The 72089-nt window shown below is 37.2% G+C and overlaps 1 protein-coding gene across 1 annotated transcript; it reads left to right on the top strand.

Moving 5' to 3' along the window:
* The first annotated feature begins 46333 nt into the window (after window positions 1-46333).
* On the top strand, window positions 46334-50999 carry LOC149217240 (uncharacterized). Its single transcript, XM_089390167.1, has 7 exons — window positions 46334-46744; window positions 46913-48295; window positions 48761-49069; window positions 49169-49760; window positions 49917-50641; window positions 50790-50807; window positions 50895-50999. The coding sequence occupies exons 1-7, from the start codon at window positions 46334-46336 to the stop codon at window positions 50997-50999; spliced, it is 3543 nt and encodes a 1180-aa protein (XP_089246293.1).
* The last annotated feature ends 21090 nt before the right edge of the window (window positions 51000-72089 follow it).

Raw genomic sequence — 72089 nt, 5'->3', positions numbered from 1 at the left:
AGACAACTCCCCAGTATTCTAAAAAGACTGTGTGTCCTGTAAATAGAGAGAAGAATCTTGCTCAAGATTCTCCCAGAGGAAGAGGTGGTCGAAGAGGAAGAGGAACAAAAAATTTCAGAGGCAGGGGGGCCAAAAAATCTTAAGGAGAAAAGTCAATTTCGCATTGTATACGTTGCAAAAGAGATGGATCACATGATGCATCCACATGCAAGTTTCCTTGAGACATAATTGAGCAGGAAAGAAACCAACCCAAAGGTGAAAATAGTGACAAAGAGAAAGGTAAAGCACTTGAATCCACTCATTATGTTGTGGAACATTGTAATATTAGAGTAAATGAAGACTTATTTAATACTTCACTTTCTTCTTGGAAAATTGATTGGTTGCTTGATTTAGGAGCAACTTGCCACATGACCTTTAGAAGATATTTTTTTGAACAATTTATTGACAATGTTGATGGAGTAGTATACTTTGTAGACAAATCAAAACTCAAGCCATCAAGGCTTGGCACAATCAAGCTTAAATTGCCTGGTCTTCCAGACTTTCTTCTGCATCATGTTTTATATCTCCCAAAACTGAGGAGAAACTTGTTGTCCTTGGTCCACATTTGCCAGCAAGGACACTCCATTCATGTGTTTTATTGCAAGGTTAATTTGAGAAAAGCATCATATCACTCAGTTGTCATGACAGGGATAAAAGAAGAAAGGCTTCTCAAGCTCCAGGGTAACTCTGCTCGTGCACAAAATTTCTCATACAATTCTCATTATGAAGAAGGTACATTTCCATCAAGTTTATTATGGCATTCTAGATTTGGACACTTCAATTATGATAGCCTTCGTTTGTTGAAAAAAATGGTGTTACTAGATTACCTGCAATTCCTAGGAAACTTAAGCAATGCGATGCTTGCATTCTAGGAAAGCATAGAAAACAGTCTGTTCATGATTCACATTCCATAGAACATAGAAAACTTGAACTCATTCATTCAGATTTATGTGGTCCAAAGCCTATTCCTTTTGCAAATGGAAATAAATATATGATGACATTTATTGATGACTACACCAGAATGTGTTGGGTTTATTTTTTGAAGAACAAATCTGATGCTTTTCAAACATTCAAGAACTTTCATACAGGGATTGAAAATGATGCACAATCTCATATTGGCTCTCTTCGCACTGATAATGGAAAAGAATACACTTCAAATGAATTTCAAAACTATCTTCACCAACATGTGATCAAACATCAAACAACTGTGCATTATAATCCCCAACAAAACGGAGTATCTGAAATAATGAATAGGACAATCTTAAATATGGTGCGTTCCATGATGTTTTTCAAGAAAGTAAAATTGATGATTTGGGCTTATGCAGTTCTATGTGCTATATATGTAAAGAATAGATGTCCATCTAATGCTATTAGAAACAAGACTCCTTATGAAATGTGGTATGGGAACATTCCTTTGGTAAGGCATCTCAGGGTCTTTGGTTCCACCTGTCATGCCTTGATACCAAAGGTACATAGAAACAAACTTGGCGTAAGGAGTTGTAAGTGTATCTTCTTGGGGTATTCAAACACCTCCAAAGCATACCATCTCTACGATGAAGTAAATAAAAAGTTTGTTGTATCTAGAGATGTAATCTTTCTTGAATCATCCAAAGCTAAGAATGTTGTTGAGCGGCAACTTGATCACTTGGATAGATTTGTAAATGAAAAATCATTTCAAGAATCTGAAATCAAATTCCACATCTTGAAGGGGGGATTCCTATACTAAATCAACCTGTGGAATCTTATTTTGAAGCACTCTCTCCCCCGCATGAAACTCTAATTGGGAGACTCAATCTTGATTCAGTCCCACTCAATCATTTGAGTAGCTTAGGCCATTTCAGAAAGGTCCCCCAAAGTGGCTGACAAAGACACTTGAAAGTGTTCATCTTGATGAGGTTGGAAAGATAGGAACTAGAATTTCAACCCGACAAAATGGAGGTGATGTAGATGAGTCTAATTCACCTGTTGATATGGATGTTTCTTATGATTGTGAATTGAATTTGTTTATAGATTTTGAACCAACTTCCTTCAAAGAAGTCGCTTCTGATGATGAATAGAAAGAAGCAATGGAAAAGGAGTATGATGCCTTGATAAAGAATGGCACTTGGAAGCTGGTTGATCCTCCATTGGGAACCAAACCAATTGGCTACAAGTGGGTCTACAAGAACAATTATAAAGTTGATGGCTCAATTGACAAGCAAAAATCTAGGCTTGTGGAAAAAGGTTTTGCATAGAAGGAAGGGGTCAAGTATGAGGAGAATTCCCACCCCCCACAAACAAAATGGGCTACCATTCAGACACTCTTTGCCCTAGCAGCTCAGAATGGTTGGAAATTCCACCAAATGGATATAAAAATTGCTTTCGTGAATGGAGATTTAAAATAAAATGTTTTTATGTCCTAGTCTGAAGGATTTGTTGTGAAATATGCAAACTTGTGAAATCCTTGTATGGCCTCAAACAAGCACCACAATCCTGGTATGAAAAACTAACTGAGCATCTTCTAAAACTCAATTTCAAACATTATGATCTTGATGATGCAACTTAATTCATCAGGAGAGTTGGCAAAATAGTTATATATATCTTGTGGTATATGTAGATGATCTTTTGATGACAAGGAACAATGAGAGCTACATTTCATCCATAAAGAAGGAATTGAGGAAAGGTTTTGAAATGAATGATTTGAGCTATGTTCATTACTATCTTGGTATTGAAGTTACTTAACATCTGAAGTCCATATTCCTTTCTCAAAAGAAGTACATTGGAGATTTGTTGAACATGTTTGGCATGGTTGAATGAAATCCTCTAACTACTCCAATGGAACAAAGCTTAAATCTCACATCCATTGAAGGAAAAGAATTTGAGGATGCAAGAAAGTATAGACATATTGTAGAAAGTCTCAACTACCTGACTACTAATAGGCCAGACATTTCGTTTGTTGTTGCAATCCTCTCCAGGTTTATGCAAAAGCCATGTGGGGGACATTGGTCTGCTGCAAAATGATTTCTAAAGTACTTGAAGGGAACTCAAAGCTTTGGACTCAAGTATACACAGGTGGGCGACTTCAGCTTGATTGGATACTCTGATTCAGACTTCGATGGAGACAAAGAAACTAAGGTATCTACTTCTGGTTATGCTATGAGTCTTGGATCAGGAGTTGTCTCCTAGTAATCACACAAACAATCAGTTCCAGTAGATTCCACAATAGAGGCATAATATGTGGTAGCAGCTGAGGCAACAATAGAAATTGTGTGGCTCAGGAAAATTCTGGAAGGTTTGTAGGTAAAACAAGTACATTTGACTCCGCTCATGATTAACAATAACTCTACAATAATGTTGGCCAAGAACCCAAAGTTCCGTGATTGAACGAAGCACATAAATACAAAATATCATTTGATTCGACATCATGTTGAGGCCAAAACAATCCATCTTCACCATTGTTCCACTAATGAGCAGATTGCAGACATATTCACCAAAGCATTTGGAAGAGAAAATCTTGAAAGATTCATAACGATGCTTGGACTCATGAACATCTGTTCATATTAAGGGGGGGAATGTTGACACCTAATAACAGGGATTGGGTGAACAATTGTAAATAGTGTAAATAATTAATAAGAGAAAATGAAGCATCATCGGGAGATGAAACTCAACATTTACTCCGTCATGTATATAACTATGAACAACCTAAATGAATAAATATAATCTCATTTGAGGAGTTACCTAGTGGCTTGACATTTCTCAATCGTGCTTCTTCCAATGGTTGGTGTGAGTTGTTATTCTAACTCTTTTTTAGTTTTAGATATTTCGAGTACCACTTAAAAAAAAGGGTTGATTAGTAGTGGAGGGTTTTTTCCTTTTCTTCCCTATATATACCTACCTCTTTAATATCTAAGCTTATGAAAAAATAAACATAATTAAAACTAAATATAATTTAAGCAAAAAAATAGAATCATTACTAGGGCTTGTAAAAAATCAACTAAAGTGAAAGTGTAGGTTTTTATCTCTCATTTTACTTCCTTCACTACTCTAGGTCCTAATTGCTTATAGTGTGAAATGCAAAGACTTTAAGAAAATTCTAAATCTAGCTCAAACTCAAAATGTGCTTCCATGGAAATAACACCAAAAATGTCAAGCTAATCTAGGGCATAGATTAGTAGATGAAATTTATATCTTTCTAGATAATCATAAACTTAAAAGAACACTACAATATTTAAAGAAATTATACTAGATTGATTGTGACTTGCGAAAATGAAATGATAGATTATTAAAAAGCACTATAGCTAAATACTATTTAATTGATAGAAAATCAAATGAACAATCTAAAAAATCATAAAAAAATAAAATTAAACTACTTCAATTACTCTTATTTGAAAATGAAACACAAATATTAACAAAACATGTTGAATGATTATGCATGCATCGGTGCCTGAAATGTTGCAACCTTTCTTGCTTTCTAAAGGTTACAATGATTGACTTCCGATATTGTACACTATCATGTATTTTGGAATTTGAGAATACCAAATCCACTTAAATGAAATACTTTGAATGAAAATTTGAAAAAAAAATCAAAACAATCATAGAGTAAGCATAGTGTGAGGGACTTTCATGCACTAAGGCATTTCGAAATTAGGAAGTCATTCTTAATATTGTACAACATCCAACAATAGGCTCATCTTTCCATTCAATGTCTAACCTATGAAATGATAATATAATCTACAAAAGCATGAAAAACTAAGATGTCACAAGGCAATGTTATATTGATGAATCAAGCACGCATAAGGGTTTTTTCACTTTAGAGAGAAGAAGAGAGGGTCACTCTTAATCTTCTATTTCAAGGATAAGACAATCTCATGCATATCACTTATCCTATGATACTTTTCCTCATTAAAAGATGAATTTTAAAGACCGGAAATATGACAACTTTAAAAAATAATCCACATAAGTATGGACAACAAAATAAACTAGTATAAATAGTTAACAAAAAAAGCTTGGACAATGAGGTTAAGAAAGCTATTTATGGACAATTTTAAGCATATAAAAAGTGAAGTATGTGTATATAAAAATAGTACTTGAGAAAGTACATGGAAGGATAGATAGGACAATATTAAAATACTAAGGAAATATATACTAGAACAAACTTGATGCAAAGCAAAATAATTAAGTGCATGAGTTTACTATAGGGGCCCTACACCTTCAAGCATGCACACCTGTTGAAGACTATCAACTATGACAATTCACAAATATGTTGGAAATAATACTGAGAGGGGGGGGGGGGGGGGGGTGAATCAGTATTATCAGATCAGTAAAAACTTTCCAATTTCATACTCAGAAACATATACGCCACTTCAATTAAGTGAACCCACGTGTACACGCTACTGTGTCTAATGAAACTCGCGTATATCCAGAGATCTTATAATTCAGTTAGCTTAATCTTCAGTAAATGCATCAGAACATTATTAAGGATATTAATAGTAAACAGGTGCAGAATAACAGAACAGAACATCACACAAGAGCCACACACATGAACACCATGATATAAGGTGGAAACCCAATGTGGGTGAAAACCACCTGCTGCAATTCATTTCTTTCTTCTTTAATAAGAAACTTCTTTTACAATGTACTGGTGCAGTCCTTTACCAGTACGCAGGCTACAGCCTGCAGAGGGCTACAACCCTCTCTCGTTTTCCAACTACTTCTGGAAGGGAGCTACAACCCCCTCAACTCTTGTACTAGCTGATCCATTTACTAGTACGTAGGTGCTGACCCTACAACCTTCTTTCCTTCAGGGACCACGTTTCATCAATTTTCAGACTGGATCCAAGAGTACACAACAAACATTACTGCAATACAATCATCAACTTATACTTGCATCATAATTCATTAAACAACCCAATACTGAATCACTAAAACCCTGTCATCAAGATCACAGAACCCAAACCAGAGCCCAGAACTCTGCAACAACCACCAGAATCAGCAGCAACCTGAAATATCAAATCTTATTATGCATACGCTACTTCACTGTACCAAAACCGCGTGTATACGCGCTTTCACCAAAGGCAACCCGCGTGCACATCTAGAAATAATTACTTATACCTTTGCTGTCAGATCCGACCCTTGTCAAGCGTCCCGAACAGATAACCAGCAATACCAGATCTTCTCACTTCGTCAGACGCCCAATACTTGCTCCTTTGCCTAATGATCTTCTCCTTATATAGCCTTAGGTACTTCACAATACCACGGTCCAAAACCATAGTAACACAATACCATCAACCTCAAAACGAGGGATCGACACGCCCGTCGATACGCCATGGTCCGAAACCATAGGCACAACTTCCAAGGACTAACTACCACGGACCAAAGGTACTTTTCCACATACACGCTCTTTTACTGAAGCCAACCTGCGTGTACACGCGACTTGATATATAGAGAACCTACGTATACGCGACTTGGTATATAGTGAACCTGCTTGTATACGCGACTTGGGCTTAACGAACCTGCGTGTATGAACTTTCTTGGCATGCTGTACTAAGATCTGTCCTCTGATTAAGTTGCCATCACCTGTACCAACCTCTGAGTGAGTTGCCATCAAGGACACCACTTGAATCATAATGCCAACAATCTCCCCCTTTGGACTTGATGGCAACCACCACACCAAGTCACTCTCCCCCTTTGACATCAAGGGCAAAGGGCGGACCAAGATATTTTCTTCTTTGGTATACCTTCTGCTGTCCATACTGCAGTCCATACTCTCCCTGAGTACATGCTGAAGTTTCTGATTTGGCTCCCCCTTTGTTTATGCCAAAGTGTACCAATCTATCCACGCTCCCCCTGAGCAGATGCAGGTTCTAAGACCAGCCATTCAGATCTGTACCATAAGCATCAGCCTGCAACACTATTCCTTTGATCAAACAACAAGATGTATCATTTAGTTTCATCAGCCACTTCTAACCATAATGCCAACAATGAATTATTTGAAGTATATGCTCCCCTTGAGTGTGAGCCAACCATGACTGAACCATTTCCTGAGTCTGTTCTGCTCCCCCTGAGCCCGAGCCAACCATGACTGAACCTGGGTCTGTTCTGCTGCCCTTTCTTCATATACGCGACTTTGCAGCCTGTAACTCGCGTATATACGCGACTTTTCTTCATTATATCAGCGTATGCAATATGGAATACTGAATTTCATCACTTTCAGATTCCCCTGTGTCTGTTATGTCCGCTGTCTGAATTATGCCACACCTTTCTGTCTCTGTCTTCTTCAATTCCTGCAACTGTGATGATGTATGGTCCTCTTGTTTTGAATTTTGAAATCTGCTCCTGCATTCCCTTGCTTTATGCCCATAGTTGTTGCATGTATAACACCTTACATTTTTCTTGTTCCTTCTATCGCAATCAATTGCTTTGTGTCCATATGCATTGCAGGCAAAGCAATATCCTCTGAAATACCTGGGATGCGATGATCTTTCTTGAACCATTCTACTTCTACATCTGGCTGCAACATGTCCAAGATTATGACATACATAACATTCAACATTATTCAGTGGAGGAAATAATCGTCTATCACGTCCATAGTTAGGAGTAAAGGATCTTCCTTGAGGAATTTCTTTCCTTGGTTGTTCCTTGTTGAGAATTTCAGATTTCTCATTAGAGTTTCTTGCCTCACCTTGTGAACTAGATTCACCTTCAACATATTCATGAAAACCAAGATTAGTCTTGATAGCAGGAGACCTTTGACTATTAAGAATATCATCCAAGACTTTAGTACTATCTTGAAATCGTAAAAGCTTATCCTTTTCTTCTATTTTACCTTTCAAGATATTTACCTCAACTTGATGTTGTTCTTCCTTTTTCAGATATTGATTCCTTAGGTCTTCTTCAGCTTTTCTTCCTTCTTCCACTTGTCGCTTTAGTTTGGTCACTTCATGTTCTTGATCTTCAAGATCTTCTCTATTCTGTTCTCTTCATTTTTTAAGATCTTCTTTTAGAGAGGGGATCTTTGATTCAAGTCTCTGAATAGTTGTACTCTGATCCTTTACTATATCCTGCAATTGCTCCCTTACCCTGATTTCTGTCTCCAATTGTTCTTTTAATTTGGAAACTTCTTCAGTTTCTGCATTCTTCTCTTCATGTGCCATGAGACTTTTAATATCTTCGCTATTATTGGATGAAGCATTCTTCTTCTTATGTGCCATGAGACTTCTAATATCTTCACTATCATTGAATGAACTTTTAATATGGGTATAATAGCTTCTACCATCTTCTTCAGATATCTTTCCTTTGTTATGAGGACATCTAGCAGCATAGTGACCAACTCTACCACATAGAAAACATTTGAAAGGTAGCTTACCTTTGAACCGTCCAGTTCCCCGTTCAAGATTCTTGACAAAATTTACCTCATCTTCTTCCTCTGACACTTCGAATGCGGCCTCTGGTGGTACCTCTTGTCGCATTTCAAAAGCAGTTAAGATCCCGTGAAGCTGTGACATGGTGATTTTCTGCACATTCTCCTTTTCTTCTATGGCAGATACTTTAGAATCAAATTTAGTAGACAGAGATCTCAAAACATTTTCAACTAAGACAACTTCCTCAAATTCTTCACCCAGATCCCTCATACAATTCACAATTTCATCCATACGCAGGAAATAATTAGCTATGCTTTCATTACTACGCATCTTAAGAGTTTCATACCGGATTCTGAGAGTTTGAAGCTTTGCTCTTTTTACCTGATCATCTCCTTCGTAGCTTGTAACGATTTTGTCCCATATTTCCTTAGCTTATTTGAAATGCATGATCTTCATAAATTCTGATTGAGTCAAACTACTCAATAGGACAGTAACAGCTTTGGCATTGAGCTCATATTGCTTTTTCTCTACTGGATCTGTAGGAGTTGCTGATGGGAATTTGTATCCTCCTTCTACGATTCCCCAAACTTCTGCTCCAAGTGATTGTAGATATGCAGTGGTTCTTATCTTCCAGTGAGTAAAATTGTTCCCGTCAAAGACTGGTGGCCTGATGTGTGCCTCTCTTTCTGGATTAGCCATTCTGATGGATCTTTTCCTTCAAGCGATCAAGCTTCCTCTGAAGGACCTGCTCTGATACCAATTGTTGGAAATAATACTGAGAGGGGGGGGGGGGGTGAATCAGTATTATCAGATCAGTAAAAACTTTCCAATTTCATACTCAGAAACATATACGCTACTTCAATTAAGTGAACCCGCGTGTACACGCTACTGTGTCTAATGAAACTCGCGTATATCTAGAGATCTTATAATTCAGTTAGCTTAATCTTCAGTAAATGCATCAGAACATTATTAAGCATATTAATAGTAAACAGGTGCAGAATAACAGAACAGAACATCACACAAGAGCCACACACATGAACACCATGATATAAGGTGGAAACCCAATGTGGGTGAAAACCACCTGCTGCAATTCGTCTCTTTCTTCTTTAATAAGAAACTTCTTTTACAATGTACTGGTGCAGTCCTTTACCAGTACGCAGGCTACAGCCTGCAGAGGGCTACAACCCTCTCTCGTTTTCCAACTACTTCTGGAAGGGAGCTACAACCCCCTCAGCTCTTGTACTAGCTGATCCATTTACTAGTACGTAGGTGCTGACCCTACAACCTTCTTTTCTTCAGGGACCACGTTTCATCAATTTTCAGACTGGATCCAAGAGTACACAACAAACATTACTGCAATACAATCATCAACTTATACTTGCATCATAATTCATTAAACAACCCAATACTGAATCACTGAAACCCTGTCATCAAGATCACAGAACCCAAACCAGAGCCCAGAACTCTGCAACAACCACCAGAATCAGCAGCAACCTGAAATATCAAATCTTATTATGCATACGCTACTTCACTGTACCAAAACCGCGTGTATACGCGCTTTCACCAAAGGCAACCCGCGTGCACATCTAGAAATAATTACTTATACCTTTGCTGTCAGATCCGACCCTTGCCAAGCGTCCCGAACAGATAACCAGCAATACCAGATCTTCTCACTTCGTCATACACCCAATACTTGCTCCTTTGCCTAATGATCTTCTCCTTATATAGCCTTAGGTACTTCACAATACCACGGTCCAAAACCATAGTAACACAATACCATCAACCTCAAAACGAGGGATCGACACGCCCGTCGATACGCCATGGTCCGAAACCATAGGCACAACTTCCAAGGACTAACTACCACGGACCAAAGGTACTTTTCCACATACACGCTCTTTTACTGAAGCCAACCTGCGTGTACACGCGACTTGATATATAGAGAACCTGCGTATACGCGACTTGGTATATAGTGAACCTGCTTGTATACGCGACTTGGGCTTAACGAACCTGCGTGTATGAACTTTCTTGGCATGCTGTACTAAGATCTGTCCTCTGATTAAGTTGCCATCACCTGTACCAACCTCTGAGCACCTGTACCAACCTCTGAGTGAGTTGCCATCAAGGACAACACTTGAATCATAATGCCAACAAAATATACAATGATTGATGAAAATACATAAATAGATATACAACGAAATTTTTATAAGTTTGACACCAAAATTCTTAAAACAAAGTTACGAAGAATACAAAGTTGTGTAAAGTCTTCACACACTTGGTGCCTTTATACAAATTCTTCAAAATAAAAAGGATATGATCTTTCATGTTATCAAACAAATAATATTTTTAGGATTCTTTTAGGTCAAATTCCACCCTTTTGTGCCCTTCCAATTTAATCTAAACCCTAAAAAACTAGAACATATTTGATTTTAGCTCAAAACCACAGATTTTCATCAAAACTAAACCAAGCATTGATTCGGCCTATATGCACTGATTCTAGTGAAGTGAATACAATTCTATCTATATATGGGTCTCAAGGAACAAAACCCATGTCTAGGATTTTGCCCAAATGTTGCATATATTAAAAAAAATATCAGCATTTTCTTGCACATATTAAAAAAAAATGAGCATTAAATTTTCTAAATAGATTTTCATTAATGAACAATTTTATTAAAAATAATCATAATTTAGAAGAAGATGACGTTGGATAGATTTTTCTTGGATTTTGGAGCCAAATAAAAATAAAATAGACAAAATAAAGCATAAGTGGTTAAATTAACAAAAACAATTAGGTTTAAGTTAAGCCAAAATAAAGATACAAAATGCACCCAAAAGTTACTATTCTCTGCAATATGCATGACCTCTCATCCACCTTCTTCTCTACTTATACCTTCAAGTTTCTATCCATCCTAGAACTGATATAAGTAAAAGTCTTCAGTGTCATCATTTTTCAAAGGTGCACACACAACTTCTCTATACAATGATCTATGTTTCTCCCTATCTATGTTGTTAAGTGATCAGAGCTTCCAATTTGACATAAATAGTTCTAATATCTCAATTTTCTTTCGTTCTGACATTATTTTTAGATTTATAATTCTTTAATACGGTGTATCAAAAAAAAAATTTTATGTGATCCTTTAGTGCCAAGTTTGTAGGTCTTAGAGGAAGTCAGTACAAAAGTAGTCTAAATTTTCTTACAGGATGGATAAATAATTGTTTGAACAAGACATCAAATCCTACTTCATTGATGACCATCATGAATAATTTTGAGGCAACCCTTTTGCGGGAAGGCATTTGGTAATGCATATAATGAAGGAAAAAAAAACAAACACGTTGATGATGATACTAAAACGAAATTCTATTTTAGTCCTCGTTCTATGCTATTTGTTTGAAATTGTTATAGATTCCCTGGGTAGAACATATTCTTATTGTTGTATCAAATTCCTTTGAAGTTATTGATGAAAACTTGTTGCGTGGAAACCACAATATTTATTTACTGCTCTTCAAATGGATTAATGGCATTAAGATTGATGAATTTAATAATAAAAAGCAGGAGCCCATTTTTAAGTTAATACCATGAGAATGGATTAATAGCTGGTAAGTAAATGAATTTGGATTGGGATTAAAAAAGAAGGTTCTCTGTGATGGATAAGTAAATAAATTTCACAATTGGATTGGGATCAAAATAAGTTTTTTTATTTATGATGGATATGTTGCTGGCAGTTACAATTCTACCTTTTGGATGTCCTTTTTACTGTATTGTAAGTTCATTTTTGTGTGCTTCATCTTCTTTGCAAAAGATTTCAACACACGGCATCCTAAATGAAAAGGAACTTACATATTTTTTCTCTAATACAACAGACACATCTCTATTTGTAGCATCAAAAATAATCATGCCTTTTCTGGTCCTAATTATATTGGATTCGGAGCTCTTCATGTAGCCCACAATTCATTCTTGTGATATTTTAAGGATTTTGGGCTACTGCAACTGCTATTGTTGGAGTTTGTCTTTTACAATGTTTCATTTCTCTATGAGTTAAGTATAGTGAGTTGTAAGTTCATATGGGTACTTATATTTTTCATGTTATTGTAGTTTTCCTGATATTGGGCCTCCTCCATTTCTATATAATGGAGGTATTTTATGTACTTTTACACAACATTGTGAGTAATAGAATAATCTTACATGTTATTTCTATATAATGGAGGTTTTTTTATGTACTTTTACACAACATTGTGAGTAATAGAATACTCTTACATGTTATCAAAACAGACAATTCTTGTGCTGTTGGATTCTTTTATGAAATTTTTTGGAGTTTCTTTTTTCTCTATGATATAAATTGAGTTATGTTCTAGTGAGATCTGGATATGAAGAGTGGTTTGGTCACTCAGATTCTTGGAAATCATATCTTCACGTGGGAGCAGGTTGACCGTTTAATCAACAATCTTAATAGTGTTTTTCTTATCATGCCTCCTTGATAACCATGATCCGCAACTTGAATGCCTAGATATGTAAGGAAAGGATGGATTTGTTACATATCTAAACCAAGGAATATAGTTTTTGCGCTTCTCTCCAACCTCGTGACTACACCATTGTCCATTCACTGTTTGCGATGCAAAACAATCCACTTTGTGAACACCGATGAATGAATCACGCAGGCCCTTACGATTTTGGGTTCGAATTCGGACACGGGTAGCTGTGAATGGATTGGCCTGAAGATTGAAATGAATGAGGTTAGCATTCTTTTCTTTATTTACGGTTGAATTCCACTGTTACTATTTTTTCTATTGTGGCCACATATCTTCTATACTGTTAAGGAACTACAACTCGGAATTTTTGGTGACCCTGAATGTGCTGGATTAGTTTGTTATCCTCTAGGAGCCTTAATAGCCGATCATTTTCCTCATTATTGTTTTTCATTTGTTGTGTTCTGGGTATTACTGAAGGCCTAAGGAGTTTGTTTCCGAGTAAGTTATTCCGGTAATATATCGTCTTCGGATGCCTTTTTTGTGGATGTGGCTTACAATTTTTCCTAGGAAAGTGTTGACTTCTGGGTGAATTCTTTTGTAAGAGTTTTCTTGTTTCGTGGTTTTAGGAGAGATATATCAAGGTCATTTTCTAGATGGCGACCAAGCTCAATAACTGGGGAACGTATTTGAATTGCAGTAAAGCTTCAGGCCTAGAGGAGATGAAAATTAGTCATCTTTTAATCAAGGTCTTCCATTTGTTATGAGATGTGAGATTGTCTTCCTCACTCTTGTATAATGAAATGAATGGGTTTTTCACCTATCTTTCGTGACTTCGATCAAGGTTCCAATACCAGTGTCCTCAATGTGAGTGGCTCAGGGTCTTCTTTACTTTATAATGGAATAAATAATTTGGAGTTCTCTATAGCTGATGGATCATTTCAGTATCTTTTTCTAGGGCTTCATGATTTATTTACCCTGATTATTTCTCTACTCCGTATGGTGTTCAATTGGTGCAATTTCAAGCGAGTGTTCTTTTGTTCTCCCCTCCAACTTATTGTGTTCATCTTTTCACTGGTTTTTCTTCAAGCGAGCCTGTTCGTGAGATGAAATGGGAGGTTCCTTGGGCCCGGCCTATTCGTTCTTGCTGGTTGTGTCTTTTTTCATCAAGTATTTTTAAGTGTTTTAAAAGTCTCAAGGATTTAAAAAAAATGTAAGGGTAAAATCCTATGAAAGTATGTGTTTGATCTTCATTTTTGGGTGAAGCATAGTCTTGCACTTTTCCTTTGATTTTGTGACTAGTGGGAACACATTTTCCAACTTGGTCCTTTTAAGATGGGTAAAAAGTTGTCGGAATTTGTGAGAAGAAGGCAACAACTGTGTTAAACACACATGGACACCACAAAAGATATGAAAGATAAATCAGTGAGTTCATTTTTTTATTAACATAAGATACATATTTATAGTACAATACGTGACTCTTGGGATTCAGATCCCAAGGTCTCTTGGACTGCGTTTGTCCATTCGGCTTCCACACTAACCCATTAGGATTAGGTGTCCAACATTCCCCCCCTTAATCCGAAGGGTTATGTATGAGTCCAAGAAGAGAGCTGTAATACAAAATGTGTAAAAAATGCATGGCAGCACTAGGCTGAATGTGCTCTATGAAATGTTGGTATAAAGGGCGGTGGTTTAAGGATGACCACCAACACTGGAACGCTTAGTGCAGTTCCCGGAACTCTTCCAAAACTGGCAAGAAACTGAAGTTTTCTGCTAGAGGAAGTGATCCTATTGTTTTAAAGAGGGAAACCTTCAACCATAAAAGGGAGGTTTCACCCCGCATAAAAGGTAAAACTTCAACCTGAAAAGGGAAGTCTCAACCTGTGATGGTTTAAGGATAACCAACAACTCTGGAATGCTTAATGCAATTCCTGGAACTCTTCCAAAACTGGCAAGAAGTTGGAGTCTTCTGCTAGAGGAAGTGTCCCAGATTGCCAACTGAAGGCATGTTCAGGCATCTTTGTCTCTGGCTACAACTCTAAAACTGGTGTGGCAGGTTGTGGCTCAGGCTCGCTTGATGTGGCTTTGAAGCTTGTAGATGACCATCATTTCCCCCCCTGTCAGGTACAAGGTGAGAAGATGGAGAAGACTCAACTGCAAGACTGTTCAATACTCTGGAACAAGTTCTGACATGTGTTTGGAATATCTTCTTGGTTGTTGATGCCCATTGCCAAGAAGCGATCCATCCAAGATGAATCTTTGTTCTTGCAGGACGTTTGTTTCTGAAGCATCTGTGTGAAGAATGGCTGGTTTTATGACAGTGCTCACATGGATGAAGATCAAAACAGTGATCTTTCAGATGGCCAACTCGATCACAGTGTTGGCATTTCACGATCTGTTGTTTTTGTTGTTGTTGTGGAAGAGGGGCAGAATATGGAACAGCTGAAGCTGAACTGTCATGAGGAGCAAGTGAACTGTCATAAATGAATCCAGCACTCTGAAACTGAATGGGCTTGACATAGTCTGGAATATGAAAGGACAAGTCCTTGTCATATCCAAGACCAGTTCTATGCTTGTTGTGGACAAGCTGTTCCCAAGGTCTGATGATGGGCTTGGGAAGTGCACACTGAGTTTCTGCATCTATATATACACCTGCTTCTTTATTTGAATGAACAGTAACATTATTGTCTTGCTGCTGATGGGTGGTTGTATCAATGTTCTGAACAGGTTCAGAATGATGTCTATTTTGACGTAGCTCTTCTTGCTGTAGCTGTGATTCAAGCTGCAAAAAATCAATCTTTTCCTGTGCATTTTGTAGACATGTCTGAATTTCTGAGAGAAAATCCTTACTGATTTTGACTGTCCCATCAGGAGTGGAATGAATTAGGATATTCAGTAACTTTAATGCATCTTCAAGTCTGGTCATTTCCTTCATCATCTTATACATTAAAGAAACTGATCACGACTATCAACCAGCAACAATCACTCACAATTTAATGTCATTGCAATATCCTTTATAAATGTGAGCAAATGAGGAGCATGCAACATAAAAGATTACAATCAGCTCACCAAACTCTTTATACAACAGTGGAATCAAGGAATGTCAAGCTCTCTGAAACTCTAGAATGTGAAATCATACTTCACTTCATCAATACATGTCTATAGATCAACAATGTCAGCAGTACCAACTCAATAGATGCTTTATCATAGGCATTTACAAAGAATAATGTGTCAATACTGTCATATCAAATCTCTAAATCTAATCTCTGTTTAATGCAAACAGTCAACAACACTCCTTGCATCAAAGATTAGAGTACTGTATAGGCAGGTTCGGATTTTTAGCTTACAATTGTGCCTTCTTCAGAATTATGACACAAACCTGGGTAGATGTACTTCTACTGCATCTTTCAGAGTCTTCAAATCTGATTCTTATTTCAGTCTTCAATGATTATGGAATGTCTTGCTAGATGATCCACTTAGCGTTAGAGACCATAATGCTTATTCAACCCTTGAAGACCGAACCTCCAAGACCGCAACCATTTAAAACTCCAAGCCTATTGATCCTCTGGAAAATAAATCAACACTCGCGAATATTTACTTAAGTAGAATATGCTCACAGAAAGACTTCACGATAGCCAGAGACAATGAAATAGTCTGCACTTCCAGATTGTAGCAGCTTGTTCAACCAACAATTAATAGAGGGTGCAATCAGCTTGCAACTCGAAACTTTATGCAGTCAACAGTAAACCCCAAACCATGATGACAGGCAGCCCCAATGCACAGTTAACTACAGCAACTTGGCCCAGATTTTATTAGTGGCTCATTCAGCTATAAAGGACAGTGACCACGGTTCTGGAAACAAATGCTGGAGGAATTGAAGCAGGGGCAGACACAGCTAGCGGCCGACACCCTTTTTCTTGAAGGTCGTTATCAGACAGAGGTGTCAACAGTTCTTGAACAGTTTGTAAGAAAATTATGTGATTTCTTCAACATTACACTTCAATATATATACAATGCAGCATATGACTATGTCATTTCTCTGTATTAATATATCACTATTTTGAAAGCAGCGTAAAATACTTCAAACGTTTTTAATTTACTGGTGTAGAGAACCAGCAAGACGGCCTCGAATCCGGTAGGTGCTTTGATCAACAGTCTTCACAGCAAATGCTTGAATTAGAGCTTAAGAATTTGACAAACTATGTCTAGTCCGCAACGTGTGCGCAAGCGCCCGTTGGTAGAGACGTCTTTGCACCAGTACAAGCTTCTGAGCCTATTTGTCCATTTTATATCTCCGCTTTAACTCTGTCTTTGCTTCTTCTTCTTCACAAATCTGCTTCACTTTTTCTCAAATTGGTTTGTGCAAATACGGGGCACAAGCAACCAAGTTATCTTCTTTGATTCATAACTTGCAAAACACATATGTATTTCTGGTCCTTCATAACGATATCAACTTCCAAGTGCTATGAGCAACTTACGGAATTTTCCAACTTGTATGTGCAGCCACGTCTTCTTCGAGAGACATTTTGGCCCGAATATAATATGCTTTCCTCACCATCAATAGTTCAGCTGAAGATTGAGTATTAGAATTTCTAAAATCAATATATTCTTTGCATTACACTTATTTATTTCATCATGAGATATGACCGTATCATGTTCAGTAGAATCTTAATAAAAAACAACGGTTGGTTTTCCTTGTTCAGAACAGGAAAAAATTGTGGATGCAAAGCAAAGGGATGTTGTGATGAGGCACTGTGAGAAGCATTAGACTTGTAGTGAAAAACAAATTCGAGCTTTCTTTCCTATCACATTAATTTAGAACCTCCACTACGCCTATACCACTAATGACAGAAGATAGGATGGTTTGAAATAAGTTAATGCAGTAGAGAATAAGTCAACAACTACAACAATGAGTCGTAGATCCCAGAGAGTGTGTAAAAAATTTGGTCACACCAAATGAGAATTTTGACGAGAGTTTCAGCACAGACAATATAAAGGGATATCTACTATTGCATTTTTCATCTTGTTAAACTGGAGGATAAACTGCTGCTTGTTGATATTGAATGACGAGTACGGTTCGCCTTCGGAAACCTTTGTCCGTCCACCTACGCCTTACGTTTCATATACAGAGATAACTGCCAAAGCGTGTAATGCAATAGTCGTGATCTTTGCCGATACCAGAGATAACTGCCAGAGCGTGTAATGCAATAGTCGTGATCTTTGCCGAAGATATAACATAGAACTTAGAGGAAAAAGGCAAGCCAGAGCTTGAATAACTTTAGTGGTCTTTGCACCAGCTAAAGCTTGTCCCTGTTGACGAAGGAAAACGAGTCACCAACCTCCATTTTCGAAGAGCTGACACTGATGTTCGTTAAATCTTCCATCCTTGGTTCGCCCATGGAGATCTCCGTAGCCACTATATCCCATTACACTCACAACCTATTCCAAATGAACAGTCCAACTACAAGCAAAGCATTAATCCTGAAACGGACATATGCGCAGTGAAACAGATACTGGATTTTGGGAATCTCTGTCAGAACCCACAAGGAGGAGCACAGTTACTGGGATTTCATGATTGACAAGGGATCATTTACTGCGATTTACAGCGATTTCGCTGAGAGAGAGGAGTGTTCGTTCATAAGAATAGGTCTGCACAGTACAGAGGAATGGCAGAAGCGTTTTTGCATTTTTGCATGGGAGAATACAGAGAAATGCAAAGAATAACGCACACAATGGTATCAAAAACTGAACAGAATAGGCGTTACTACACAGTGGCGCAGAAGCGTTTTATGTAGAAAGGCCACAAAACAAAACAAGTCGCTCAAGTATGAGCTGACAAGGGCAGAAATACCGTGTCAGTGTCAGGCCCAGAGCGCAGGAAAGAATATGGCGCAGAATGAGGAATAAAACGCTCAATAAGGTGGCAATTCTCATCAATTCTAATTAGTAGAAAGACAGAACTGACATGTAGGTAGAGACCACAAAACAAGTGTCTCAAAAATGAGCAGGGCCAAAATTCGCCTGCTCTGATACCATGTTAAACACACATGGACAGCACAAAAGATATGAAAGATAAATCAGTGAGTTCATTTTTTTATTAACATAAGATACACATTTATAGTACAATACGTGACTCTTGGGATTCAGATCCCAAGGTCTCTTGGACTGCTTTTGTCCATTTGGCTTCCACACTAACCCATTAGGATTAGGTGTCCAACAAACTGAATTAGTAAAGATATCATTCAATTATAGTTCATGGTATCTCTATTGCAAGCAGAGAATGCAACTCTTAAAAATAGGTTGCAAACTTCAATCATTGAAAAATTCAACAAGGTTGAACATTTGGAATTAACCATGGGAAAATATGTCCACATGTATGCAGATGAATTTCAAAAGAAGATTGACTTTGTTGATGACTTGTAGGTGGAAGTTGAGTCTTTTTCTTACTCAAGAATATAAATTTGAAGAATCAACTCGAAGAGCAAAATAACCAGCAATTGTTTGAAAGAAAAAGTGTTGGAACAATATCAACTCTTGAGACAAAAATATGATGCATGGTCAGAAAAAATGATTGAGAAGGATGAGGTCATTCAAAAGCTGCAAGAGTCTAAGAACAAACTTGAATTGGAACTTAATCATATTTAGAAATTTGAGATGGAGATAGTTGATTTTAAGGTGCCAAGCTCTCCTTCTTCCACACTTGATGATGTTGAATTATAGAAGCCTGATGTTGACTCATCACATGCTTTGTGAAAGCCAATTTTGAAAACCATACTACTGGTATTGGGTCTAGATTGCTGAGAAAATTGGGATATAACGGAGGAGGACTTGGGAAGAATGGTCAAGGAATTGTTGCTCCTATTAACCTTGTAGTGCACACATCAAGAGGAGGCCTTGGATACGATTTTTTTGTTGCCTCATCACCTACATCCAACTGTGAGGTGCTTGAAGAAAATGCTCCTGTTAACTATGATAAATATATTGATGACATGGCTACTAGTGTCATTCGAGATAAAAATGTTGTGGAACCCAACTTTGAGTCTAGAAAAACAAAAAATGAGCTATGTTCACATCCTCACCAGAAGAAATTATCGAAGCATCAACATTCTTGGTCAATTACTAGTCCTACATTCAGATCGTTACAAAAGAGACGTGAGAGAAATAATTGTGGACTAGTGCCAACCATCAGGATCAATTGTGGATGGATCGATGGATGGTCATGGTGTCATTTGAACCAATGCTTAAAGACTTCATATCTTCATGTTACATCAGTTCGTTGTTGATTTCCATTTTCCCCTCAATTGTGTTTCAGGGAGGGAAATCTGTTGACAATGAAGGCTACTAATTCTCGCTCCTTCCACAATTTCTTTTTGGGGGGGCAATTAGATGGTGACAGATATAGTTATCGTTGCTTTGTTGACAATTGTCATTTTTTGTATGATGGTGACGATGTTCAAAAAACTTCAGGAGTGTTATTGTATAATGGTTGCGCTGAGTTTCCATTTTTATAGGCCTCATTGTTTGTTTGTTGGTTAGTGATGTTGCTTTTGCTTGAATTCCTTTTCATGGTTCTTTACTAACACCTAGTTTCGTTGACCTTTTTTTGGGAGAAGTTGGAATTTTTTGCCACCTGTGTGCCTCTGCAACAATCCTACTTCAGAGATTGACTGACCTCATTGAGGTTTCATAGCGTTCATCTTCAAAGTTTTGGTAATTCAACATTCCGTATTTTTTCATTGGAGGAGGGCTATGTTCTTGTCATTCAATGGATTGTTATGGGATCTACAATTTTAACTCTATGATAATTTTAGCACTGACATCTTTCTCTATTTTGGGGGTGGAGTTTTCTCCTACAGATTTTTCTCTTTTTCTCTACATATGAGAGTTTGTACATGGGTACCTAATCAGGCCTCGTTGTCGGGAGCCATTCTTTATTTTCTTTCTTCTTTAGTTACTCCCTATGTTTCACTTAAGGAGGGTGTTGAAGTTTTTCTTTTCCAACGCTTCATTGCCTATGAGATAAGTATGGTAAGTTGCAAGCTCATATAAAAACTTGTATTTTCGTTGTTGTCATAGTTATAAAAATAACACTTGGCCTCCTCCATTTCTACTATATAATGGAGGTCTTTTATGTAATTTTATACAATATTGTAAGTAATAAACTACTCTTACATCCTCTATGTACTTTATAAAACATTGAGTAATAAAATACTCTTACAACTACTCTCGTTGCTTCACCAGAAGATATGTTTTATGGCAGTAACTTTAAAATATTTTGGTTAAAAAATACTGAAAGTCTTAATCCTGCAGCGAAAGAATGCATAAACCACTGACTCAAAATTTTTAATCAAAATTTTCAACTCTTGATTGATGGTTGACGTATAACATTTTAACATTTCCTTGTTTGCAAAAGATATTAAGGTTTTATGAATTTATCCTATAATAAATCCTTTATGGACATCATAACACACCAAGAGTAAATAAACACGATTGCCATTATAAATAATATAAATTAGTCACTTTCTTCTATTTCTTTAGGTTAAACTTTTATCTTTTCTTTCTGGTTATTTATCGTTGGAATAAAAAATTACTACTTTCCTGTATTAGTATTTCTTATTTATAATTTAAATATTAGTATTTTTTATTTTTTATTTTCAAACTATATGATAAATGATTTAAAAGTGAAAAATAAGTAATAAGTAAAATTGGAAAAAATAGATAATAAATAAAAATATAAAAAATTATAATTCCACCCAAGCTCAAAGAAATGAACTTAAAAAAAATTAAAGAAATGAAAATAAGTTGGCTATGAGAAACAAAGTTGGTATATTATTAAAATGCAAATATATTTCATAATTATGAGTATGGAAAGAGTAGTTGCACAACCATTCTTTTGGAATATTTTGAAATAAAGTTATAGGTTTTTATGAGTTATATGGAATTATAATTATGTAAAGTAATCATTTTTTTAATAAAGATAATTACAGATAATTGTTTGATTCCTGAGAATTTTAATCATAATTTGCGGCCACTCTATAGTAAAGTTCATGAAGCAAATGATATATCCTCAGGAAAGAAATGATATATCATTAGGGAGTAGCTGGAATACAAGAAAATCTCATTCCTTGTGTTGGTTATTAATTTTAAAATGATAATTTTATTTATTTATTTACCATTAAGTTAAATCAATGTTGTTATAATATAAATTGAGTGATATTAGATTTGTATATAAGACTGATTATGTTTGTTAGCATTGTTATGTTTTTATACATTAGTCAATTCTTAACATGATAATGAGGAAATTATGATATTATAACCGTGAATGTTTAATTTGATTCAATTATAGTATAGGTGTGTTATATAAATATATCACACCAAGAAATATGGAAATTTTAAGATTTCAAGGAATGCTTCATTTTCAATATAATACATAAATTACTAGATACATTATACTACTCATGGAATAAAAAATTGTTACAATAAGAATAACCTTATTTCTCTATTTACTATTAAAATGTAATATTGAAGAATATTACATTGTAATATTCTTCAATATTAGAATGTAATATTTAAGAATATTACATTCTTCAATATTCAATTAAAATTATGAATTTGAATCTTCTAAAACTTTCTTGAAAACAATAATGAGTAAAGATAATTACAGATAATTGTTTGAGTCCTAAGAATTTTAATGATAATTTGTGGCCACTCTATAGTAAAGCTCATGAAGGAAATGATATATCCCTAGGGACTGGTGGAATACAAGAAAATCTCATTCCTTGTGTTGGTTATTAATTTTAAGAAGATAATTTTATTTATTTATTTACTATTAGGTTAAATCAATGTTGTTATAATATAAATCGAGTGATATTAGATTTGTATACATAAGACTGATTATGTGTGTTAGCATAGGTGTGTTATCTAAATGTATCACACCAAGGGACATGAAAATTTTAAGCTTTCGAGGAATGCTTCATTCTCGATATAATATATAAAATACTAGATACATTACACTATTACAATACTTATGGAATAAAAAATTATTACAATAAGAATAATCTTATCTCTCAATTTACTATTAAAATTCTAACTCGAGTTCATATTTAGGGATTTTTCATTTTTCAATATTCAATTAAAATTATGAATTTCAATCCTCTAAAATTTTCTTCAAAACAAGAATGATTAATTTCAATTTTAATATGGTGGTGAATGAAACCTACAATTTCTTGTAAAACTTTTTGATACAATTATTATTAAATTAAATAAATTATTAATCTTAAAAATTTCTAATAATTTTAAAATACAATTTGCAAAGAAAACTTATAAAACTCTAAATTTTAACTTTTTTACTCTATTAATTAAGAAACACTTTTAGGTTTGTTAAATCACTAAATGAAGGTTTGATAAATCACTAAACGAATCACTAATCACTGACATTTAGGTTTTGTAATTTAAAACGAAAAGATTATAAAACTAAAAAAAATATTATTTTTTAATAAATTTATAAATAAATTTAACATTTTTACCATGTATTATGAAAATAATATTTTCAAATTTAATAATTCAGTTTATAATTTTGATTTCTAATTAAACCACTGAAATGAAGTCTTATACTTTAAAATGAAAAAACAACACAACTTTAAAAAATAACACCACAATTGTTTTTCAACAAATTCATAACTTTTAAGAAATTAAATATAGTTACATAATTTTAACCATTAGTTAGTGTTAACAAAGACTTCACATACTGCCCTGCACTGACCAACTGAGTTTACAACATATAACATTGACTGATTTATTCTATAGTGTATCAAAATATATCTTAGATCAATGAAAAAGAAACATAACCAATATTGTAATAGCACTGCATATTTTTTCAAATGAAGATCACTGCATACATTACCCATACAAATTTCATCAGGTGTCATATAGATTAGATCCACGAAATAATGGCTTAGCTTCATGAAATGCAAAAAATTGGATTAGGGAAATAATGACCGAAGCAATGATTTTTCGGAATACCATAACCATTTAGAAGACGAATATTGTTTTGATTTGAGGGTCGTTATTAGAAACATTAACCTGCAGGACTCGCTGCTGTCTTTTGAAACAGACAATTATAATTGTTTAATGCATCTGGGCAATTTTAAAATACGGCCTCTTGTGATGGCAGAGTCCAGTGAGTTAAGGACTGGGGCGACCAGGAATTTAGAGGAGCTTGATGCGGATGCTGTCCCGGATTGCGGACAAGTGATAAGTGTAACATTCGGGGATTTATTAATTCTGCTACGGGAGCGCAGGCAGCCACGAGAAGAGGAAACAATAGCGTTCACCTGGAGAGGATTAGCAAGGCCTTGAGGAGAGGGCATATGATGTACCACGGGACCAATGGGTTGGGGAGAATCGGGAGATGAGCACAAAGATATTCTGGGGATCTCCACAAAATCCATGGCAGGGGGTGGGTGTTTCCACTGAGGCAGCGGGCCTGTCAAGAGCAGGGTCTCTAACAGCGGCCCGGCCTGCATAACGGCCTGTAACAGATTACCTCTCTCGGGCAAAGTTCCCTGCCTGACCTCAAACTCGTCCTTAGGGGGCTCTGGCAGATGGGCTGGCATGGCTGTCCGAGTGCAGCCGAGAACGGAAGGAGGAGGGCCGAGGGAATGGGATTCGACCTGCTGCGGATGCTCGGATTGTTGCAGTTCGACTAAACCTAGCGGCTGCTCGTTTTGGTGATAAAACGGTTGATCTTTTAACTCCAGGAGATTCGAACACTCAAAATTTGAATGTGTAGTCGGAGTTCGATGCAGACTGACGCCTGGTTCCAGAACGAACTGGTCGGTGGGAGTCGAATTCCACCTGAATTGGTCCGGAGGGGAATGAGAAGAGGAATCACAATGCATGCCCCAATAATCGTCCAAATTAAGGTCTCCACCAGGCATGGGCCACCCCAATTGATCTATAGACATGCCGACTTGTTGCTGCCTATTCGTTAGCATATTGCAGTATTCTGCCCCGAGTTTCAACAGCCGTTCTCGCGCTTCGTCTCGTTCTCTGCGAGTGACTCTCAAGAGCTCTTGGAGGTGAAGCAGCCTGGCTTCAGCTTGTTCCAGCGCCAGAAACGACCGGGATAAGAGTTGCTTCAGTTCTTCCATGGCCTGTGAAGATACAAATCAAATTGAATACATTTAGGGTTTAGCTCCATCTGAGTATGGGGTCCTTTGTTTATGTTAAAAGAGAGCAAGAAGCCATTACAGTTTGCTACTTTACTGAAACAAAAACAGTCATTGGCCATTGGAAACGAAGAATGGAAGAAGTAAAACAAAAGGACGGCCAACTGTAAATAGCAAAAACCTAATTTATTTTAGAAGTTAATTATACTTCCCCAAGACGCTGCCGAATCCACACGCACACTGGAGGCTGACAATGGTGAGGAATAAGGATTTACTAATATTGCTCAGACAGGATTGGATATATTCATTTGATAGGTTAGTCCGAAAGGACCATTACTGTTTGCTACTTTACTGAGAAAAAAACAATTATTGGCCGATGGAGAGAAAGTAACACGAAAGGACGGAATATTGTAAATAGCAAGAACTAATTCTTTTTAAATTTTAGCCGAATCCAGAAGCGCGTGGGAGGCTGAAGGATTTAGACAGGATTGAATATATTCATTCACTGGCGGACAGGGACGGCCATGAACAACCATGTGAGAGACGAGTGGTCGTGTCTCCCGAGTTCCACTAACAATTACTGAGAAAAAAACAATTATTGGCCGATGGAGAGAAAGTAAAACGAAAGGACGGAATATTGTAAATAGCAAGAACTAATTCATTTTAAAATTTAGCCAAATCCAGAACCGCGTGGGAGGCTGAAGGATTTAGACAGGATTGAATATATTTCACTGGCGTGCAGGGACGGCCATGAACAACCATGTGAGAGCCGAGTGGTCGTGTCTCCCGAGTTCCACCAATAATTACTAAGAAAAGAACAATTATTGGCCAATGGAGAGAAAGTAAAACGAAAGGACGGAATATTGTAAATAGCAAGAACTAATTCATTTTAAATTTTAGCCGAATCCAGAAGCGCGTGGGAGGCTGAAGGATTTAGACAGGATTGAATATACTCATTCACTGGCATGCAGGGAAGGCCATGAAAAGCCATGGAGGCTACTAGACATCAGGATCACACAGGGGATACTAGCATTTGCACCAGATGTTGCAAAGGAAACGCCGTAAGGCATAAATTGAAGAACACAAATACAACACAAGATTACTTTGATAAATAATAAAAATATATTGACCACTCAAATCAATGCCCCATTAACTGGAACCACTTAGTAGACATATCTATCAACATTAAGATTATACACAATGATCAAGAAATTTCCCATATACAAACAACACCTTCCACAACAACCTTTTGTCACGTCCACATTTTAAAAAATGCCTTGGAACATGATTGGAATCTCCCATATTGTCTTTTTCATTATGCAAATAAATCTTCCCTATTGCTATTTTCTTCATGAATATTGTTAGTTCATTGTTGTAAAGTGTTAGTGTGTTAAAATATACAAACAGCACCTTCCACAACAACCTTTTGTCACATCCACATTTTAAAAAATGTCTTGGAACGTGATTGGAATCTCTCATATTGCCTTTTTCATTATGCAGAAAATTCTTCCATATTGCTATTTTCAACATGAATATTGGTAGTTCATTATTGTAAAGTGTTAGTGTGATAAATTCAATACCATAAGTTCAACAAGCGAAAAACATTCCTCAATTAGCATAATATGTATTTTTCTCTCACCGTGTATTCTTCAGTCATGCATTACAAAACTTCCATCAAAGAGCACAAGTAACAGATTAACTGATTTTTTTCGAGATCATAAACTGGAAAAGCCCTGAAACTTTTTGAGTTCCATACCTAAACCAAAAAAATGAACCACCCTAAGAAACCCTAAACCAAGAAAATGAAAAACCCTAAGAAACTCTAAACCAAGAAACATTTCATGCTAGTCAGCGTTACTGATATATTCATGACTGATCATCTCTGATGGGTGTGCCTTCTGCGGATAACCTGAAACTATCAAGCAATGCATTCCTTCCACTCAAAATAACATGAAAGAAGTCATTAACCTGTTTAGAGAGAGGATCTAACCCCTGGGCAAGCAATTGTGCACTTTGTTGTAATTCTTGTATAGCAATTCTGATATGTTCCACTTTCTCTGTTCCATCGACAATGTCAGACTACACCCTTATTCATTTATTCTTTTTACCTAGCCTTTGATGATGATAAGCAATGTTGAAATGGAAATGTGTATCACAACATTGCCAAAAGTGGTTCAATATTTGCTAGATGTTTTATAGGTGATAGAGTAAGGCATTGTTTAGTATAAGTTTTAGAGGTGATAGAGCAAGGCACTGTTTGGTATATGTTTTAGAGCTGATAGAGAAAATCACTGTTTGGTAGATGTTTTAGAGGTGATAGAGCAAGGCATTACATATAAGCTACTTTAAGAGGAGTTTTTCAATATGAAATACAACTCCATTTTGTTATGAAATGCATTGTTAGATGGACATTTAAGATCAACAAGTATACTGTCATTAACTCTTAGGACTTAGTAAACCAATATAAAACCATCTTTATGTTTATAGGATTTTCCATGCGTGGAAGAAACCTCAGTCCTTAATGCACTTACTTTTTTTGCTTCTTCTTTCATTGTCTTTGGTGGTATCTTTCTAGAAAATCCTTACATAAATTCCAATATATGTTCTCTAAAACAATATGAAATTCTCTCAAACGCAAGACATGAGCTTGGATACCACTTGGAGCAAAACCACATCACAAAAGACACATTGTACATTGAACGCACAAACAATAAGTTCCTTTCTTCCAATTTTTGACATTTTGCATTAAGGTAAACAATACCCAAGCCACTAAGTAGATAACTCTGCTCTTTTTCCTGTCTATGGGTGCAATGAGGCAAAGATTTTTGTCTTCTGAGGAAACTAAAATAATAACTGTCCATAAATATCTAGTTGATAAAGACTATTTAGTAATGATTTTTAACTTATCACAAAAAGCACACTCATTTTTATGCCATCACTAAGAATCGAAGGTATGCTTTTTTATGAAAGTTAGACATGGATGGAAGGAGTTTGACTATATTTTGTGGTTCTAGATGTCTACTAATACGACCTAATTTGACCTTGAATGATGCAAGTTTTGGTTTCTTGAGTTTTTTATGAAGACACTGTTGAATTAAGATTTTGAGCTTTTTCTGATCTTGAGTAGAGTTTAGAGGATGTTTCCTTCATTACCAATACAAGTTTGGATCCATCCCATAACATAACTGAATTAACCTGAATGGATTTTTCTCCAATATTGTTTTTTGCAAGCCATTATGTTCCTTAGTTAGCTCAAGTCATCTACAGACACAACAAGGACCTTGAAAATCCAGCCATTAATCTGAAAGGATAAATGGTAAGACCCTATATTGTCATTATGAATGTATGGGCATTAAAATATAACGAGCAACACTTGAAATGGACGACAGATGGCAATAAATCATTTGTTCTAAATAGGATCATATAGAATGAAAAGGGGTGATTATATTTCTATATTGTGTTTTAACATCCGGAAAATCATGGTTCTTGCAGGTGGGCAATGCACTTACAGACGATTTCCATGATCTTGTAGGGATTTTTGAATTTATGTGGTCTCATGGTTTGATATCAGACAACACCTACCGGTTGCCCAATATTCACTGTGACTTTTCATCTCTTGTGCATCCATCAGCTCTATGTAATATGGTATTAGATCGTGCCGATGTGGAAATGGGGAATATTGATCCATACAGTATCTACACCCATCCTTGTTTGAACAGTACTGGAACATATAGAAAACAACAGAGAAAAAGATATGTAAGTATATTATATACACTAAGCATTGTATATGCCAGCAGATCAGTTTGAAGGTATGCTTAAAGTCCAATTTCGTATCTTTTGCATTTGGTAGTCTCTTTCCCATTGACATGGTAAACTGTAAAATAAAGACCAGAGAAAAAGATGTGTAAGAATATTAGATACATTAAGCACTCTATATGCCAGCTTATCAGTTTGAAGGTATGCTTAAAGTCCAACGCTATATCTTTTGCATTTGGTAGTCTCTTCCCCATTGACATGGTAAACTATAAAATAAAGACCAGACTAGATGATTGAGGTCATTTTTTCTCAAATTAAACACATTCTTGTGTGCCATTGAGGTCCACAATTTGTTGCATGGTGAATTTAAATGACTGGTATCCATCACCTCTAGATGGGGATAATCAGATCAGCTATAAGAGCACTACTGCATTCTCTTTCTCACAGAGGCATTTTGTTGCAGCCATGGAGGCATCTGTTTGTGGAGTATGATCCTTGCACTGAAAAGCATTCCGAAATTTATTTCAATCTACCTGAAGTACAAAAGGCTCTTCATGCCAATGTTACAGGAATTCCTTATAACTGGACTACTTGCAGGTCTGTGGTTTTATTATTAAAATGGTAACTTTTTTTTATCTGGTGCTGCTTCTTTTTCATTTATAAAGGACCTTCATTCATCAATCTGGTCTGTTTGCTTTATTATGTGATGAAGTTTCTACTCAATGGGGAGAATCCCCTAGATCTATGTTGCCAATTTACCTAGAGCTCATAAACGTTGGACTACGCATTTGGATGTTCAGGTCACAACTCACCGTGCATATCATTTCTTTTAATCAGAACATGGCACTTAGAACAATGAGAATGTTTCTGATTGGACTTTTTCTATTATCTTCCATCATAAAATCTACTACAGAAAATTCGATATTGTTTTGTTGGTATGCAGTGGAGATACAAATTCAGTTATTCCAGTCGTAGAAAAACAGGGATTCAAGGGCCTTACCCCACGATTTATGATCGGAAATCTATTGGATATTGCGAGAAAGATATAGAAGGAGTTGTGCACAGACATGGCCTTTATACATCACGATTTCAGAAAGAGTGCTTTCCCTTATATGGTTGAGTGGTCCAGGAAATATGATACTGTCACAAGTAATTTTTATGGCATATGCTGCTTATGGATTATTGGTTTATTTATTTGTTGCAATTATAGATTTGAAATTCAATTACTTTTTGTAGGTGAGAAGTTTGTGATCTGATTTGGTTACGAACTGAGAATTGTTCTGACCTGATGCAGAATTGATCCGGCAATTTCTATCTTCCAAGCACGTGAATTACTGTGGAAAGTCTCCTCTGGACCAGAAAATGTTGTTTGTTGTGGTTGGGAGAAGTGCGTTTGTTGTTAATGGTGAACAATGGTCTTACCAACACCGAATGTTTGCGCCTGCCTTTAATATGGAGAAGCTCTCAAAGCTCAAGGTGAATATGGAAAGTAAAGATGGTAGAAATAACTTTCAGGTTAATCTCATTGAAGAGATTTAATGGTTATGGGCATTGCTTTTCTGTTTTATATGTTGTTAATATACTTAATATATAATCTTGTTTGTTTTTATTTTACTTTATTTTTTATCATAGCCACACTAAAATAGTACTACATATTCATGCAAAAGTAAATGCAGCATACCTGGCTGAGTAACAGTCGCCTTCTTCCAGTCATAGCTCCACACATACTTCGAGATTCACAAATACTTCGAGATTCAGTCTTGCCATGGAAGAGCTTGTCGTTAGACCAAACGCCATCTGAAAAGTCCAGCAAATGCAGTGCATAATGAACAAGAAGCTGGAAATATTCAAGCTTTGAAATTTCGACATTTAATGCAAGGAAAATGTCTAAAAGCTTTACAGTGTCATCTAGGTATTCGTCCATCCATTTCTCATCCCAGCTTTGAAATTTTGACATCTAATGCAAGGCAAATGTCTAAAAGCTTTACAGTGTCGTCCAGGTATTCGTCCATCCATTTCTCATCCCATTCTGCTGTAGGAAATTGGAGATCTGTAATAAGGGACTTGAGGTCCGCGTGTGTAGCAGATAAAACCGCCATGGCTTGTTGCATCCACAACAGATTTATCGTGTTCTTCAATAACACACTGGCACCCTAAGCATTTTATGGTAAAACAAAACACATAATTTCAGTCAAACAAAGATGGTTACAAAGTTCTCAATGATCAAGGATTTTCTGATCAAATTGTTTTCTGTCGCTTTCTCTCTATCTGCCCCATGAAAACAATCAAGCCCATTAACTGGAGTCCAGTTTAGAGCTGACAGAACCCTACTCGAGTTTGTAGGGTGCCATGGGGATGATTTTCTTTTGCACTACAGACAGGGAAACAGGGTAGGGTGATTTTTAGTGTCGCTTGTTGTCAATGGATTCTTTGGATATGCCTCCTATGATGGAAGACTGTCTACGGGACGTCCCAAATGTCAAGGGTTTGTCCTTGCCAAATGGCTATAATGGGATTCTATTAAAAAAATGTTTTTTAATCAACCACTGGTTAACATGAGCAAGATTTGCTTGATTGTGAGGTTATTAGTGGTGTATTTATTCAGCCAGAGTTTTGAAGGATTTGCAGGTCTTACTATTTTTTGTAAGCATAAGCACACATATCAGTATGGATATGTTATTGGAGAAGCTTAAACTCTGGTGGAAAGAAGCCATCATTAAAATGCTTATTATTTTAACTTATATTTTACTTGAAGCCACCTTTTCCCATTAAAAGACCTTACTCTCCCAAATCCCTTAAAGCATAGAAACAAAAGTCATAACATTTAATGGAGTGGCTTATAATTGCCCCTAGTCATCCCCTGCATTTTTTCCCTTGAAACTTTGGTGAATAGAGGCATGAGGAAGCATCGAGTCCCATTTCTTTGGTTGATGTTTGATTAGAAATTGTTATACAGGTCGTAGGCTAACAAGGTGACTTTTTAGTCTTTTTTTTCGTGTAGATATTCTAGTAGATTTTTCTTAAAATCTTGTCAGAAATCTCAAAAAATGTAGTTTTAAGTTGTTGAGTCTACACAACATATGTTTTCTAAAGACTTTCTACGGTGCTAAATCCATTTTTGCATTTAAAATTACAATTTAAATGACAGAATATTGTGATCTCACCAAGAATTGTATTACTAGATTCCGGTGAAAAGGACCAAAAAAATATTCGCATTAGACTACATCCTTATTCATCTATTCTTTTTACCTGGCCTTTGATGATGATAAGCAATGTTGAATTGGAAATGTGTATCACAACATTGCCAAAAGTGGCTCAATATTTGCTAGATGTTTTATAGGTGATAGAGTAAGGCATTGTTTAGTATAAGTTTTAGAGGTGATAGAGCAAGGCACTGTTTGGTATATGTTTTAGAGCTGATAGAGCAAATCACTGTTTGGTAGATGTTTTAGAGGTGATAGAGCAAGGCATTACATATAAGCTACTTTAAGAGGAGTTTTTCAATATGAAATACAGCTCCATTTTGTTATGAAATGCATTGTTAGATGGACATTTAAGATCAACAAGTATACTGTCATTAATTCTTAGGACTTAGTAAACCTATATAAAACCATCTTTATGTTTATAGGATTTTCCATGCGTGGAAGCAACCTCAGTCCTTAATGCACTTACTTTTTTTGCTGCTTCTTTCATTGTCTTTGGTGGTATCTTGCTAGAAAATCCTTACATAAATTCCAATATATGTTCTCTAAAACAATATGAAATTCTCTCAAACGCAAGACATGAGCTTGGATACCACTTGGAGCAAAACCACATCACAAAAGACACATTGTACATTGAACGCACAAACAATAAGTTCCTTTCTTCCAATTTTTGACATTTTTCATTAAGGTAAACAATACCCAAGCCACTAAGTAGATAACTCTGCTCTTTTTCCTGTCTATGGGTGCAATGAGGCAAAGATTTTTGTCTTTTGAGGAAACTAAAATAATAACTGTCCATAAATATCTAGTTGATAAAGACTATTTAGTAATGATTTTTAACTTATCACAAAAAGCACACTCATTTTTATGCCATCACTAAGGATCGAAGGTATGCTTTTGTATGAAAGTTAGACATGGATGGAAGGAGTTTGACTATATTTTGTCGTTCTAGATGTCTACTAATACGACCTAATTTGACCTTGAATGATGCAAGTTTTGGTTTCTTGAGTTTTTTATGAAGAGCAAGGCACTGTTTGGTATATGTTTTAGAGTTGATAGAGCAAATCACTGTTTGGTAGATGTTTTAGAGATGATAGAGAAAGGCATTACATATAAGCTACTTTAAGAAGAGTTTTTCAATATGAAATACAGCTCCATTTTGTTATGAAATGCATTGTTAGGTGGACATTTAAAATCAAACAGTATACTGTCATTAACTCTTAGGGCTTAGTAAACCAGTACAAAACCATCTTATGTTTGTAGGATTTTCCATGCGTGGAAGCAACCTTAGTCCTTAATGCACTTAGTTTTTTTGCTGCTTCTTTCATTGTCTTTGGTGGTATCTTGCTAGAAAATCCTTATATAAATTCCAATATATGTTCTCTAAAGCAATACAAAATTCTCTAAAACGCAAGACATGAGCTTGGATACCACTTGGAGCAAAACCACATCACAAAAAACACATTGTACATTGAACGCACAAACAATAAGTTGCTTTCTTCCAATTTTTTACATTTTGCATTAAAGTAAACAATATCCAAGCCACTAAGTAGATAACTCTGCTCTTTTTCCTGTCTACGGGTGCACTGAGGCAAAGATTTTTGTTTTCTGAGGAAACTAAAAAAATAACTGTCCATAAATATCTAATTGATAAAGACTATTTAGTAATTATTTTTAACTTATCACAAATATATGACCACACACATTAGCCTATAATATAGGATGTATTTGATTCTTTATTGTTGCTTGCAGCCAACAAGATGCTCTCCAACAGGTCCAATTCTTTGTACAATGCTTCCTTTCTTAGATGCAAGTTGATTTGACTTTCTTGGCTTTAAATATTCTTCATCCGCGTTGTCATCTTCACCATCGACTTCCTTATCCTCATTGTTTTCTTCATCTGAATGTCCTCTAATTCATCTAGCTGGGAAGCTTCTCCAGTAAACCCCTGACACATCAAGTGGAATTAATTTAAAGTCCTAACATAAACTAATGGCAGATGTGCTTCTTTCCTTTTCCCTTGTGTGCACCCCATTTCCCCCAGGAATTGTTCTGCTTCTCTTTGAGTAACTTTGCTCAACTGAGAGTCTATCAAAATGTAGACGTAAACACAAGAAGAAATACTTCGTTTTATCATGCCACCATTTTCCCACCATCAATTATTAGCATAACAATAAGCTACCTATTTTATACCTCACTTAATTGATTGTGCATCAATGATGGAATATATTATGGCAATATCTTGATTTCTACTCCTTTCTCTTGAAGACATTTCAATCTTGTAGTGCACATATGATGGGAGCGGCGAGCCCATAGTCTTCTTTTACCTACCTCGTGGACTCTATGTTTGTTCCTATTTCACCCATTCATTAGATTTTGCATCACCCATTCTTCACAATTAAGCTAATGAGATTGGTTTTCGACTCTAAAAAAATTCAACATTCATGTGGAGAATTTCACAATTAGGCGACATCAACTGATGACATTTAGAGAAATCAATAGGCAAGAGACATGACTAACCCGAGATCCCCTGTACCATAAGAGATCACATAGTTGTATTGGTTTCTGCAGTCGACAAATACATATTAGAGACATTCAAAGAAGCACACATTATCAATGAACATGCTTCTAAAAAAGCAGATTTTGATGGGATTCTTCAAACACCTATCCTTCCTAACTTTTGTAGCTCAAATATGAAAAGTTTAAATTTCAAAGTTTTTTTGAAACACCAATAAAGAAACAAAATTACATAAAAATTTAAGTTCATTTTTCTATGCTACTCTTTCCTATGCTACTGCCTTACAATGTTTCCTTTGCGACATGTGATGCAATTGCTAGTATAATTCCATCGTAACAAATATGAACTCAACATGACACATAAAGAGATAAAACTGAAATAGAGAAAACAACAACATTTCGTCGATTTATCTTAACTAAAACCCAATTCATAACAAAAATTTAATTACACCCTTTATTGAATTAATTTCCAATCTTTATAATCTTTAAATGAAACAAAAAAATCCCATTGTTAAATTTAAATCTTTGAAATACTCATAAAAAAAGAGCATCTATAATATAATTCCAACCCTAGCTAAACCCAATTAACAACAAAGATTTAGCTACACCCTATCTTCAATTCATTTCCAAACTTTATAATCTTTAACGGAAACAGAAAAAATTCCAACCCTAGCTAAACCCAATTAACAACAAAGATTTAGCTACACCCTATCTTCAATTCATTTCCAAACTTTATAATCTTTAACGAAAACAGAAAAATTCCATTGTTTAGTTTAAGGCTTTGAAATACTCATAAAGATGCAAGGATGCCTTCTATAATATAATTCCATGGTAACAATAAGTCTAACAGAATATGGTAGGTAATTAAGCTATAGTAGGTAAATAAGGATATATATTTTCACTCTATTAAGGTTAATTATGGTTGCTAACATAGACATGGGGATAAAATTAGTAAGGGTTGGGAACACCAAAAAAATCCTAAAAATCGGAAAAATATCAGGTAAAAATGGACAAACATCGGTAAAATCAAGATACCATTAAAATATCTGTAAAAATCCGAAGACATCAACTAGGCCAAAAAATCGTGATTTCAAGATAAAATCTAGATGCTTAGAACACTGATGTTAATTCTAGTTTTACTATCGGTCAACTGGGGTGTCATGGATTAACAGAATATGGTAGGTAATTAAGCTATAGTAGGTAAATAAGGATATATATTTTCACTCTATTCAGGTCAATTATGGTTGCTAACATAGACATGGGGATAAAATTAGTAAGGGTTGGGAACACCAAAAAAATCCTAAAAATCGGAAAAATATCAGGTAAAAATGGACAAACATCCGTAAAATCAAGATACCATCAAAATATCTGTAAAAATCGGAAAACATCAGCTAGGCCAAAAAATCGTGATTTCAAGATAAAATCTAGATGCTTAGAACACTGATGTTAATTCTAGTTTTACTATCAGTCAACTGGGGTGTCATGGATTATTTTTTGTCCAAATTCTCATTTGTGAGATGATGATGAGATATAATGCCTTGATAAATATTGACTTTAAATCTTGTAAACGTGTAATTGATTTTAAATATAATTGTGAATTCACCTATTACCAACAACAACCATAAAAATTCCAGCACCACTATCAATACCGCTGCCCTGATCAATTCCAGGTTTACTACTAAGACCGATGCCTTTGCATATAAAAATTGGAAGTACAATTTATAAATGTCTGCCCAGCGTAACTCAATCTAACAACTCTTGCTAAGTGGCAATATGAAATCGTTAAAGAAAAATACAATAGGTTGAAAGCACTAATTAGTCCCCCCTCCTCACAAAGAGGGTTAGGCTTTACGTAGAATACAACACAACTGTTCAACTCAGGAATCCTTTATTAGTTTCATCTATTAATTTTGGAGTTGTAGAGGAAAAAATGCATATTTCAGCATACAGGACAGCGTCACAGGATGGAACTTGGCACCAATGTACAGAAAATAAACACACTATTGAAATTTTGCCTCGCATCTTTGCCTCACTTTTCACATTGCCAAACTCAGCCCTGGTGAACAGAGGAAATACCTATATCATATGAAGATACAAGATTTCCAAAATCAACAAAAAAATCCTAATAAACATAGTTGTCGAAGAGGCTAATTCAACTCAACCTCTTCTCAAGATAAAGTGTCAACCAGTTGTTCAAGATACTTTCTGCCACGATGTGGAAGATTTGTACATTTTTAAGTGTATGTGAACTCTTTGGGAGACTAGGTCCAGCATTAGGATCCTAAAGCTCTTCCTCCCAAAGTGACCTTTCTCTTTTGATGGTAATGGCTATCACCTGTGATAGCTTTACAGAACTTCAATTGCAAAACTAGAGAGCCACACCAAATGCATGGGCATGTTTGTAACCGGACGACTCTGTCTATCCTAGCTACCCTAGCACTTCTGCGTTAAAATTTTAACGCTCTTCACATTATTCTTCTTTACAATCCTGTAGTTATCATTGTTTTTTTATTTATTGAAACTAATGTATGCAAGGTACAGTTACATTTACGTCTCGCTCTAAACTCAAGACTTAGAAAGACAAACCCCATTGCAATGTTTGTTTCTGTGACTAGAATATTCATTAGCAAGCAAGATCCTCCCCTCAAGAACATACAGATTCATATAGAAATTAATAAGGTGTTCCTCATCGATATCTACGCAAGAAGCTGAACTCTATATACATTATTTATGTTGGCTGCATTTGGGGCCATTGCAGTCAAATAGAAGGGTAGAAAATCATTCGTTTTTCTTCTCTGTATGAAGTAGCATCTTCAGAATAGAGAAGACAAATAAGGGACCAAACAGGGGAGGCATAGGCGGCTTACTAAAGGCCACAGCTAGCTGCCCTGAGCTTTGCTTCTCAGATATACTGGCTTCCTTTCCCTTCACATGCGGTTCTTTCACATGATATTTTGAACTGGGTTTGAAATACACCTTTGTCGGTTGGTTCTGCTGAATGAGTCATTCTGCAATACAGACATGCAATATGAATGTCGTCAGGTTCCTAAATTTTGGAAGATATTAACTCCACAACTGGGAAATCTAATTTGACATTTTCAAGAACCACAAGGCTTTAATTTCATTGTACCAGCTTTTCTTGGATAGAACTTTTTCAGGATATTCTTACAAAGAAATTTCGCAGTTATCCACATACTCTAGGGCTTCAGTTTAGAACACAAAAATGAGACTTTTCTTTTTTGGTTAACAACCAATGAATATCTCCAATGACCTGCAATCGAAGTCTACAAATTGTTTAGTATGTGTTCTTGCTTGCACATTGCACATATAAATTTTGCCATTAATTCTATCTTATGAAGTTTATAGCATTTGTTTAGGAAAATCCCAATACGTCAGTTTGAACCGATCATGATCCACTGCATAATTCTCACTATATTCGCACTTAGAAATTCAAATACACAAACTAAAACCCCAAGACATATTTGCAAGTTTAGACAGAAGACAGTACCTAGAACAATTTTGGTTTCTCAGGAAAGATATAACCAGGAGCAAAGAACTCTCATACTATCAAGGAGTGCCAGCTACTCTATAGAGTGGACCTATCAATTAAGATCATGTGTTCTGTCCTTTGAGAACAAATTTGGTTTCTCAGGAAAGATATAACCAGGAGCAAAGAAATCTCATACTATCAAGGAGTGGCAACTACTCTCTAGAGAGGACCTATCAGTTAAGAACATGTGTTCTGTCTTTCGAGATCACAAGTTTGAGTCTAGTGGGGGAGGTTATGTAAACCAGCATAGACTCAAATTATCATTGTGCATAGGTGATAGGGATTTCATCCATTAATTTGGTGTCTGACTAGGCCAATTTGAGTCTAGCGAGGGTAAAGTATGTACACCTGCATAGACTATGTAGTCAAATCATCACTGCACAGAGGTCATCTCTTGTCCCATAAACAAAGGGATTTCATCTGTTAATTCGGCCTCTAACTAAGCCTTGGCCTTAAAATTATATCATTCCTATAATTATTCAAATAATTGATATCTGAATAGGCCTTGACCTTAAAATTATATTATTATGATAATTTAATTTGGAGATTTATAGTGTCTTTAAAGAATAGAAAACTAGACTAAGATTGGGCTTATTGCTCTGTTCCAGAATCAACAGGACTAAAACTGGAACTCTTTAGCACCTGTCTCAATATACAAGACAAGTTTAGCCTCTCTCTGTAAAGAGAAGAACAGAGGAAACAAAATCGGTACTTTACAGCAAAGTTTCCACAATACATACAGAGTCTATAACTTGTATGCAGTGCCGAACCCTCTAAAGTGAAGTAGTTCAAATGAATAGTCATCACCAATCCAGTGGACATCACTGAAAAATATGCATCTCCAGGTAATCCAAATGAAATCCCCATTGTGGCACATGTAGATCTGCAGCTCCAGAATAAACGCCAGATGGTCTCAACTGGACTGTGCAATGAGGGAAAGCCTCATCTGTGACTCCATCGGTAACAACCACTCTTTAGAAGGTAGGCCCCGATATAAATACCAACATTTTGAAAGAGAGTCTAAAATCCTGAAAGGCTCTAAAGGATCATAGTGTACAACGGTGATTTCCCCACAAAGATTAGTCTTGCACATTACACAAGACTTGATCGAGAAGATGATCCTCAATGTTTCTATCGAAAGCAAACATAATTGAAGGTGGTTTTTCAATCATTGACAAACATAACATAGCACAAAAAGTGCAAACTATTCAGGATATCCAGGATTCCTTAAAAACGGGGCACCTTAACTGGTTCATTTTGTACATGACTCTACCAAATAAAGGCAGGGTCGAGAAAACAGATTAACAAACCCTAATATTGCAGCTATTGTGGGAACTTAACGCATGTTGGGCATGTTTTCTGGAGGCGCATCCTTCATAAGAATATCTGGTCATGGATACGAAATCTATTTACAAGTATCTTTACTTCACAAATCTACTGGCGTTTAGCAAGTAATACTGATGGTCACTCTCTTATAAATGTTTGTTTTAGATTCTCCAACTACTCAGTGTTAGCATATTGGATTGCCTCAAGAGATTGAAATAAGCCAGATATAAGAACAAGAGCTCATGCAATGTTGGCATATCTGATTGATTGCCTTGACAAGGGATTGTAATAAGCTAGATGTAAGAGCAAGGGCTCATGCAAGATTGGCATGTCGGATTTCCCTGAAAGAAGATTGTAATGAGCTACAAACTAGATCAAGAGCTCATGCACAATACCCTAATTGCAGGTGTAGGTAAGGGGTAGGAAATTTGGGTATACTGATGGCCAAGCACAATCTTAGGTTCTCAAAAATGAGATCCATATTACCACTTAACCTAGAACTTGGAAAAAATCAACTCGTAAAACTTATCTCCCGATTTCAAATCCGATGGAGTCTTTCACTTGCATAACAGAGCCTAAACAAGGAGCTCCTGCGATTTGGGCGTAGTGGGTTCTTCTAAAAGACGTAACAAGGTTTGAATTCCGCCTTCTTTGGCAATCAACTGACGCATTTTATCATCTTGGGAAGCCATTGCATGCAGGCACTCTATTGCATTTTCTTGCGCAGACGGCATACCAGAAGAAACCAGATTGAGCAGAATAGTAATCGCCCCTTCTTCCGCCATCGTTTTCCTTGTCTCTTCCACAGCAGCCACATTCTTCAGCGCCCCTACAGCCATGGCCTGTGCAGCCGAGGTTCCCGATTTGCAAATATGAATCAGAACTGAAACCCCACCATAAGCCTCAATTCCACCATAAGCATTTTCTGCATTGCTCGTTAGCCCTCCAATGGCCGCCGCAACCTTTTCTTTACACAACGAGCTCCCGGATTCCAAGAGCCGAACCAATGGACCTAAAGCGCCCTACGTTTTTTTAAGGTTTTTTAATGTTTTAAAACATTTTTCTTATTAAATTAGACGGCTGATTTTTGTTCAATCGTCTAACAAAAGATCTAACGGCTACGATTAAGACAGAAAAGCATTTGGGGGAGTTCATTTCAGAGGGGAACGCTTTACGGCGTAACTAGTGAGGAAGAAGAACTTTCGAAAGAGGAAGAGGAGAGAGTTGGAGGACCCCTAGAAATTATATTTCTAAAGTCAGTTTTTGGTCCAGGTTTCGGGTCAAAGGAATAAGTACCTACATACAATGGCATCTTGCATCTAGAATAATTAATAGATTGGATCAATGCCATGAACAAGCATCTTGAGTATGCAAAGGTGTCAGAAGACAAGAAAGTCATATTTGTTGTTATGAAGCTGAAAGGACATGCACTTGTATGGTGGGACAAAGTGCAAGAAGAAAGGGCCTTGAAGAACAAAGCCAAGATCAAAAGTTGGAGCAGGATGACTACTAAATTGAAAAGTAAGTTCCTTCCTAAAGATTATCAATTAATTTTGTTTAAAAATATGGAGAATCTCATGTAGAAAATGATGACTATCACGGAGTATACGGTGGAATTTTATAAAGCGAATATTAGATCAGGGTACATAAATGATACACCTGAGAAAGTTTCCACTTATATCAATGGATTGCGATTTGATATTCAAGATGAATTGAGTTTAATGTCGTTGAGATATGTTGAGCAAACATATTAGATTGCATTGAAGACTAAGGAGAAGTTGATGATAAAGCAAGGTCAGAAGACGAGAAAAAGAACTGTTGGAACAAAAGCGTAGCAGCAAAAGGGACAAGCTAGCAGCTCAAACCAACAATCACCTCTAGAAAAAACTAGTGATGCTAGAGGAAGGAGGACTCCTTCAAGAGGCAGAGGCAAAGGCAGAGGCAGAGGTAGGGAGCATGTGAGATGTTTCACTTGTGGATAGTTGGGACATTATTCCTTTGAATGTCCATAAAAAGTTGGAAAACAAAAGGGGGAACATTTAGAAAAAACCAAGCCAGAACTTTAACTTCTAGATTTAGCAGAAGAATGTGTCAATTAACCAGAAGAAGGAGAAGCTTTACTCCTAAGGCAAATGCTGGATGCAAATGAACTCGTGCAAATAAGAATCTTATTCAGGAAAACATGCAAGGCTAAAGGTAAATGTTGCAAATTAATTATTGATGATGGATGTACTGATAGTTTGGTTTCTACAGAGATGGTAGATAAATTGCAGCTGGATAGAATGCCACATTCTACACCATACAAAGTTTCATGGTTACAAAGAGGACAAAAAATGTTGGTGAATGAGAAATTCCAAGTGGAGTTCCAAATTGGAAAATATAAAGAACAAGTTCTCTTTGATATTGTGCAGATGGATACTTTCCTTGTCTTGCTTGGAAGACCCTAGAAGTATGGCAGAAGGGTGAGTTACAATGGCAGGATGAACACTTACAATTTTGAGAAGGATGGACACAAACATATGTTATTTCCAATAAAATATAAAGGTACCAGAGAGGAAGTGGATCCAAACATATTATTGATCAGTGGGAAACAATTGATTACCAGCGGTACAAAAATTAGGAAGCAAGAGCAATCAACTGAAGCTGAGGTGACCAATTTGCCTTCAATAAACCAAAATTTTATTTAATTTTAAAGATAAAATATTTCATGAACATGTGCAAACATAAAATGTAAAATTAGCATTGCTTTCAATAGAAAAAATGTTCATGATTGAAGAAGTTCAAGTTAATGAACAACAGTTCACAGTTTTAAAGAACAATGGACTGGAGAAGTCGAATATAATGTTGCAATTGATAAAGTAGCAAAGGGTCTGGAATAGGAAGATGACATGGAACAACAAAGCCAAAATGTATAATCTCAATCAATCCTTGCAGTTTCATGGATTTTCATTTCTTGGATAGTGAAAGGAAGGGTCTGCCCAATCAAGGGAAAACAAATTCAGGAGAATTATATTCCATGCAAAATTCATAGGTGGAAATTTCAACTGCAGCCAATGAACCTATGTTGGAAGAGATGGATGAGGTAATTTCTTAAATCCGGGAACCAACCAAAGAAGAAACCTTGGGTATATGGTGCATTATTACGGAAAAGTAGTGGAAGGGGATCTCATGAACATGAGTCCATGAAAAATTTGAAGATTGGGTGTATGATGTAAGAGCATCATAAAAATTTTATGTAATTTTTTTATTCCATGTAATTTCTAGAAGTTTAAATTAGATTGAGTGAAAGGTGAGGTGGTTTTTGTTAATAAATGGCTTATCCGCTAAGTATATCTTCCAATCATCTAGAGATTGAGAGCTAACTTTTGGATAGGATTTGTTAATGCATTTTGTTTATTTAGATCTTATTTTTATGGATCTAATAAGATATTTTTGTAACTAAAATTTGTGGCCACATTATTAATAAAAGGTTTATCTGTGAGATCTCACAGGACAGGGAGAGAGTGAGTGTGATAATTTCTTATTTTTCGAAAGCTTTGCGCTGAAGGAATAATCTTTGCAATCCATTATTTTATTTTCTTCTATAAATCCACCGTGTGCATATATTTCTGATTAATGTTTTTCCTTAGGCCTGTGAGGTATTGTGGTTGCAAAAGCACCTATAGGAGGCACAAAGCTGCATAAAGGATCCAGATGAGAACGTAGAGTTGGAATTGACTAAGAAAGGATAGAAATAAGCCGAGAGAGGCCCACGACTTGTCCACTTAAATGCCAGGAAGAGATCATCAACAGGAGGGAGAGGGAGATAGACAAAATCTCCGTCGATCGGAGCTGTCGAAACCGGAGGTAAAAACCTAGAAGAAGCACTTAGGAACCCAGATCTAAGCTACCTGGAAGAGGAACATCAGGTCGACTAAGCGTCAGGCGGACGTGGTGAGTGGAGACCACCCAGAAGTCATACACTGGAGGAACCAACCAAAACCTAAGTCTACACGATCGACAAGGAAGGGATCGGTTCACATCATGTTGCAGAATTACACCCCGGTGGAATGTTTGAAACCCAAGTGTAATAACCCTGGTAACTTGTAATTTCCGGTAATTGCTGTGGTAAAAACAATTTGGGTGACAACTTGTTATTAAAAGACATTATTATTTGTTTAAAGAAAATATAATGAACTATTTTACACATGTGTTGAATGAAATGCTGGCAGCCTCCAAAAGAGGCTTTTCTATTAAAAGAAATTAATCAGTTAAGTAACTGAAAAAGAGAGACAACTGCCTCTCACCCTGAAGAGGGTTGGAAGGAAAAACCTCTGGGCTGTTGATGAACAGGCAGAGTAAGATTCCAGGAGAGAGAGCAGAGTGTGAAAAGTGGGTTAAGTCTGGTTGTGATCAGATGACCCAGCACAGTGGTGCTTGAGTCTTGGGGAAGGCTGCGAGCCTACAAGATAGCTCGGAGGGGAGATCCAGTGCAGTGGATTCTCAAGGTTGGGAGGTTAAGAGCTAGATTATTGCAGGTGAACCTTACAGTAAGAGCGACAGTAGCAGATTACCAGGTATGCATCATTAGATAGATTTACTTAAGAATCAGGTAATGATAGCATGCAGGATATAGTAGTCTGGATTCTTTATTCTAAGTCAGGAAATAAAGTTATGCAAATGCAAGTATTTGTGTTTTCTTTATTAAGTTAAGGAAATACAGATATATCTATAGTATGGTATTCTATAAATAGCCGACTGTGTTATTCCTCGGTGATAAACTGAAAGCCGTGTTTATAAATATATATATATATGTTAGCTGATATTTTTTTTACTGAGATATCAAAGACCCAGTTATATAAGCTAATATTCCTGAGACAGAGAGTGAGTAAACAAATATACGGCTAACAGATTAAACCTCATTCCTATCGATCATGTACAGGTTTAGATACGGAAAGATAAGTTATAACAGAGGTGAAGTATTACACGGCAGGAACCAAATATAGAGAGCGTTTTTAAAACCAGCAAGATATAATTTATACTCAAGTAAATACGAAACAGTATATATATATTTACAAACGCTTATTGACCTACAACGTGAGACCTTGTTCAACACTGAGATTTAACAGGTAATAAGAAAGACGGTAAAGAACACTGTAATAAGAGCCAGGTCTCCAATAAACAATGAAGCCGTGTAGCTGAATTGATAAAGAACACCCTAGGTGTAGTAGTGAAGAGTAAACTCTTAAATAAACCTTAATCTGACATTAAACCGTAAATGACATGGTATGCCGAGCAAACGAGGTGAGAATGCTGTACGCCGGCTATGAACACAAATAACTGAATAAGATGCATTTCTTAATACCAAAAACTGGAGTAAAAACCCTCATGCAATCCATTGTATATAGGCGGTAAGGGCTGGACTTGCTTCCATTGCTCCAGAAGCAAGCCGTAACCCTGAAACCGCAGTAGATGAACACACGATATAATATTCATGAGCACCGAGAACAAATAAATACAGTATCACCAGATTGGAAAAAAAATACGCATAAATATATTAACTTCACTCAAGAAGTCGATGAATGACTGAACAGAACCATAGATATACTTGAGATGACAGAAATGTCACAAACCGAATCACAATACAACCAATGCTATAATAGGCCGTAAGGTAAGACAAAAGTTAATAATGTTAAACTGTAACAAAGTATGAGCGGGCGTTACAAGTCGGGTAAACCCTGACTCATGATAACGGCAAGCCAGCAAAAGAATATGGTACTGTACAGATGATTAAATACAAAACTTATTATATAAACGTCTGGGAACTATCATGACCAGCAAACCAAAACCCTCGGTTGGCCTGTGGCCGTAAACCGACAAACTTCTAACCTCAGGGTTCTGTGGATTTACAGAATCGGTCGAGAGTGCCGCCTGTAACCACATCAGGATTTGAAATCAGAACAATAGACCTGAGGCACATGAATATCGTGCATCAGTCTCGGTTTGGGTCATGGAAGACCGTCAACCTTTCATAACAAGCTGACTTATATGATAATGCATATAGCAGTGAATGGCTTACCCGAATGGTATGCGGGTCGACCAGAAGCTCTTTCGGATAGTCGAGACCATGGAGTCCAGACCCTCCTGCACAGCACCGCCACTGTTATCAACTGTATAATGATGAAACATATACGTTAGGATCTGATGATAAGTTGCCAAGAATCGACTGTAAACCTTAAACAATTTGCCATAGACGAGAAGATTACCTGTGCGGGCGGCGGAGCTGTATGGTGGAGGAGACTGTCGGAAGAGCTGCAGATGCATTGTGTGCAAATGAACCGGGACCGAAGAACCCGGTAAACTTATATGTCAACCAAACCCTAAAGTTATCCTGTGCCATCCGATCTGAGGATATGATCTCCATCGTCCGTTTGGGCGGGAGTATGGCACACAAATCGAATGTACAACCCTGCGTATGGTCACATGGCTTCACATGGCTTGCAGCCACCTGGCCATGGCACGGTAAGTTAATTTAACCTCCGTTCACCATGTGGCACTGTGACTTAATGACCACCAACCAGACGTGGAAACTAATGCAAGCATGGTGCGGGTGGGTGTAACATAAAATATAATGCTTATTAAACTAGGTACGTGGGTGTGATATAATCCCAATGAATATCGAATAAAGTGTAAAGACATTAAACCATAAATCATGTTTTACAAGTTATATGCTCATGCGAACCAAGTGCATCATATACCATGGTAATGCTGGGTGTTAGGTTCATAAATTTTTTTTTTTTTAGGTATAAATTAACGGGATCGTGACAATGTGGTATCAGAGCCCAAGTTCCAAAACTGAGACCTCTGGAACAGCAATGGGAACAGAAAGAACAATTATCTTATACATGTATACAGTACAATGTCATTAATCATGTTTTTTGTGTACACCAGGAATATATTGAGACATTCAACAGCTGACAGTTATACAGTAAGATGGAGGAAATGCCGGGAGCTGGCGGCATCCCACCAGATAACACAGGACTGTGGGTTCAGCTTGGTGCTGAGACACGCAGTACTAATCAGGCAATACTTCAAACAGTTCAAGAACTGAAGGGTGAAATGGCACGCTTGCGAGAAGACAATGCACGATTAACCATGGAACAAGAAAGAATATTGAAGAGCCTGTCAGAAAAACAAAATCCACCCTTACCCAGTCCTAGTGCAGAACAACAAAGGGGCACTGAGGAGCGGAATTATGCTCCTGAACTTTCAGAAGAGCGTGAAGACCATTCTGACAACGTGCAAGAGCAGCAGGCTACCAAGAGACAGAAAACAGAATTACAGGGGGAATTTCGAAAAATCAAACCCCCACTTTTCGATGGAGAACAGGAGGAAGCAGCAGAAGCATGGCTGATTAATATTAATAAATATTTTCAGCTGTATGAATATGATCAAAATCTGAAGGCACGGTTGGCTATATTCCAGTTGCAAGGCAAAGCCACCTTGTGGTGGGAAGAGATTAAAATTGTGAAGGGAGTAAGTGAGCAAGGCATAACCTGGGAAAAGTTTCAGAAATATTTCAAGGAGAGGTATTTAACTGAGCGCTTTTATGATGAGAAGGCGCGAGAATTCCATGATTTACGACTAGGACAACAATCCATGGATGAATTCATAAATCGCTTTACCTCTCTACTGCGTTATGTACCCTACATAAAAGAGGAGAAGGCCAAGGTGCAGAGGTTTGTGAGTAGTTTGCCAGCCTATATCAGAGAACGAATTGAGTTTGACAACCCCCGAACTATGGATGAGGCAATTAGGAAGGCCAGAATTTGCTACCAGCAGAACAAACAAAAGGGAGAAATTCCAAGCAGGAAATGGAATGAGAAAAAAGGTAGCAGAAATGCTGGAAACAACAAAGGCAGCCACGGAAATGGTGGCAAAGGGGCTGGAAAAGGACAATTTAACAGAAGCACGAATAAGGGAACTTTCCGGCCTAAGCCAAGCGAGAGCAGGATTAGTGAACCCCCTGCTAAATCGGAGGTTGAAGGAACCAGACCTCCAGTTCAATGCTGGGTATGTGAGGGACCACACTATGCTAGGAACTGTCCGCAGCGTAAAAGAACTGATCAGATATCTCAAGTCCATGAAGCTTCCACTGTAGGGGACGTGGCGCGCAGTGTGCCAAGGATCAATGCAGCATTAGAGGACCGGCAAGCGGAATATCAACCTTCCATGGTGGAATTCGAAGGTAAGATCTCAAACCTTTCTGTAGCTGTACTTATTGATCCAGGGGCTACGTTAAGTTACGTTAGTCCAAAAGTAGTGGAACACTGTAAGCTACCATCAGAAAAGTTTAAAAACCCATGGTTGGTCCAGTTAGCTACGGGAGCCAAAAGGCGGGTTTTAGCTAAAGTTAATAACTGTTCTTTTAGTATAGCTGGACAACCCGTAAAGGCAGATTTGAATGTACTTCCGTTAGGCTCCTATGACATTCTTATTGGTATGGACTGGCTGGAGAAGCACTGGTCGTTGGTGAATTGTAAAACCAAGACCATATACTACAAGGATGATTTGGAACAGCAGCAGGAGTTGCAGGGAATTAAACGTCCTGTTCAGATTCGACCTATAACTGCAACACAGCTAGCTAAGTGTATTAGAAAGAAATGTCAAATCTATGCCATACAGGTTGGCTATGCGAATCAGAAAGATAAGATGTCTGCATTAAATGACATACCAGTGGTGCAGGAGTTTACAGATGTCTTTCCTGAAGAGATACCGGGTCTGCCTCCAAGAAGAGACATAGATTTCACTATAGAGTTAATACCAGGGGCAGCTCCAGTATCGAGGGCACCATACCGGATGAGCATACCAGAGTTAACGGAATTGAAGATGCAGCTCCAGGAACTGCTGGATAAGCAGTACATTCGACCTAGTGTGTCACCCTGGGGAGCTCCAGTATTGTTCGTGAAGAAGAAGGATGGGACCCTTCGCATGTGCATAGATTACCGACAGCTGAATAAGCTCACGGTCAAAAACAAGTACCCTCTACCCAGAATAGATGAACTTTTTGATCAGGTGAAAGGGGCAAAGGTGTTCTCCAAAATTGATCTGCGATCTGGTTATCATCAGATCAGGATCAAGGATGAGGACATTGCCAAAACTGCTTTCCGAACACGCTACGGGCACTACGAATTTGTAGTGCTTCCTTTTGGTTTAACCAATGCACCTGCCACTTTTATGTGCATGATGAATAGCGTGTTTCACCAGTTTTTGGACAAGTTTGTACTGATATTCATTGATGACATATTGATATATTCTCGTTCCCAGCAGGAACATGAGGAGCACCTTAGATTGGTGTTGCAAACTCTTCGGGAGCATCAGCTTTATGCTAAATTTAGCAAATGCGATTTCTTTAAAGAGGAAATTCAGTATTTGGGTCATGTGATTACAAATGAGGGAATTGCGGTTGACCCCGAGAAGATAAAATCTATTATGGAATGGCCTACACCCAAGGATGTTGCGGACATCAGGTCCTTCATGGGGTTAGCTGGCTATTACAGGAGATTTGTGGAAGGCTTTTCAAGAATAGCCTACCCTATTACCTCATTGCAAAAGAAAGGAAGGGCATTTAAGTGGACAGCAGAGTGTCAGCAGAGTTTTGATCGTTTGAAACACCTACTCACCACCGCACCCATCTTAAGAATCGCGGATCCTAATAAGGATTACGTGGTGTGCACTGATGCAAGCAAAGAGGGCGTGGGGGGAGTATTAATGCAGGAAGGGAAGGTAATAGCATATGAATCTAGGAAATTAAAAGAACATGAGCAGAGATACTCTGCTTACGATTTAGAATTAACTGCTGTAATTCATGCACTTAAGATGTGGCGACATTACCTTCTCGGAAAGAAATTTCTGCTGTTAACCGATCATCATAGCCTAACGCATTATTTCAGTCAACCCACTTTGAATGCGAGACAAGGCCGTTGGGCAGATTTTCTAAGTGGGTTTGACTTCGAAATAAAACATTTAAAGGGCAAAGAAAATCGGGTAGCAGATGCCTTAAGTCGAAAAGTTCATTGCTTATGTGAACTTTCAGCCAGCCGGTGGCGGAGTTCGCTGGTTGAACAAATAAAAACAACAGCACACAACGACTCAGAATATCAGCATTTAAAAGTGCAGGTACAGCAATCTGATCATGGAAAGTTACAGCAAGGGTACACATTGGATAACACTGGATTGCTGTATTTCAATGGGAAAATGTATGTACCTGACTCCGGTGACCTTAAGAAACTGATCTTAGATGAATTCCACATCAGCCATTATGCCGGTCATCCAGGATACCAAAAGATGGTTATGGCACTCAAAAAAGAGTATTACTGGCCTGGGATGAAGAGGCAAGTGGTGGAATATTTGGCAAAGTGTTTGGAATGCCAGCAAATTAAGGCTGAACACCAACACCCAGCGGGACTGTTACAGCCTTTGCCTATTCCGGAATGGAAATGGGAAACCATTTCCATGGATTTTATAACCGGTTTACCACGGACAAAGAAGGGTAATGATTCTATTATGGTCGTAGTTGATAAACTAAGTAAAGCAGCACACTTTATACCCGTACAGTCTACTTACAAGGCGGTACAAATTGCGCATCTCTTTATGCAGAATGTGTTCCGCTTGCATGGAATGCCAAAGGTAATCGTATCGGACCGTGATGTGAAGTTCACTTCCACTTTCTGGAAAACATTGTTTGCTGAGTTGGGCACCCAGCTGAATTTTAGTACAGCTTATCACCCACAAACCGATGGTCAAACGGAACGTGTCAATCAGGTATTGGAAGATATGCTGAGGGCAAATGTGATGCTCAAGCCTAATCAGTGGGAGGAGTATTTGCATCTGGTTGAATTTGCCTATAATAATGGGTATCATACCTCCACCCAGTTAAGTCCCTTTGAGGTTTTGTATGGGCGAAAGTGCCGCACACCCTCAAGTTGGAGTGGGTTAGAGGATAAATTGAGTTTGGGTCCAGAAATGTTAAGAGACATGGAAGATATGGTAAAGAGAGTGCGAGCAAATTTAAAGACTGCACAAGACAGACAGAAAAGTTTCGCAGACAGGAAAAGAAGATTTGCAGAATATAAAGTGGGTGACCATGTGTTTGTAAGGATTCAAACTAGAAGGAGCACACTGCAGTGGAGCGGGTGCGCCAAACTGGCTCCCCGATATTTTGGACCATTTCAGATTCTCGCTAGAGTGGGGCCGGTGGCCTACCAACTTGCTTTACCCAGCCACATTAAGATTCACAATGTGTTTCATGTTTCTGTCCTAAAGAAATATGTGTATGACCCTAGACATGTTATTCAATGGCAAGATGTACGGGTAAGAATTGATCCGATTGGGTTTAATTATACAACTATACTTAATGGGAAATTGATTAAGTGCTGGTTGTTTGCAGGTCGAACCGGAAGGCGGGGTCCTAGTCGAACCACAGAGCATTCTCGACCGGAGAGAAGTGCAGCTGCGGAAACGGGCTATTACCCAAATTAAGGTGCTGTGGCAGCATTATGGCCCTGAGGAGGCTACGTGGGAAGACGAGGAGCTTTTCAGAAAAGCCTATCCAAATTTATTTAATGAGAATGGACATCGGGACGATGTCCAATCCTAGGGGGGGAAGATGTAATAACCCTGGTAACTTGTAATTTCCGGTAATTGCTGTGGTAAAAACAATTTGGGTGACAACTTGTTATTAAAAGACATTATTATTTGTTTAAAGAAAATATAATGAACTATTTTACACATGTGTTGAATGAAATGCTGGCAGCCTCCAAAAGAGGCTTTTCTATTAAAAGAAATTAATCAGTTAAGTAACTGAAAAAGAGAGACAACTGCCTCTCACCCTGAAGAGGGTTGGAAGGAAAAACCTCTGGGCTGTTGATGAACAGGCAGAGTAAGATTCCAGGAGAGAGAGCAGAGTGTGAAAAGTGGGTTAAGTCTGGTTGTGATCAGATGACCCAGCACAGTGGTGCTTGAGTCTTGGGGAAGGCTGCGAGCCTACAAGATAGCTCGGAGGGGAGATCCAGTGCAGTGGATTCTCAAGGTTGGGAGGTTAAGAGCTAGATTATTGCAGGTGAACCTTACAGTAAGAGCGACAGTAGCAGATTACCAGGTATGCATCATTAGATAGATTTACTTAAGAATCAGGTAATGATAGCATGCAGGATATAGTAGTCTGGATTCTTTATTCTAAGTCAGGAAATAAAGTTATGCAAATGCAAGTATTTGTGTTTTCTTTATTAAGTTAAGGAAATACAGATATATCTATAGTATGGTATTCTATAAATAGCCGACTGTGTTATTCCTCGGTGATAAATTGAAAGCCGTGTTTATAAATATATATATATATATGTTAGCTGATATTTTTTTTACTGAGATATCAAAGACCCAGTTATATAAGCTAATATTCCTGAGACAGAGAGTGAGTAAACAAATATACGGCTAACAGATTAAACCTCATTCCTATCGATCATGTACAGGTTTAGATACGGAAAGATAAGTTATAACAGAGGTGAAGTATTACACGGCAGGAACCAAATATAGAGAGCGTTTTTAAAACCAGCAAGATATAATTTATACTCAAGTAAATACGAAACAGTATATATATATTTACAAACGCTTATTGACCTACAACGTGAGACCTTGTTCAACACTGAGATTTAACAGGTAATAAGAAAGACGGTAAAGAACACTGTAATAAGAGCCAGGTCTCCAATAAAAAATGAAGCCGTGTAGCTGAATTGACAAAGAACACCCTAGGTGTAGTAGTGAAGAGTAAACTCTTAAATAAACCTTAATCTGACATTAAACCGTAAATGACATGGTATGCCGAGGAAACGAGGTGAGAATGCTGTACGCCGGCTATGAACACAAATAACTGAATAAGATGCATTTCTTAATACCAAAAACTGGAGTAAAAACCCTCATGCAATCCATTGTATATAGGCGGTAAGGGCTGGACTTGCTTCCATTGCTCCAGAAGCAAGCCGTAACCCTGAAACCGCAGCAGATGAACACACGATATAATATTCATGAGCACCGAGAACAAATAAATACAGTATCACCAGATTGGAAAAAAATACGCATAAATATATTAACTTCACTCAAGAAGTCGATGAATGACTGAACAGAACCATAGATATACTTGAGATGACAGAAATGTCACAAACCGAATCACAATACAACCAATGCTATAATAGGCCGTAAGGTAAGACAAAAGTTAATAATGTTAAACTGTAACAAAGTATGAGCGGGCGTTACAGGTCGGGTAAACCCTGACTCATGATAACGGCAAGCCAGCAAAAGAATATGGTACTGTACAGATGATTAAATACAAAACTTATTATATAAACGTCTGGGAACTATCATGACCAGCAAACCAAAACCCTCGGTTGGCCTGTGGCCGTAAACCGACAAACTTCTAACCTCAGGGTTCTGTGGATTTACAGAATCGGTCGAGAGTGCCGCCTGTAACCACATCAGGATTTGAAATCAGAACAATAGACCTGAGGCACATGAATATCGTGCATCAGTCTCGGTTTGGGTCATGGAAGACCGTCAACCTTTCATAACAAGCTGACTTATATGATAATGCATATAGCAGTGAATGGCTTACCCGAATGGTATGCGGGTCGACCAGAAGCTCTTTCGGATAGTCGAGACCATGGAGTCCAGACCCTCCTGCACAGCACCGCCACTGTTATCAACTGTATAATGATGAAACATATACGTTAGGATCTGATGATAAGTTGCCAAGAATCGACTGTAAACCTTAAACAATTTGCCATAGACGAGAAGATTACCTGTGCGGGCGGCGGAGCTGTATGGTGGAGGAGACTGTCGGAAGAGCTGCAGATGCATTGTGTGCAAATGAACCGGGACCGAAGAACCCGGTAAAATTATATGTCAACCAAACCCTAAAGTTATCCTGTGCCATCCGATCTGAGGATATGATCTCCATCATCCGTTTGGGCGGGAGTATGGCACACAAATCGAATGTACAACCCTGCGTATGGTCACATGGCTTCACATGGCTTGCAGCCACCTGGCCATGGCACGGTAAGTTAATTTAACCTCCGTTCACCATGTGGCACTGTGACTTAATGACCACCAACCAGACGTGGAAACTAATGCAAGCATGGTGCGGGTGGGTGTAACATAAAATATAATGCTCATTAAACTAGGTACGTGGGTGTGATATAATCCCAATGAATATCGAATAAAGTGTAAAGACATTAAACCATAAATCATGTTTTACAAGTTATATGCTCATGCGAACCAAGTGCATCATATACCATGGTAATGCTGGGTGTTAGGTTCATAAAATTTTTTTTTTTTAGGTATAAATTAACGGGATCGTGACACCAAGTCTATGTGACCGGGTAGAAAGGACCAGGACACATCACCCCCGACAATAATAACTGAAGGGAGAGTACCGATGGTTTCATATTATAATAGACTAACGACTCGAAGGTTTGGTGAACCCAGAAGATATCGCACTGCACACAAAGGCTTGTCGTCTGGTTGAAGCAGAGCGGGTGGAGCCTACTCGACCACTACCTAACATGACTATAAACTTTGGGGGTGCCCAGGCTACGCGTGGGACTTTAAAGGTCAGAACACATCGACAAGATTCTCCCATTGTTGCTTATTTTCCCTTTATGAATGTTACCCGCACTTGGCTTATAGACTTGAAGTGTATAGTGTTAAGTGGAAACATTTGGTAAATACACACTTAGTTTATAACACTGGTTCGAAGGTTGAACTGAAGAGTTTTGGCTTCGAGGAATATTGTATAGAGTTTTGACTATAGGGGCTATACTAATCATATACTAATCACCTTTCACTCAGGGAATCAATCCTTAAGGGTGTCAAATTAAGAAAATCTAAGCGTATATTTTCATCATAAGGAAACCAACTTATAAGGGTGGCAAATTAAGTAAATTTAAGTGTATGTTTGCATCATAAGGGAACCAACTCCTAAGGGTGCCAGATTAAGCAAATCTAGGTGTATATTTGCATTATTTTCCAATATTGTTTAAAATATCATTTTTCAAAGATTTGATTGGACTATAATATGAAAACCTTTTTGGAGCATTTTCATAATATAATGCCATCTAGATAACTTGGATAATTGCATCACATCTTTTATTTCATAACCTATGGATATGGTCCCAATATTCATGCATCATTTTTAGATATTTGTATAGTTACTTTTTAATCCAAAAATAAAATCCTTCAAATTAGCTCAAGTAAATAACATATAAATTACTTCCAACCATTAGTTATGTTTTTACTACCAACTAAAATTTATGCAAGTCCTTAGATTTCAATAATCAATTAATTTATCCACTTCATATCTCAATTTGCTAACTCCTTCCAAAGCAAAAGTGTAAGATTGCATTTCTTGTTTTAATTTATATAGTAAAATAGATTTTATAACAACTATTTATATACTATTAATTTAATGTTATATATATATATATATATATATATATATATATATATATATAACTATTTCTCTTATCTAAATAAAGATCACTCATTTATGAATACTATAACAATTCGCCCATACTAAATACAACATCATCTTATTATTTTTATATATATATATATTTCTCCACACATTTAAAAAAATGTTTACATATTTATTTACTTCACACTTACTCATCTCACTGAGTTGTAATAATTATTAATAAATTTTTAAATTTATTTTTAATTAATCATCAATCAATTTTACATATTTTTTATACATGTATAAAAAAAAATATTATTATTTTAAAAGAAACTGATATATAATTGACATTTTAGTTGTGGGTAATCAATTAATATATTGTGATAAATATGGATATTCACCGAAGGGAAAAAAAAATATATATATATAGATTATAATTTTTTTTATATGATATTTTTAAAATATTTTTAAAGATAAATTAAAATAAAAGTATTTGAAATGTGATGATTTGTATTTTCAATTTACAGGACATTTCATTTTATGTAAATTATATATTTTATTTAAATGTTAGGAAATATTTTAGATAATCAAGATTTAATATAAATTTACAAAATTATGTTATAAATAAATTTAATGGTAAAAAAAAAATAAAACAACAAAAAGTAATTATTGAAAATATTATTAAGTCACTAAGTCATGTGAAGATTGGTTAGTAACTTTGTGGGTAAAATCCAGTCATGCTAAGGGATGATGTGGCCCAGGGGAAATGATTTTGACGGATTAGATGTCCCTAGTTCATAGTTTCTGTCTTGCCTAATGTAATTGCTAATGAACTTAGACCACTTGACAACCTAAAAAGACTAGTAATTAAAGATTAATGTGCAATTCACATATCGCCTAAATGAATTAGTTTTTTTTATTTATATTATCAACCAACGGCTTAAAACAATTTTGTTTTAAAACAGTTCACAGTATTTATGCATATTGGAAAGAAAAAATATGTAAAGACACAACTATATAAAATTCTATGATTTTTATTAATATTTTTAAAAACTATGTAAAGACATAACTTTATAAAATTCCGTTTTTCATTGATATTTTCAAAAATGATGTAAAACTAAAATTATAATAAATTTTATTTTCTCACGCGCGTTTTTAGTTATTTTAAATATTTAATAAGTACAAATCATTATATACTCCTCCTACCTTTTTACTTCTACTTCCATTTCTATTTAAACATTTTCCCATTTTATTTCTTATCAAGTTACATGTTCTCTTGAGCCTTTTTAATTACATTACATCTCCAACTATAACAAACAATTATAAACTTCTCTCACCTTTTGTTTCACTCTTTATTTCTTCTTGAATAAAATAAAAATATTCGCAAGTTTAAAGTAACACATTCTACAGTTCTATTTCTGTGATGACCCCGTAAAATGTAATTATTTAAAGTTTACTGCGGTAAAAACTGAATGACATTGAGAGACTTATTTTCTTTTAAGAGTAATCTGTTAATTTTAAATATGCATTAAAAATAATGTTTAAAAGAATTACTCAGAAAGTATTGGAGCTCCCAAAAGGGAACTGGAAAAAGAAAAGGAAAAGTAGTTAATTAAACTAAAAAATAACCACCTCCCCTAACTGGAAGGGTTTCTAGGAAAAGGAGGAGGTTGGTGGACAGAATTCTGTGCTGTAGAGACAGACAGAAAGAAAAGGAAAAACCTTGTTTTTGGACTAAGTCTGGTAATGACCAGATAGTCGAGCACTAGGTGCTGTCTTACTGAGGATTGTGATCCAGTAAGAGGAAGCTCGGAGGGAGGCTCAGGTCCCGGAGGACAAGTCTCACGGATGGGTGGATAATGAGCTTGACACAGGAATTTGCAGGAGACTTGCTGGAGAATTCCCTACCAGCAGTGACCAGATAAGTAACGAAACCCTAAAGTATCTGCAGTTGTTTATATAGAGTTGGTAACTCAGAATACCTGTAGCTAACTACGTATTATTAGTAGGACAGAATCTCTACAATACTATTAAAATAGTATAACTGTAGATATTTAAGTGATATTAGGAATGCATGCTGCTGTGTTTAACAGAGTAACCGTAGTTATCCGCATAACTGTAACGGGAAGACAACTTATTATAGCAGCATGAATACGTTAGCAGCAGTTAGGGATTGAACATGAAGAGTCGGGTATCATGCGAAGTAGACAGAAATCCTGTAATAGGATCGATACCCTAACGTATAATGATCATAGAAAGCCAAAATATCCTTAACTGTGTAATCTATAACCTCGAGAGGAATTCACTTAGATAGCTCTCAGGTTGCTAAGTCTAAAGGAAGGTAGGAGTCAAAAGTAAAACCCTTAAGACTCGAGTCGGGCCAAGTCCGCGGCAGGTGTGGCTCGGTAGATTACTTGCGGCCGGCAGTAGCCTGGCTCCGCTCATTATTCTTCTTGGAAGTAAACAGGACGAAGACAGAACCTAAAACCTATGCATGGTCTGTAATTAATAGCCAAAAAGCTGAGCAGTTAAGACTGTAAACAAACTTCCATAATATAAACTCTGAGTACGCGACAGTATCATCTTATCAACAGATAGACAGTATCATCTTGTCAACCGATAGATAGTAACATCTTTATCAATAGATGGTTCGTATTATCTTTATCAAACAGATAGATCATATTATCTTTGTTAAATAGATAGTTATGTGCTAAACGCTGTAAAGACAATAGAACAAGCACTACTATGGCAAATGAATAAACGCACAGCCAAACCATGATATTCACATCAGAGAATTATAGAGCAAACATTATATAGCGGACAGAGTCTACTTCTTGACAGTAAAGTAACAAAATATAGTTTATATCCATAATCTGTATGTAGGACCAAAGGTCTCTTCCTTGCAAGAACCCAACACCGAGTTCGACCATACATCCATTGAACAAGATGCAGGTGCGAACTCTTACGGAACTTTCAAGACTGGTTGGGAAGGGGTGAATGCCGTCATAAACCAAACCCTCTGTAAAGCCATAACAATGCGAATGAATTCCAGAGCAAGAATTTAGATATACAAACTGTGTAATGCTTAAAATTCGACCCTTACGGGAAAATCTTATAAGAAGTATGATAATAAACAGCAGAAAGTTTAACATTGCTCTGTATTAAACAAAAGAGCCGTCAATCCAATATGGGTCCAGACCCAGATACATTAATTCGGAAGGAACTTAATAAGTGTTTAAATTTAATCACAAATACAAATAAAACATAGTGAAATAATGTACAGTAGCTACATAGGCAGCAGTCGAATAGTACAGTCTCATGAACTTGAGACTTAGACCCAAAACTGCCGTAGGAAAAAGGGGAAGTTAACCCAGCTTCCACAAAATCAAACCCCAATATGTATGGATCCGGAAATTATGAGTCCGTTAATCGCCATCTGCGCCAACCGTAAAGGAATAAGGTGGATGGGGTTTACGATTAAGCACAGAGGTGTAACCCTCAGACGAAAGATAACCAGAAATCATAACCAAGAGTGTACACCCGTGATGTAGGGGAAAAACAACATGTGTACCTGTAGATATTCGGAAGAACAGCGCCAGAGAGAAGAGCAAAACACCGAAAGAGCCACGATAGCAGATCTTCACCATCTGTCATTCAAAGGAGAGAAACAGTTACTCTGTTTGTTCATTAAATTAACCCTAGATAACAACGAAAAAAAAAAACATTTAACAGATGGAAATCTTACCAAGCCAGTTCAAGGACTTACATCCTCGGAGCGGTAGCGCCATGGTGAGGTCGCATGCTGGTAGAAAGCGACCCGGCGCAGAGTTACGGGACAGACTCCCAGTTGTAACGGAGAGATGCACAGAGCTTTGGAGCGCCAAACAGAGCCAGCGAAATCTCGAAGAATCCGGGATATCAACCTTATAAACGCGGAACTCCAGCCATGAGACGTGGAGCAACCTCCACCCTTGATCTTCCTCGGAACTCTTACGCCGTAGATCCTGGCGGTAAAACCAAAGTGCAAGAGCGGGAAAGTTCCAGCCTGTAAGGCCATGGCCGAGCACGTGATCAGGCCGGCGGGCTTAAAGGCCCAGTCCAGGTGTCCAGTGGAGGGAGCGCCAGCAAATAATGGTGGATGGGACTTAATATTTCTATAACCATATAATAAAGTTATCCTTTGCATAGCATCGAGGTAGTATTGTATCATAATGGAGTTTGACAATTAAAACCATACGTTAAACTAAACCATTGGTACCCGTGATGGAAATATCAAATATCAGTTATATACGACAGTATATGCAACTATATAATGATGGTGCAGTCGCCATAATAAAAAAAAAAAAATTTACATACTTAAATGCAGGTGAGATATGTGACAATTGGTATCAGAGCCCAGGTTGCCCATACTGTGGCCTCTGGGGTATGAATAATATGTTTTCCTTTTGAAAAACAAAAAAAAAAAAATTTAAAATAAAGTCATTACAGCATTGATATTTCTTTGATTGGGGTAATAAAATTGTGCCCAGAAGCTCACAATGTTAACTGTTTTATGATTAGACCAGACCAGGTTAAGACAAGGAAAAATGAATCCGGGAGACAACCCAGAGTTGTGGGTGCAGTTGGGTGAGGAGACCCGTAGTACAAATCTGGCCATATTAGAAACAGTTCAGGAGCTGAAGAATGAAATGGCTCGGTTGCGTGAGGACAATGCACGTTTGACAATGGAGCAGGAAAGGATATTAAAAAGCTTGTCTGACAAACAGAACCCGCCACTGGCCAACCCTAGTGCAGAGCAACAGAGAATGACGGAGGAACAGCGCTACCAAGCAGAATCTGAAATTCCAGAAGATGGAGAGGATCAATCTGCTAATGCATCAGAACAGCAGACTTCAAAGCGACAAAAGGTGGAATTGCAGGGAGAATTCCGGAAAATTAAACCCCCGCACTACGATGGGGAACAAGAGGAAGCGGCTGAAGCATGGCTGATTAACATGAATAAATATTTCCAGCTATATGAGTATGACCATAACTTGAAGGCACGATTGGCCATTTTTCAGTTGCAAGGGAAAGCAACACTGTGGTGGGAAGAAGTTAAAATCGTAAAAGGGGTAAGCGAACGAACCATAACATGGGAAAAATTTCAAAAATACTTTAAAGAGAGATATTTGACAGAACGCTTTTATGATGAAAAAGCAAAGGAATTCCATGATCTGCGGTTGGGACAACAGACTATGGATGAGTTCATCAATCGTTTCACCTCCTTGCTCCGTTATGTACCCTACCTTAAAGAAGAAAAAGCTAAGGTGCAAAGGTTCGTTAGCAGCTTACCCATGTATATGAGAGAAAGGATTGAATTTGACAATCCCAGAACCATGGACGAAGCTATCCGTAAAGCCAGAATGTGCTACCAGCAGAGCAAGCAGAAAGGGGACAGTTCTAACAGAAAATGGAATGAGAAAAAGAGTAGTAAAATTGTGGGAAACAATAGAGGAGGTCGGGTTGGTGGTGCTAAAGGAAGCATCAAAGGCCAGAGTAGCAGAGCAGCACCAAGAGGTTCATTCAGACCCAAGCCTATTAGTGAAACCAGAATGGGTGAGCAATCCGTCAAGTTGGATAATGAGGGAGTAACCAGACCCCCAGTACAGTGCTGGGGTTGTGGCGGACCACACTATGTCAAGAACTGTCCGCAACGGAAGGGAACTGATCAGATCTCCCAGATTCATGAGGCATCAACCGTGGGCGACGTGGGACGAAGTGTGCCAAAAATTAATGCAGCCTTGGACGACCGCCAGGCAGAATACCAGCCCACCATGGTAGAATTCGAAGGTAAAATTTCAGACCTTTCTATCACTGTTCTAATTGACCCAGGAGCTACTTTAAGTTATATTAGTCCAAAGATAGTTGAACAGTGTAAATTGCAGCCTGAAAAATTCAAGAACCCGTGGCTGGTACAGCTAGCTACAGGGGCTAAAAGACGAGTAATGGCAAAGATCAAAAACTGCTCTATAACGATAGCAGGACAGCCAGTGGTAGCAGATCTGAACATGCTTCCACTTGGATCCTATGACGTCCTAATTGGGATGGATTGGTTAGAAAAGCATTGGGCTTTAGTGAACTGCAAAACAAAGGTCATACGATTCAAGGATGACTCTGGAATGGAGCAGGAGATGCAGGGAATTAAACGGCCAGTGCAGGTCCGGCCAATCACTGCATCTCAGCTAGCGAAATGCATCCGGAAAAGATGCCAAGTGTATGCCATTCAGGTGAATTATGCAGAAACCAAGAATAAGGAGAGTCCGCTAGACCACCTTCCAGTAATAAAAGAATTCGCGGATGTGTTTCCAGAGGAAATTCCTGGATTACCTCCGAAAAGGGATATTGACTTCACCATTGAGTTAATACCAGGAGCTGCCCCAGTTTCGCGGACACCTTATAGAATGAGTGTACCTGAGTTGACTGAGCTGAAAATGCAATTACAAGAACTGCTGGATAAAAATTATATCCGCCCCAGTGTATCTCCATGGGGAGCTCCGGTGCTATTCGTCAAGAAGAAAGACGGAACTTTTCGGATGTGTATCGATTACCGACAGCTGAACAAACTCACAATTAAAAATAAATACCCCTTACCTCGAATCGATGAGCTTTTTGATCAGGTCAAGGGGGCGACAGTATTCTCCAAAATTGATCTGCGATCTGGTTACCATCAGATCAGAATTAAAGAAGAGGATATTGCTAAAACAACCTTCAGAACCCGATATGGACACTACGAGTTTGTAGTGCTGCCTTTCGGACTGACTAATGCACCCGCCACATTCATGTGCTTAATGAACAGCGTGTTCCATCGGTTTTTAGACAAATTTGTACTAATATTCATTGATGATATTCTGATTTATTCTCGTTCCAAGGAGGAACACGAGGAGCACCTCCGGATGGTGCTGCAAACCCTGCGAGAGCATCAGCTGTATGCTAAACTCAGCAAATGCGATTTCTATAAAGAGGAGATACAGTATTTAGGCCATGTGATCACCAAAGAAGGGATTGCAGTGGATCCTGAGAAAATAAAAACCATAATGAATTGGCCCGTGCCTAAAGATGTGGCGGATATCAGATCTTTCATGGGGTTAGCAGGGTACTACAGAAGATTTGTGGAAGGCTTTTCGAGAGTGGCATATCCTATCACGTCCTTGCAAAAGAAAGGGAGGACATTCAAATGGAGTTCGGAATGTCAACAAAGTTTTGAACGACTTAAGCACTTACTCACTACTGCTCCCGTTCTAAGTATAGCTGATCCTAATAAGGATTATGTAGTATGTACTGATGCTAGTCGAGAAGGCGTTGGAGGTGTGTTAATGCAAGAAGGGAGAGTGATCGCCTATGAGTCGAGGAAGTTGAAGGAACATGAGCAGAAGTATTCTGCCTACGACTTGGAGTTGGCAGCCGTCATACATGCCCTTAAAATGTGGCGACATTATCTTTTGGGTAAGAAATTTCTGTTATTAACAGACCATCACAGCTTGACAAACTATTTCAGTCAGCCCACACTGAATGAAAGGCAAGCCCGTTGGGCAGATTTCTTAAGTGGATTCGATTTTGATATTAAGCACCTGAAAGGAAAAGAAAACCGTGTAGCAGACGCTCTAAGTCGAAAAGTACAATGTTTATATGAAGTTACTCTCAGCAAGTGGGAAAACTCCTTGCAAGAGAGGATAAAAACAGCAGCAAACCAGGATGCCGAATATCAGCAAATGAAGCGACAAAAGTCACTTTCCAGCCAGGAAAGCCAGCAAGGGTATGAAGTGAGCAAGGATGGGATGTTGTTTTACAAAAAACGACTGTTTGTACCGAATGACAATAGTCTTAAAAACTTAATTCTGAATGAATTTCATACCAGTCACTACGCCGGTCATCCAGGATACCAGAAAATGCTTGCTGCACTTCGGAAGGAATACTACTGGCCGGGAATGAAAAGGCATGTAGCTGAATATTTAGCGCGATGTTTAGAGTGCCAGCAGATCAAGACAGAGCACCAGCACCCGGCTGGGTTATTGCAACCCCTACCAATTCCAGAATGGAAATGGGAAATTATATCCATGGATTTTATAACTGGGCTGCCTAGAACAAAGAGGAACAATGACTCTATTATGGTGGTAGTTGATAAGTTGAGTAAAGCAGCACACTTTATTCCAGTGCAATCGACCTACAGGGCAGTACAAATTGCACACATATTTATGCAGAACGTGTTCAGACTCCATGGGCTTCCAAAGACTATAATATCAGACCGGGATGTAAAGTTTACATCCGCCTTTTGGAAAGCACTATTTGCAGAATTGGGTACACAGCTGAACTTTAGTACGGCATACCATCCCCAGACTGATGGACATACGGAGAGAGTAAATCAGGTGGTGGAGGACATGCTGAGAGCATGTGTAATGCAAAAGCCGACTCAGTGGAAAGATTATTTACACTTGGTGGAATTCGCTTATAACAATGGATACCACACGTAAATCCAAATGTCTTCATTTGAAGTCTTGTACGAACGCAAATGTCGGACGCCCTCAAATTGGAGTGGCCCGGAGGATAAACTAAGGTTGGGACCCGAAATGCTCAAGGAAATGGAGGACATGGTCAAAAGGGTGCGAGCTAACCTGAAGGCCGCTCAAGATCGGCAAAAGAATTTTGCAGATCGGAAAAGGAGGTTCAAGGAGTATCAGGTGGGAGACCACGTTTATATAAGAATACAAGCCAAGAAGAGTACTCTGCAATGGAGCAGTTGTGCTAAACTTGCGCCTCGTTATTTTGGACCTTTTCAAGTCTTGGCAAGAGTTGGGCCAGTAGCTTATCAGCTAGCTTTGCCAAGCCACATTAAAATTCATAATGTCTTCCATGTATCCATGCTTAGAAAGTATATTTATGACCCTAAGCATGTGATCAAGTGGCAAGATATACGGGTAAGAGTTGCTTTCAATTGAACTAATTGGAAAAGTGTCGAGAGATAGAAGACTGACACTTTTATTGTTTGCAGGTCGAACCGGAAGGAGAGGTCTTGGTCGAGCCGCTGAGCATTCTCGACCGGAGAGAAGTGCAGCTGCGGAAGCGGGTTATTACCCAAATTAAAGTGCAGTGGCAGCACTATGGGCCGGATGAGGCTACTTGGGAAGATGAAGAGCTTTTTAGGAAAGCTTATCCGGAGCTGTTTGAGAATGCTAGACATCGGGACGATGTCCAAACTCAGGAGGGGGAGATGTGATGACCCCGTAAAATGTAATTATTTAAAGTTTACTGCGGTAAAAACTGAATGACATTGAGAGACTTATTTTCTTTTAAGAGTAATCTGTTAATTTTAAATATGCATTAAAAATAATGTTTAAAAGAATTACTCAGAAAGTATTGGAGCTCCCAAAAGGGAACTGGAAAAAGAAAAGGAAAAGTAGTTAATTAAACTAAAAAATAACCACCTCCCCTAACTGGAAGGGTTTCTAGGAAAAGGAGGAGGTTGGTGGACAGAATTCTGTGCTGTAGAGACAGACAGAAAGAAAAGGAAAAACCTTGTTTTTGGACTAAGTCTGGTAATGACCAGATAGTCGAGCACTAGGTGCTGTCTTACTGAGGATTGTGATCCGGTAAGAGGAAGCTCGGGGGGAGGCTCAGGTCCCAGAGGACAAGTCTCACGGATGGGTGGATAACGAGCTTGACACAGGAATTTGCAGGAGACTTGCTGGAGAATTCCCTACCAGCAGTGACCAGGTAAGTAACGAAACCCTAAAGTATCTGCAGTTGTTTATATAGAGTTGGTAACTCAGAATACCTGTAGCTAACTGCGTATTATTAGTAGGACAGAATCTCTACAATACTATTAAAATAGTATAACTGTAGATATTTAAGTGATATTAGGAATGCATGTTGCTGTGTTTAACAGAGTAACCGTAGTTATCCGCATAACTGTAACGGGAAGACAACTTATTATAGCAGCATGAATACGTTAGCAGCAGTTAGGGATTGAACATGAAGAGTCGGGTATCATGCGAAGTAGACGGAAATCCTGTAATATGATCGATACCCTAACATATAATGATCATAGAAAGCCAAAATATCCTTAACTGTGTAATCTGTAACCTTGAGAGGATTTCACTTAGATAGTTCTCAGGTTGCTAAGTCTAAAGGAAGGTAGGAGTCAAAAGTAAAACCCTTAAGACTTGAGTCGGGCCAAGTCCGCGGCAGGTGTGGCTCGGTAGATTACTTGCGGCCGGCAGTAGCCTGGCTCCGCTCATTATTCTTCTTGGAAGTAAACAGGACGAAGACAGAACCTAAAACCTATGCATGGTCTGTAATTAATAGCCAAAAAGCTGAGCAGTTAAGACTGTAAACAGACTTCCATAATATAAACTCTGAGTACGCGACAGTATCATCTTATCAACAGATAGACAGTATCATCTTGTCAACCGATAGATAGTAACATCTTTATCAATAGATGGTTCGTATTATCTTTATCAAACAGATAGATCATATTATCTTTGTTAAACAGATAGTTATGTGCTAAACGCTGTAAAGACAATAGAACAAGCACTGCTATGGCAAATGAATAAACGCATAGCCAAACCATGATATTCACATCAGAGAATTATAGAGCAAACATTATATAGCGGACAGAGTCTACTTCTTGACAGTGAAGTAACAAAATATAGTTTATATCCATAATCTGTATGTAGGACCAAAGGTCTCTTCCTTGCAAGAACCCAACACCGAGTTCGACCATACATCCATTGAACAAGATGCAGGTGCGAACTCTTACGGAACTTTCAAGACCGGTTGGGAAGGGGCGAATGCCGTCATAAACCAAACCCTCTGTAAAGCCATAACAATGCGAATGAATTCCAGAGCAAGAATTTAGATATACAAACTGTGTAATGCTTAAAATTCGACCCTTACGGGAAAATCTTATAAGAAGTATGATAATAAACATCAGAAAGTTTAACATTGCTCTGTATTAAACAAAAGAGCCATCAATCCAATATGGGTCCAGACCCAGATACATTAATTCGGAAGGAACTTAATAAGTGTTTAAATTTAATCACAAATACAAATAAAACATAGTGAAATAATGTACAGTAGCTACATAGGCAGCAGTCGAATAGTACAGTCTCATGAACTTGAGACTTAGACCCAAAACTGCCGTAGGAAAAAGGGGAAGTTAACCCAGCTTCCACAAAATCAAACCCCAATATGTATGGATCCGGAAATTATGAGTCCGTTAATCGCCATCTGCGCCAACCGTAAAGGAATAAGGTGGCTGGGGTTTACGATTAAGCACAGAGGTGTAACCCTCAGACGAAAGATAACCAGAAATCGTAACCAAGAGTGTACACCCGTGATGTAGGGGAAAAACAACATGTGTACCTGTAGATATTCGGAAGAATAGCGCCAGAGAGAAGAGCAGACCGCCGAAAGAGCCACGATAGCAGATCTTCACCATCTGTCATTCAAAGGAGAGAAACAGTTACTCTGTTTGTTCATTAAATTAACCCTAGATAACAACGAAAAAAAAACATTTAACAGATGGAAATCTTACCAAGCCAGTTCAAGGACTTACATCCTCGGAGCGGTAGCGCCATGGTGAGGTCGCATGCTGGTAGAAAGTGACCCGGCGCAGAGTTACGGGACAGACTCCCAGTTGTAACGGAGAGATGCACAAAGCTTTGGAGCGCCAAACAGAGCCAGCGAAATCTCGAAGAATCTGGGATATCAACCTTATAAACGCGGAACTCCAGCCATGAGACGTGGAGCAACCTCCACCCTTGATCTTCCTCGGAACTCTTACGCCGTAGAGCCTGGCGGTAAAACCAAAGTGCAAGAGCGGGAAAGTTCCAGCCTATAAGGCCATGGCCGAGCACGTGATCAGGCCGGCGGGCTTAAAGGCCTAGTCCAGGTGTCCAGTGGAGGGAGCGCCAGCAAATAATGGTGGATGGGACTTAATATTTCTATAACCATATAATAAAGTTATCCTTTGCATAGCATCGAAGTAGTATTGTATCATAATGGAGTTTGACAATTAAAACCATACGTTAAACTAAACCATTGGTACCCGTGATGGAAATATCAAATATCAGTTATATACAACAGTATATGCAACTATATAATGATGGTGCAGTCGCCATAATAAAATTTTTTTTTTTACATACTTAAATGCAGGTGAGATATGTGACAATTTCCCTTCACTCCTCTCCCCTTTCTACCTATATTCATATTAGAACATCTTCCCACTTTGTCTCTTCGTGAGTAAAGGGTCTAGAGCCTTAAAGCTCCCACAAGCTATCTGAGAAGTTTATTGTAGGTGAGAGGAGCCCAATGGAACATATAGATGTGAATATACCCCTGCTGTACATACTTTCACGACTAAAAGTTTGCACGCGAGGAATTAGTTTTCGTTTCTTGCAAATCAATTTATTAAACCATATATTTGCTAAATCTATAACAATATATTTTCTAAACCCATAATGGTAAAACACACTTTTTAGAAGAAGTTCTGCAACAATTTATTTTCAAAATCCATACTGGTAAGATACACAGATTTATTAAAACGTTTTACGTTGACATTGACTTTTTCACGATCACTATTTTGGTATTTTTCATTTACTATTATGTTATGTCGTTGTCTAATTAAATTATAATTTCTTTTCAATATAAATATAATATTTTTTAAAGCATTACAAGATAAAATAAAATTATATTAATGATGATTATTAATATTTATTAAAACTAAATTAATTGAAGAAATTAGAAATTATTAAATATTTTTAATTTTTTTTGTATAAAGAGTATTAAGATAAATTTTACAAAGTTACTATTATTTTATTGAGTTAAAAAATTAGAAAAGTTGATGGAGTGATACATTATTCAAAATTGAGATCTAATCTTAGTATATGTGAGACATTTTAACAGAAAATGTTTTCCACTCTTAATTTCATTATGTACCTCATGAGAATTGGTTCTTAGTTAGCAATGTTTCTTTTTTCTTTAGCTTTATTGAAACATAGACATACTTTTGAACTTGGAGATTAGGATCGATCACTACTTTATAATATCTTATATTTTTCATTTCTAACCTTTTAAAGCACCACATTTATTTTTATATCTTTATCTTATGAAATAATATCTTCCTTTATTATCCAACGGTTTAGCCAAAACTAACATCCTTACACCATCTTAGCTTAGGTCAAAATTGGTTTTGGTTCAAGTTAGAAGTAATTTTATAAAGCCTCTTATTTTCCATATTATTTAACTTACTCATATGCATTAAATATTTGGTTTATGTTCTCAATATTAGAAAGATTTTCTCTTGTAACGAAGACATGAAAAGAAGTATATCTTTTAATTTTGAGATTATATACTATTCCACACACTTTGCATTTGCATCTATATAGAAAAATGTATCCTTTAATTTTGACATTATAAACTATAAAATTATTTTAAACAACTTCCATTAAATATTACATCTACAAATTTTACATAAAAAAATTGTTAAATAATTTTTTTTCTTATTCGATATCTAAAAATCAATTAATTTACAATATTTCCAACCCATAATAATCTTTGTATTTTCTATTTATAATGATTATAAACACTTTTTCAAACAAATTATAATTTTAAATCTACCTCCGATATTTTCATAACCAGTAAACAAAATCTCAAACAGAAAAATTAAATTATTGTTATTCGCTTTTTTTATATTAATATTCAACTTATTTAATAAAGTAAATAGATGTACTTTTCAGTTTATAGTAAAATTTCAATTCTGCAGTTCTTTCCTCAAGATTTGATTCCCTCCGCATCTCACCGAGCATGTTAGTCAATTTTGTCGGTGCGAGTAGACATTTACTGAATATTTCTATAATAATATCTTGCTTTTGTTTTAGTCAAATTAGTGTTGACAGCACAAAATTAGTCAAATCAGTGTTGACAGCACAAAATTCTGCCCCTTTATTATTCTCGAATTTCCAGTGGGATGATGTCGATTACATGACATTAATACTAACTACTAATCGGAAAAAAAATATATTGAAACTTTTCGGATAGACGTTCATGGTCATGGTCTTAAAAACGGAATAGCATTGAAGTGTGAGGTTTTAGAAAGTATTGGTTTTTTTTTTAATGAGTTTAGAATATAGTATAGAATTAAAGTCATAAGTTTCACACGCTTGACAACTCTAAAATATCCCATTTAAAAACTACACGCTTGACAACTCTAAAATATCCCATTTAAAAACTATCTTTAAAGTCATAAGTTTCACACGCTTAACAACTCTAAAATATCTCATTTAAAAACTATCTCAAAAAATATATTCTAATCAATTTTGAAATTTCAATTTCTTTTTCATTCTAACTTTATTACTTTTCTACAACTATAAAATAAATTTTGATTTTAGAGAATGATATTGATATTTAAACAGTTAATTATTTTTATTACTGTAATTTTTGACATTTTTATTTTTTTATTAACCATCAAATACATTTAGGAAAAAGGAACAGAGATGATGTGGAATTTCCAAACTTCCAAACTTAACGCGGAACGTTCCAAACTTGACTCATTGTGACGGTGCTCATAATTGTTATTATAATCTTCATGCGTTTCTCAAAACGGTTATTATAATCCACATGTGTTTTTGACAATGATTATAAAGATTATTATAATTGACATGTGTTTCACAGATTGTTATAAACGGTGTTGTTTTTAGTGTGATTTTTTGAAGTTTTTTCAGTGAATTTTTGTTATATTTTTCTAGTTTAATTTTTCTAAAATTAAGTTGGAATTTACTTTGGAGTGATCTATCATCGACCTATGGTTTTCCTGTCCTTTCTTTCCCCTCGGTCAAGGAGGCGTTCTCTTGGTGGTCTACACAGCGGCCCTTCTGGCACGCCATCTTCCTCCTCACGCTCTGGCATGTTTGGAAATGGCGATGTTGCTGTGTTTTTCAGGATCATCTTTCTCCTCCTGAGATAATCATATCCTCTATTACCGGCTCACTGCCTCCGGATTAGTTTTCATCTCTCTTCGGCCCCTCTCTACTGACGGCCTTCCTCTGCCGGATCGTCTTCCTCTTGCTTCCTTTATCAACGACTTCCGGCTCATGCTTTCATCTCAGTGAATATTGGTTTCTATGAATGTTAATCACAGTTCTCCATTTTGGTCGGCCGATGATCAAGGACATGTATGTGTATATCTGTATCTATGGTTTCTGAACACTTATTTCCCCATTTTGCTATTTTTCTCATTAGATCGACCATGAAGGAATTGATATGTGATCGATGGAACATTCCGATCCATACTACCATGTAATCATCAAAACAGCTTATATGACCTTAATATAACATATATAGATTTTTCTTCTGGAAAAAAAAAAGATTGATGAGTAAATCCTGCACAATAAAAGTGTCTTAAAAATTTTTAATGTTGCTGAATCTATATATACAATCAAATATTATTTTAAATAATACAAATCAAAATTTCACTTCAAAATTTTCCACCAGATTACAACACCCGAAACTTCAAAAAATCTCATTATAAACAACTCTTATAAACCTAGGAAATATTTGTGGTAATTTCTGGTACTGTTACCCTATGTTTTTTTTTATAAAGCTTTCATTAACATTAAACATTAATTATTATAACAGTTTCCCAGAAAGAGATATATGGAGATTATTATTATAATTATAACCGTCAGTCTTTGCGAGTTGATGTTCCGTTCTATATTTGGATGTCCGGATAACTCGTGAGTAGATCGTGCGACGCAATACCAGGTCTCGTTACTAAACTAGTCGGGTCATTACAGGGTTTGATGTTACCGAGGAAACCTATATGGTTGCTAAATAGGTATGTGGAATTTGTCGATAGAACTGCTTGTATGTGGAATTTTTGTGTGGTTGAAAATATTATCAAATCAAATTAAAATGTATCAGCTAGTTTAAGTTATGTTTATTGTAGGTGGTTTTAATTTTGGAAGCCAGAAATTAGATATTTTTGACTACTTGTTGAATAAGTAACTTGTCCAAAAAACTAGGATATTCAATAGATCTAGTCTATGTGATATAGTATTCTAATGCAAAAAATTGCCATTAGACAATCTAGAAGTCAAGAATATGAGGAAGTAGCAGGTGACAGATCATTGGCACTAGAATCTAGAGGAGTTGGAGGATCAAAATCACACTGGAGGTGGCTCTCTAAGTGTGTTAACGTGGCATCCAGTGTGTCACGCCCCTACACCTACGGTGATCTTCCAACCGCTTGTAGCGAGGTGTGGCACCACCGAACGCGTTCTTTTTAACAATACTAACGTTTATGGGCTACGCCTACTCCAACATAAACTTGCTTAACTTGTGTTCTTATAACCGAATAAAATGTTATCCTTTATACTTCAACAGAGAACATTCTTATTCATTAACCATCAACAATAAACCGAGAACAATACAAGTGTAAAGGGAGGGGCAACTCCCCGAACAGTCTGCCCAACAATAATATTATGTCAAGAATATCAGATTTTACAACAAGTGTGTCTTGGCTGAACCAAGTCTCACACTTAACCAATTTTTACAAAAGACAGGCCACCTGCCTTTTACAACATTCCATGCACCCTTGCACAAGAGAGAGTGCTCACCCGAGCCACTCAACCTCCCTACAAAACCTGCATAAAACTGGGTACAAGAATCCACTCGCAATGGCACTCTTTGCCAACCTTCAACTAGGATAAACTGCGCACTTCCTTCAAGCCCAATGCGCATGAGATATGCGCATTCACCCACCTAAGACTGCGCACTTCTTTTACCCCTTTATGCGAAGATCTTGAGCGAATGTCCTTGTTACAAATGAGGAGCAGCCATCTTCTACTTATACGCATATCATCCATGCGTTAAGCCTTAGGCCGACTACTCAAATATCAATATGAACACCCCTTAAGGATTATTCCATATGTCAGCTTTCATTATACTTTATTCCACGCATATAAACCTTTCGTATGTGCTCCATTATATTCTTTTGTCGTATGTTCACATATCCCCTTTACATGTGGCTTGATTATATTATATTTTATTCACATATAATATGTTCATATCGCATATAATATGTTCATATTATTTTCATATAATATGCATATAAACTCCCATATACGCTCAAGTGTACTAACACTTAGCCATTTTTGCACACGCTCCTTATCGTCGCATTTCGTCACATTTAACGCGTATGATCGTCGCACCAAT

Source organism: Pinus tabuliformis, chromosome 1_1, assembly GCF_031772625.1.
Source record: "Pinus tabuliformis cultivar Carrire ecotype Pingquan chromosome 1_1, CPIR1, whole genome shotgun sequence".
NCBI lineage: Eukaryota > Viridiplantae > Streptophyta > Pinopsida > Pinales > Pinaceae > Pinus > Pinus tabuliformis.
The sequence above is the reverse complement of the archived record's forward strand: the minus strand, read 5'-3'. Positions and strand labels throughout refer to the sequence as shown.

Bases quoted from the DNA above. Each gene is read 5' to 3' on its own strand.
- LOC149217240 (XM_089390167.1), top strand. From the start codon at position 46,334: ATGGAGGAAATGCCGGGAGCTGGCGGCATCCCACCAGATAACACAGGA. The intron at 46,745-46,912 runs GCATGGCTGATT...GAAAAGTTTCAG, and splicing joins AACAGGAGGAAGCAGCAGAA to AAATATTTCAAGGAGAGGTA. The intron at 48,296-48,760 runs GTATTGTTCGTG...TTCTTTAAAGAG, and splicing joins TGTCACCCTGGGGAGCTCCA to GAAATTCAGTATTTGGGTCA.